The sequence below is a fragment of the Diplotaxodon limnothrissa genome, linkage group LG7 (genome assembly GCF_057381915.1).
Source record: "Diplotaxodon limnothrissa isolate DT_005_m linkage group LG7, D_limnothrissa_male_GT1.1, whole genome shotgun sequence".
In the NCBI taxonomy this organism is placed as follows: Eukaryota; Metazoa; Chordata; class Actinopteri; order Cichliformes; family Cichlidae; genus Diplotaxodon; species Diplotaxodon limnothrissa.
Genome location: NC_140602.1, coordinates 36,808,706 through 36,880,794, shown reverse-complemented (window position 1 = coordinate 36,880,794; position 72,089 = coordinate 36,808,706). Strand labels below are relative to the sequence as shown.

At 42.6% G+C, this 72,089-nt stretch overlaps 1 protein-coding gene across 1 annotated transcript; it reads right to left on the bottom strand.

The window, feature by feature from the left end:
- Positions 1-29,965: 29,965 nt before the first annotated feature.
- Positions 29,966-53,835, bottom strand: tsc1b (TSC complex subunit 1b). Its single transcript, XM_085359652.1, has 22 exons — positions 53,779-53,835; positions 47,949-48,164; positions 47,091-47,194; positions 46,688-46,840; positions 46,031-46,175; positions 45,709-45,863; positions 45,541-45,614; positions 45,285-45,463; positions 44,913-45,031; positions 43,792-43,954; positions 43,572-43,693; positions 43,094-43,187; positions 42,543-42,656; positions 40,264-40,903; positions 37,817-37,860; positions 36,675-36,841; positions 35,722-35,904; positions 35,512-35,622; positions 33,845-33,967; positions 33,325-33,512; positions 32,872-33,045; positions 29,966-32,256 (listed from the first exon to the last, which is right to left on the bottom strand). Exons 2-22 carry the CDS (start codon positions 48,055-48,057, stop codon positions 31,584-31,586), a joined length of 3,834 nt encoding a protein of 1,277 aa, XP_085215778.1. The 5' UTR covers positions 48,058-48,164; positions 53,779-53,835; the 3' UTR covers positions 29,966-31,583.
- Between the last annotated feature and the right edge of the window lie 18,254 nt (positions 53,836-72,089).

The window sequence follows — 72,089 nt, the reverse complement described above, 5'->3', positions numbered from 1 at the left end:
CGATAGGGGAAGGTGATTTATATTCCAGTTCAACTAAAATCAGTTAAAGGAATTCTTGTGGTCAAAATATGCTGAAATGACCAGATTAGTGTGGCATTGATTTGGTCTACCTTGGAAAAGCATGAACATTGCCAAATCTTTGGAGTGTATTTTAGTATAATCGAAAGCAGAACAAGGAAAAACAGTAACATATAAAGTGCTTGCTCATAGAGGATCATCTGGTTCTTTACCTTAATTTTCCTTAATATAGAGCGCCTTGAGCCAACTGTTGTGATTTGGTGCTATATAAATAAAACTGAATTGAACTGAACCTCAGGATGAATAGCTCCAAGCAGCTCTGCTCTGGTCAGGTCTATCTTTAAACTTGGATCACAACACATCTATGGATTTTTGTTTTAGTGACTAACAATTTATGCTAATGAGCAAATACTTGAGTTCAGGTTAATACTGCACCTGCTTAGCATGGGCATGTGTTCTGTGTAAGCATAAACTCAATAGGTTGATTCACCAGTGGGCCTACATACAGCCCCATGGTGCCACTGGCATAGCAGTAAGGCATGTTTGCATGTTTGGTAAAACCCTGCAGGTAATTCTGCTCATGATAAGGAAAAATCATCAAAGTCAATAAATCATCTATTCTTCTAGCCACATTATAGTGTTCCAGTGCAATGCATTTCATTGCTGTAACACCTCATCATCAATTTCATCGCTGAGTGGCTTGACTGTCACTGTAACCCAAAGTATTTCATGCCCTATAGACCTGGTAAACCGACCCATCGTGCTCCACTCATGGAGCACAAACATCAACCTAATTTCAGGAGACATGTCCTTCCTGCAAATGAGAGTACCGTCATTATCACCAAGTGCCATCAGACACCTGGAGGAGGACGATGCAGAGGCAGTGGGTGAGAATGGCAGAAGAGTTCGGCTTGGTGGGAGGGAGGGTAACCTAAGCCTCAGATGCTAATCTTGCTACGCTTGAGCATTTTGGGGGATAATTGTAGCCTTGGCTGAGCTCAGGTGATGATGCTAGTGATGTACTGGAGTTGCCATGTTGTACTTGGCAGTTTGCTCTTCTTCCCCTCACCTATCCTTCTCCATTCGCTTGGTCTTAGACTCTTTTCCCTTTCTATATTTCCCCATCCTCCCTCTATATGAATATTCCCTAGAATACCAGACAAACCCACAGTAATCGGCAGTGGGGAAGGGTAGTGGGCGTAACTTTAGCTGGAGTAATGAGGCCTAATCCCCTGCTGACTGGGGCCTGTTTAAACAGCTCCTGGCTGAGCCACCCAGTAATGGAGTAATTAACCCTGCCGCCCTCTTCTGCCCAGAAGCTCCAGTCCTCCACCACGTACACTCCCCTCATATTCCACTCCAGTTGCATTCCTGGTCTGTCATTGTTCTGAATGGGATATAGTGGAAGATGGGAATTGATGGAAAAACATCAAACTGGCACTGATGGCGAATAAGCTGCAAACTGAGCAAAGAGTAATGCAAAGCCACCCTTCTCTGACATTGTCTTTGCAGTGATCTGTCTTTACGTGACGAAGCAACACCGCAAAGTACTGTGCGAAGAAACAGTAATGGGAACAGTTCAAGGTTCAAGGGTCATCATAAGCTCCGTGAATTACTCTAGACACACAGAGTGTTCAGGTGCGAAACATATCTCTTTCCATTGATCAGATTTCCAGACAATCATACACGGCAGATTCCTTGTATTTGCTTTCGGTGGGCTCACGAAAAACAATCACCACAATCAAACAGCATACACTATACACAGGCATCCCATCAAGCCACGAGGAAAAGCCTTGTGTGTTCATGTCCTGGCTCTTGCCGTCTCCAGCCGGCTTAATGCGGAGAGGCGCTGAAGCGTTTGAAGTAAGCAGCCACCACACATTATGCCAGATGAAATGCTATCATGCGTGGTGGCTGAATGGTTTGTGTCATTAAGAGAATAAGGCAAACAGGGAGCCGAGTGTGCTCAGAACCTGCCTGCTCGCACGCCTTTCTGAGGGGAAGGCAAGATTAAGGGGATGTTCAGAGGCTCTCGTCTGTCAAGACTTCAAAGATGCCATCGACACTCCTTGTTTCTGCCGACGCAGCGACCAAATCGCACACACTCTGCTGCCTCTGTGGCTGTCAAAGCTCCTCTGACATCCCCTTTATCAGGTATACAGGCTTTAATCCAGACACAGATAAATAAATCAACACACAGGGGTCTCGCTCTTTTCAGCGCCTCCTGGTGGCAGGGTATTTGCACAGCCTACAAAATATAAAGAAGGCATTAGCTGTCTGTTGGGGACTACAAAGAAGGGCCAATTACATGGTACAGAAAAGGATAATTAATGTGCTATTTTCAAATACAGGGAAGACAATGAAAGAAGTGAATTAACCATTAAGCATTGTATGTTTTTTTTTCTCCTGGCAATCACGTCAGAAGTCTCAGGGCAGATAACAAGCAGTGGCATCAAGGCGTACTCTTGCTGAATTGGGCTCATCTCCTCCTGCAAGCCTGAAATGAATTTCAAAGTCTATCTCTCAGTTTCTACAAACAGAGAAATATGTTGCTTTCCACCTTTTTTTTTTTCCAGAGCAGAGATCCGTTTTGACACCCAGCGCAACATCTGGAGCAGACAGATGAGAGGGAAAACAGAGAAGCTTGAATTAGAGTTGACACGTCGACATGCAGGCAGACACGGCGCACATCAGAGTCAGCCGCGTGCTGGTGTGTCTGGATGGACACATCAGTCTGTTTGGATATTGGCGTATACCGAGTGCAAAACACCACAGCTGCGCAGGGCTGTGGGAAGCAATCTGAGATACTGACAATGAAATAAATACAGAGGAACAAACCAAAGAAAGAGCAGTGTGTATCCAATATAAATGATTTAACTCGCAGAGAACTTCCCGGAAAGGAGGAAAGGGAAAAACACATGCAAGGAAAAGGCAGTGTTGTACCTGTCTTGGTGTATTTCCGATGGTTCTTTTCATTTTGTTTTAACAGTGAAAGTGAGGCAGACAGAGATCACCACAACAGAAATATGACGTCTGAACTGAGAAGAGAGATCTGTTGCTCTATTGTTCTGTTTGTTTGTTTTGAAGACCAGCCTGGCAGCAGAAAGCGCATCCCTTTCAGAATACAAAAGATGCCTTAGAGGCAACATAAGTGAAGCTTTATGCTGATGACTGACTGTTTGACAAACATCGGGGGTGAAACTACAACTCTCTTCAGCAAGGAAAAAGGAAGAAGGTTCAGGAAAAAAAATAATAATAACAGGGGTACCTGGGTAATGTGTAAAAGAGAAAGAGAAAAAAGGGGTTTAAAAATGAGGGAGTGAGAGGACAAAAAAACTAATTTATATCCTATAAGAGGAATGTGAGGCACCCAGGGGGGCCCTGTAAGTTGTGAAAAATTAAAGGAGACGGATTCAAACTGTCCAATTTCCACATCAAACAAACCCCAGGCTCCATGCTCCTGGAGAGGCTGCCTCATATCCAACACATAGCCTCAGAAAAAGGTGCCCCCCCTCGTCTTCTCCTTCTTCCCCCTCCTCTTCATCCCCTTCATGAGTCCACCACTGCAGCCGCCTCATTTTTTATTTTTTTGTATTTTATTTATTTATTTATTTTTTACTGGTACTCTCCATTTCCTCAATAACCCCCACTCTCTATAATTCCCCTAAGCACTGTACTGGTTACACTAGCCACTGTCTTTCCCCTGCCTAATTATACCCTTGTGAGTCTATTAATCAACTTGTGAATTATTTAAGAAGGAGAGCTCTTCTGTCTGTAACTGGCTTTGACACTGTCAAGGGGAGACGGAGAAGAGAAAGGCAGAGGGTAGGTGGTGGGGGAGGCTAAAGCAAAGGGGGACGAATATTAGGAAGGAGAGGAGGGAGGCGGTAGGTGGGTGGATGGATGGATGGAAGGGAGGAGAGAAAGAAATGTAATGAAAAGAAAAGGGAGATGGAACCAGGGGCTTCTTGAATATGTCCCCCGAGGACTGGGCTGCCTGTGCACAGTGCGCTGCACCCAGACGATCAAAATTCACCCTGTTTGTTTTTTGGTGTTTTTTTTTTTTTTGTCGTTGTTGTTGTTTTTTTCCTTCCCACCCTCTATTTTCATGCATAAGTTTTCATGATAAACAGGAAATTCATGAATATATGGAGTGATACAGTGAGAGACGGAGGAAGGAGGTGGGGGGCAGAGGGGTGAGGTGAAGGAAGAAAAAGAGGAGTGAACAGTCAAATCCAAAGACTTGGGGAGGATTATGTAGACAGAAGGAGTACGCACACACGCACACACACACACACACACACACACACACACACACACACACACACACACACACACACAAGCAGTTGCAGTCACATACATTTGCACACATACAAACACACACGGCAAACCAGGGTCCATCCGCTGTTTGACAGGAGGCAGCGTCTCCCCAGAGCAGCAGGTATGCGTGGCGATGGTGATGATGGTTGTGGTCGTTAGCGTGCCGGAGTATGTCCTCTTCCTACTCCCCTGGTCCCTGCTGCTGCAGCCGCTCCTCATCAGTCGGGAGGAGCGGCCGACCCTTCTAATGACTCCCTTCGACACCGACACCGCCATAAGCAGTCGGAGAAGGAAGAAACAAGCGTTAAAGTGAGATCATTATTATTTTCAAAATGTTTTGTGCTTGCCGTTGGACCCCTTGGCACATCGCACGCTGCCCATGGAATCGCAATGAACTCGAGTCTGAGGAGTGCTTTAAGAGGCCGAAGAAAAGAAGTTCACTTCAAAGACAGCATGCCAGTTTAAAAGGAGATTTCACCCAAAGTGCAAAAAAGAAAGATATATCTTCTCTCCTGCCTTTAGTAGTATCTATAAAAATGTAATTTTTTGGCCAAGTTTTGAGCTATATGCCTGCCATGAGCTGAATGGAATTTTATTTATGGTGGTCAAAGCATTGAAAGATCATATTTAAAAGCACTATATCTGGATTTTCCTTTAGTGGATGAGTACTCTATGATCCAGAGTAACACTTTCTAAAAAAAATGGAGTGCAAGTTAACCATTGAATTGATATAAAAGTTTGGACACCTTGTTCACTTGTACATAGGTATTTTTTAAAAGCTGCATTGTGTCCAGGGTTCGAGCCAGAAACTCCTGGGTTTGAATTCACTATCTGGCCAGGGCCTTGCATGTCCTCCCTGGGTATTCCAACTTCCTCCCACAGCCCAGAGACATGCAGTTAGTGGGGTTAGGTTACTTGGTACTTAAATTGGCCATAGGTGTGACTGAGAGTGGGAATGGTTGCCTGTTACTTTGCATTAGCCTTGCAACAGGCTGTTGCCCTATGGCAGCTGGGATAGACTCCGCTGCCCACCATGGCTCTGAATTACACTCAGTCACTTAGATGAATCCAGATACAAGATCCAAGTATTACATTGCTTCAGGAGTACCCAAACAATATTTTATTTAAATCATCTGTGTCTGAGAAATTTACAACTTGGATGCTTCGGTACAACATGCAGTGTGCAACAGTGACATTAATACATGGATTGTGTACTCACAGAGGGCAAAAGGTTGAATTTTGTTCAGCAGAAGCAGAATGACCTCTAACTAATTCAAGGCAATCAGTAGGAGAAAACATCATTAAATCTACTGTGAAATGGCAGTGACAGTGCTAAAGGAGGCATATTTCTTCTGAGGTATTGATGTTATATGTGTTGTGCCATTGTTTGGTATTTATCAAGAATTTTTTATTAAATGTCTGGATGGAGACGCAACAAGATATAAAGGGATGTAAAACACAGCCATTGTTTCTCGCAGGTGCAAAACCTTTCAGGTTTGATTGAGGCCAACAAACCATCAAAATGTACTAACTACACAGAGTATGCAGATAGTGCATTGTGTACTACAGGAAATTACATGAACATGGGTATCCTGATTGAGAAAACTGAGGAAATATTATCTATATTGGATGCATTTTAGTCTGATACCAATATACCTGACTTACATCAATCCTAAAGAATATTCTGAAATGTTTTTTTTGACTGAACCTTAATAATGATATGAACCATTTTTGTCTTCAACGTTTCTCTTCTGTTGTCGCTCGGTGGTGTTATGTGGATGATCCAAAGTACCAGTGTTTCCTAGAAAAAGATATTTTAAAAAAAAAGAATGATTTTTTCTAAATCTTGTAACCACGAATAAAATCCCACTCACTTTCACTGCAGTGGAGTAGAGGCAGAAATCTCAGGATGTACAACTGAAAACTTTGGCAAATAAAACCAACACTATTTTCACAGCTAGAAACCACAATATGCAAGTGACATTTTTTTTGACATATTTATTGAGCAACTGAGCCTGTGGGCTGCACGGCTGTGTGTTTTCAGAAAGAGTGTGCCCACTTTGTGTGAATTGGCGAGTGTGTGTGTGAGAGAGTAGCACATCTCATTAGGCCCAAGCAGTGCTGTTGTCTGCAAGGGTACGTAAGTCCACATCGCTCCGTCTCCGTGGGATGTTTATTAAATTAATAAAAAGTTGCTCAAGGCGAGCTGTACCAGGGAATGCCCAGGGCTCGGCCGTGATTGGCACTCTCCGCCGCCTTGCGTTTTCTCAAGGGTCCGCCTGCGTTTGCTTTAACTAACTGGCCGTGACTGAGGAGAGCGGGCTGACATAAAGCTCCTCTCTTCTCCCTCCTCCTCTTCTTCCTATCTGTCTCCCTCCTCATCTGACTGGGTCCTGTTCACTTTGAATTGGGTGTTGCAGGAAACCAGTGAAACCTCCAGCTTTATCTTCTTTTTAGGACGATCTGCTGTTTAGCTAATTAAATTTAAAATTATTAGCTAAATAGAGTATTTGACCCAGTAGATTCTGTATGGGAAATGATACAAATATGTATAACTTGCAGAAGAGCTCATGAAATCTGTAAATCATGCTTTCTGTTATTATAATGACACTTTCTATGTATGTTAGTTTTTCTGTCTTCTTCAGGTGAAGCTTTTTTTAAGTATAAACATCACTTTTAGAGCATTTCCACATCTTTCGATTATCTTACCTCAATTTTGAAGATTTTATTCCCGGTGATGTGATGTTAACACCCAGTTCTTCTTTACATAACTCAGTGAGACAGCTGTGCAAATGCCTATAGAAAAAAATAAGAGCAGAGGTCACAAAGAGGAAACAATATTTATATCGACAGAGAATCGTCAGACTCAGAGACTCCTGTGGGAAAGATGAGCCTTGTTTGTTGGAGGAAAAAGAAAAAAAAAAGAGAAAAGAGTCATTATACAACCGTTTCTCACTTCACACAAACACTTTATTTAGACTACTGGTATTATGTTCCAATTAAACTCAAAAGAAAAGTCTGGCATTTCAAACTCTTCAGAGAATCTGCATATTGCCTTTCAGGAAAAAAAAAAAAACAAAGAACAAAAAAAAAAAACAAAGGAAAAAATTAAAATATATTATCTTTTAAAATCCTTTTAAAAATAAACAAGACAAACACAAACAAAACACAACAAAAAAGCCCCACTCTGTCTCTTTCACTTTCTATCTCTCCGTCTATCTGACTCTTTCCAGCTCGGCTGGGCGACTCTCTGAGGAGGAGGAGGAAGCTGAGAGAACTCATTTGCATATAAACTGTGAGAGGCAGGGATTGTCATCGGCGGCACATTAGACGCAAGGAGAGCGAAGGGAGAGGATTTTCATGTGCAAATTTCAGCCTCGCCAACTCTGTGCATTATTATTTCATCAGCGCCTAAGAAGGAAACCCCTCCGATCCCCAAACCCCACCATCATCCCCATGGACACCTCAAGATTCAGACCAAATCCCTCCCCCGCTCAAGTTGCGCCACTTCCCCAGAACGCCCCACTGCTGAGTAGCTGTTTACACTGGGGGTCCACAACACAGGAGGAGTCAATCCGCCTCTGCGTGAGATCAGATAAAAGGGAGCTGCAGGAAGAATGAGCACACATACACCAATTGTGACCAGCAATATTGGTGTTCCCTTGCATTAATTGCTTGTAAACTGCGAGGCTGGAGGCTTGCTGGCTTTCAAGTTTAAAAAGGAGATTACAGCCAATTAGCAAGTCCTCTGAAAGCACTTTACTGCCTGGGGAATAGCAGCTGATCCCTAATATGGGACAGCTGTGAGCAACAAAAGAACAGTCGCAGTCCTGCTTCTGAAAACACACTTGCAAGAGGAGCACTTTCAAAAACACACACATATTGTATGTGCTCACATACAATCTCACATGCAAATAAAAGAAAACCTGATTGATGGCTGCAAAGAAGTGCCATTATGGGCATGAAAAATGAATGAATGTGAGGCATGCAAACAGGCACGGAGTGCACGCACACATTCCCAAAAGTGACAAAACGGGAGCAGGCAGGGAGGTAAATATGTTTTAAAAGGTGAGAGGAAAACGTTTGTGGGTTGGGGAACGTATTTCATCCTTTTAAATCAATTTGTCAGGTTCTTCTCGGAGCCGCGTTACCAAAAGAGCCGAGTGTTTCCCTGTAAACTGCCATCTTTAATTTCTTTGTCTGACATGCTCCACTGTACCACGACACACCAGAGACCGAGCGTGAGGTGAGCAAAAGGTTCAAAGCCCAGATGGGAGCAGAGCCTGTGTACCCCTGAGCACCGCGGATTAACTCATTCACTCTCATGTCAAACAGTAGGTAGGAAGAGGAGGAACACAAGTCAAAAGATCTCCACAGGCTCGGTAATCTACGATGATTTATGCCGAGCCCCACGACTCAAACATTACGAGTCAAGCTCGCTGATTCCCTTCTTCCTCTTTATCTTTTCTCTCCGTGTTTCATTCCACTTTCTGCCTGTTTTCTGCCTGTGTACCTTTCTGTCACGTTCGCTCTGCACCTGCACATCCTCAGCTACACCCCGCCGCTGCCGCCCTGCCATCTTCTTCTGCCTTCTTTCCCGTCCCCGCACGCACATTAGCGAAAACAGCTGTCTGCCAGCTATTGTCACTTCAGGTAATGAGACTCTTAGGTTTCATACAAAACAGTTTGTGAAATCTAAATGTCGAGGTCCACAGTCCTAAAAATGTGTTTTTGTTCGACAGATAAATTGATTTTGGTGCTTCAACCTTACCACAGCCTTAACGTGTGGATTTAAGGCTGTTAACGACCCTGATAGGTAGCCAAAATTAGAAGCTATTGCAACTGGTTATTGTGGTTATTGGGACAGATACCTGAACCTGCACCGATATCACAGTTCAATGCGGTTTCATTGCATTACTATTCTCCTTTTGCCAAAACTGGAGCACATTCAAACCTTCTAAGATCAAGTTTGTCCACTTCTGGTGCTAAAAGAGGAGGATAAAAAAACATGTGTGCTCTGACATGTAATGACGTTGCATCTCCAAGTGAATCTGTAGCTTCACAGAGCTTAACAGATCTCTTCAGTCTTGCACCAGGACTTTGATAACAGATATTTTGGGTTCAGTCTTTTGCAGGGTGAGGTTTCCTTCAGTCAAACTTGTTCTGAGAGGATCAGCAGACTGGACATTTTAATTTTAGTTAGGCTTAAGCACAAAAAAACCCACTTTGGTAATCTTTAGTAAAAGATCACGGTTTGGATAAAATTGCAACAGTTACTAAGTCTTTTAAAATGTTGTTTTCCTTGATTGGTGACACCTCCCTGCTCATCATACACAAAACCTATGCTTCTTACAAAAATATATTTCCTATTACTCACAAATCTGTACTTACTGACACAGAAACATAACAACTTTTTTGTGGCTATTTCACAAAATGCTGTGACACTGGGCTGAAAATGTTCCCCAAAGCATTCCTGACAATTATTTGTTGGCGAAGACCTTTGCTGTTGGACCGTACCATTGCTGTCAGAGTATGTGTTGCCCTGCAAGAATGTTTAGGTGTGTGATTTGTGTCAAAGTAACATCCAACTCAATGCTCAGACTTTTTTTTCCTAGTAAAACACCTGTTGGTCTGATTGGTGTATACTTCAGAGTCTTGTTATTATGGCTTTCTGTTTTCTTCTCTCTTTCTCTGTACTCGCACCTCATATTGCTTCTCCTCTAACTGATAACATGATCATTGTTTTCTGCCTTGTCTGTTTTGGTGCACTGCAATAAAGTATATTTATCAAGGTGGATAAATATATAAAAAAAAGAGTAAACAATCAACTGGCTCAAATAACTTGTCACTGTTGACTTTTTGCATCCATAGGGTGCCCATTTTTGTGGGTAAAGCACATTAATATGATGTCAGAGATCAAATATCATTATTTTGTATTATATTATTATATAAAAAGGGTTTTTTTGAGACGCAGTTGGATTTCCAGGTTCTCATAAATCTCTGTGCTTCTAAGCATTTTAAGAAATGCCCAATTTCTATCCACTAAATAAAATGTAGAGACAAAGCAGCACATTTTATTTCCAATCATATACTCCACTCAACTGCTGCTTAATTCTGCATGCCAATCATCTTGTAAGACTGGGTGTCCCGTGCTCTCGCTGTGCTCAGGGGAGTATTTGTTTATAGCATGACCCTCTCTGTAAAGTCAACAGCTGTTTCCAGTCGGGCTTATTCGCGACACCACCATCCTTCAACATGATGGGTTTTGCCTTTTAACGCATCGCAGTTAACCACATCCTAATTAGAACTAATGACTTCCTTGTTAAAGACCTCTGCAGCTAATTGGCATACTGAACTGAAAGCAGAGAGAAAACCACTAGGAGGTGAGGAATTTAAAAAAATAATATGTAAGTTGTAAAACGAGGGAGGCTGACCAGAGAACGCTGCTAACCTTCTTATCAAACTGCATTTTTAATTAGAGATAATCAATATTCAAGGCAACAGATTTAACACAGTTTATATATCCATCACGGATCATAAATACTTAATGATTAAAAAAAAAAAAAAAAATCTGAAACCCCAACACTCCCAGATTTTTATTCCCCAAGTTTATGGCAATCTGGCAAATCAGATATGATTAATTATAAATTAAACTATTAGAGCACGCTTCAGAACCTCACGTTCACAAATTGCATCCACAACTGGGGTTGAACATGAATTTGCTCTCCTGGTATTTCTGCAGCTTGTATGCAAAGTCGCTGTGTCTGATTCGCATGCAGGGTCTGTTCTGCACCCTGTAGTTTCATTTAGATCAAAAAGACTCAAATAGACAGAGAATCACAGGATATCCAGAATATCTGATCATCCCCCCATCACACCTCACCTTGCCTCTGAGAATCTGAGCAGCTACCGAGACAATCTCATTAAATCGGAGATGTAAGAACCGGAGGGAGAAATATACAGCAGTAATACTCCTTGCTGTTGAGTTCGCTGTAAGATACAGTGAATCCTAAGTGCTTCAGCAACCCTCCATGTTGGACCGTTCAGGGAAGCAGTGGACATAAGTGGAAGCTTTGACAGTCACACCACATTAGTGCAGTAACTGTAAAAAGGCCTTTCTGGGATTTGTTCCCTAAAAATACTCTCACACCACTGGAAGCTGAAGTCTCTCTGGAGCCTTATTTGAAGCCTCGCAGCCTGAGGACAAGGCAGGCAGAAAAATAAATAAAAATAATCAAACATGCCCTCAAACAGCTCCTATTACATACACAACATGGCAAACAGTGTAAAACAATAGAGTTATTTCAGTGCAGAAAGAAACAGGACAGAGAGCAATGGCATCTTGGGGCAGAGGGCTGCAGGGCTGGGTGGGGGCCGCTCGGGTGGAGGTGGTAGGAGGGGTGCTCTAATGGGCTTGGGGAGGCTGCTGAGCCCTGCTGGAGGCCCACAGGAGGCCTTAGCCTGTGGTCTTGCCTTGGGCAGGCCTGCCATAGCAGCAGTCAGGTGGGCTGACAGACTGAGGGAGAAAAGGCCCTCCCCATGTGGCCTGCCATCACTCCCACAGCCCCCTCCCCTTTTCCTCCCTCTGCACAGATGTTCAGGGTTTGGGGAGCAACAAGCTGCACACAAACAAACAAAGACGGGGATTTAACATCTCCAAGTTGCATCTGAGTGATATCCTTCAGTGGATTGCTCTAATTGAGTCTCTGTGGTAGCTTTTAATTTTGGCATGTGCCGACCTCTCTGCTGCAAGATTCAAAGTTAAATGTTTGCTCATGCAATATGAAGGAGCCTGTAGTTTAAGGGTTATTAATTAATGGTCATTTACAGGCATGAATTAAACATTAACACAAGTCTGACATGTTGACACGTGTTAGTACAAAGTTTAGATTTGTGGAGTTGAAAGCGGCAGCAAAATCAATCTGCTCGTCAACACATATAAGTCTTTTCTCAATGGTCCGCTCTGGACTCGCTCGGTACTTATATAGCCGACCTTTGGCCCAATAGTTCCCCGAAGCCCCATCTATACAGCCCGCTGTAGGAGGTAAAGATCAGGGCTACCCAGCTTGGACTCACCCCTCCTGACCAGTGACGTGTGTAAAGCCTCTGGCATGACTCTCAGCATGGGAAAAGTGCAGCTTTATCACCACTGCTCAAACATTCATCACACAAACCTCTCTTGCAGCACAGGGAGACAATAACGCCTCCATCAATTCCCATCTGAAGCTGCCGATTTCGGCAAAAGGTGGCACAGAGGCAACTTCAAAGTTCTGGGATACTCAAAGAAGAAAAAGGAGAAGCAAGCAGGGACAGTCGAGGAGGAGCATCTCTTTCCAGTCAGGAGGGAGGTCATTATCAGGCCATGTTTACGCCGGTACAGAGCACACTCATGCGTGTTGCTGTTTTAACATTTGAAATACAGTACTGCAGCCATCACTTCAGGCAAAATAGTTTATGTTCCTATGTCTGTGTGCGTGTGTCTGTGTGAGTGTTGTACAAAAACTCCACCGAGGCGCCACTTTAAAAGGTATTTGCATTATTTCTGCATAGAAAGGTGAAGGTCAGTGTTTCCCCAGCCAATCGCAGCATCTCAGCATAAACAGCAAAATAATACTTTAGAAAGTACGGCACCGGGAGACTAGACGGCAAAAATGTCAGATTTAACGAGTCATTTGGTTTGTTTTCAGCTTTTTTTTAACAACCCCCTCCCCATAAAAATAAATAACAATAAACTGCCATTAAGACCTATAATATTTTTCTGCTGACAGCAAATAGTTGACATGAATGCACTCAAGCAAAGGAGGGAAAGCAGCTCTCGCCTGAATAGTAACAAATATCTGCTTCTAAAACTGAGTCTGAGGTAAAAAGGGGACGTGGACTAATGAATCCCATCAGAATACATTTACTCAAAAAGCAACAACTAGCATTAACTGTCTCGTTGAAGGCGCATAGCATATTTTATCAATTCTTGATCTGAAAAGCATCTTTGATGCTTAATGGCTATTAAAAATACCTGACTGAAATACAGCAATTTTATAAAATAGAAGATCCAGAAAATTCTTTACAGCATTTTTACTGTAAAGGTGGGAGAAACAAAATCGACACAGCACAGTATTGCGATATTTTGTGATGTGATATCATATCAATATAGCAACACCAAATATTGAAATTTTATTACATTAAATAAATAAAAATACTGTGGGAATACTATGAATAATGGGGCTCATATTGCCTGGTAGGAAGAAATCTCTCTGCAAACAGTCACAATCTGTTAAACTTGAACTGACTGCAATCAATCTCAGAGAGAATGTTAAAGGTTTACAAATAATTGTTATCTAATTTACAAATGCAGATAAACTGCTCACGTTTCAATCAGTTTGAATGAGTCTTTGAGGGGCTCGACTCAGCTGGCTGGCAGCTAGTTCTATTCTGGTTATTAGTTATTATTAATCCTCCACAACATGGTTTTTGTCCTGTCTTTCTTGCTTCATACATAAGATAAGATAAGATAAGATAAGATAAGATAAGATAAGATAAGATAAGATAAGATAAGATAAGATAAGATAAGATAAGATAAGATAAGATAAGATAACCTTTATTAGTCCCACACGTGGGAAATTTGTTTTGTCACAGCAGGAAGTGGACAGTGCAAAAGTTATATAGCAAAAATTTGAATCCAATAAGAATAAAATACTGTACACAACTGTACAGAATAAAATAAAATACTATATACAGTAGAATAAATAGAATAAAATATACAATAGGATAAAAATAGAATACAAATGCTGTATACAACTGAGTAAAAAACCAGTTGAAGCAGATGGGTGCTCCTCTTTCAGCCTGGCTGTGCTGGTGGTTTCTTCCTGCTAAAAGGGAGTTTTTCCTTCACACCTTCTCACTTTTATGCTCAAGTTATGCTCAGAGGGGATCATTTGATTTGTTGGGGTTTCTCTCTAATATTGTAGTGTCTTAGAATATAAAGCACCTCACAACTGTTGTTGAGATTTGGCACTGTATAAATAACTTGAATTGAATTGATTATAGTTCTATAGAACATAAATGTTGCTAACTGCAAATGTAATAGTTAAATGTGCAGTTTTGTTAAATGTGAATTTCTTTCTTTGCAGCAATAGATATCTTTAACAATTTATCACAGTTAGTTTCTGTATTATCTGAACCAGACTGTGTGTAATTGCCAACTTGACCCCATTCAATCACAGACTGACAGAAGACTGATAACAAATTGGCTTCTTCTCCTGCTTTTGTCTGTGGCTTTGTCAACACTTCTGTCTGACGTGGCCATCGTGTTCAAATAAAGCAGGCTTCTCTCTTAATGTTAGTGTTGGTTGTGCAGAAGAAACCGCTGAACTCAATTTTTTTAAAGAATGAAGAACAGTTAAGAACAATGAAAGTGCAGTTATTTCTGTGGCAGAGCTGTTTACAGACCTGCTGCGCCGCTCACTGTCTCTACAAACCAGTTAACCCATAATTCATTAACATAAAGTGTGACTGAAAATAGCAAAACAAAGTCAAACTATGCCATATCAGTGATGTCAAGTGAAGTATGATAACATATTAGAATTGGAAATCTGGCAAAGTGATGATAACAACCTTGTGCACTCGCTCGGAAGGCGAGAAGAGGGTTAAGCGAACAAAGCCTTGAAAAAGAGTCCAATTCTCCAGCTCCTGCCCCAATCCTCGCAGTTACCCCCACAAAGTACACAAGAAAAAAGAAAATAGTATCATGCATATCATTCATTAGCAGCAAATAAAAGAAATTCTCTCTAATAGTGCCCCCAAATCCCTGAGCTCCCAGCACCACGGCGCAGGGAACTGAGGAAATGGGGGAGAGAGATGCAAAAGGAAGCCGTCTCCCTCAAGTGCTTGTTAGGCCCAAATTATTATGGCGATGAATAATTTTAAAAATAAATAAGAAAATAAATAAATAAAAAAAAGGAACATTTATAGATCTAAGTATTATCAGAGGAGCCGCGGGTCTGTTGCCAAGCTCTCTGGGCCCGTTTGAAATCCGCCTTTGTTTTTCACTTTGATCTTTAACTGCTAACCTATCCATTGACTTCACCTGAATCCCCCACCCGTTAGCGCTTCTTCACCCACTTCCTCCTGTTAAACTTTTCTCCTACGAGGCGCAGCACTGCCCGCACTAAGTGGCAATCATGATCGCATCATCATCCTCATCATCCTCGTCATTAACTTTCTGTTCTTCCACAACAATAATTAACATACTGCACAGGGAGCAAGATTAGGCAGAGAGAGAGATGCTGTGGTAAATGAATATAGAGCAACACAGAGCAAAGAGTCGAGGGAAGGAAGCCATGTTGGAGAGAAAAAAAGACAGAAAGGAGATGAGAGAACACTGAGACCAGCTCGAAGACTCGGCTTTCTCTCCTCCTATCACAGTTTCAATGATTTGCTTTCTTTTTTCGCTCCTTGCTTTCATTTCTTTTCCTCTTGGTTTCTTCTGCTTACTGTTTATCTTTTCTTCTCTTGTTTGTTCACTCCTCTTATCTTTTATATTTCTTCTCATCTACTTCCCTCTGACTTTCTTCCTCCTCCTCGTCCGGTCACATCTTCCTTCTTCTCATTTCTGGTTTCTGCTTCTCCTGCCATGCTTTACATTCCCATTTGGTTCCTCTTGTTTTATCTTATCCTTTACTTTACTTTCCTTTACCTCCTTCCTTCTTATGTTTTTGTATGTCTATTCTCATTTTCTTCTCCTCTTTCATTTCAGACTTTCCATTTCCTTTTCTCTTTCACCCATGTTCTACTTTTATCACCTTCATTTCATTTCCCTTATTTCTTTCTTCTTCTTTTTACACTTCCCTCCTCAGTATCTTCTTTCCTTTGCCATCCTCTTGCTTCTTTTTCTTTAATCTAATCCCTTTTCCTCCTTCCTCGCATTTCATTTTCTCTCATATATGTTTCCCCCCCGCTATGGGTCCCTCTGGTATCCATTTTCATAATTTCTTCCTCTTTTTCTTATTTTACTTTCAACTTAATTCCTTTTATCTCATTTCCTGCCACATTCCTTCCTCACTTCTCACTATAAAATCTCCTCTTACCTATTTGTATCATCCTTTCTTCTTTTCAAATATCATTACCTCTTTCCTGTCTTTTTTTATCCATCATCCTTTACATGCTTTTTCATGCCTACACCCTTTGTCTCATTTCCTTCTCTTTACTTTCACAAGTTTTTGTCTTTTTTAAAATCTACTTTGCTGTTCTCATTTTCTCATGAGCCCACTTTTCCATTTTCACTGTTTCTCATTTAATTTTATTAATCTCTTCTTCCCTAATTTACTTTCCTTTTTCCTCATGTTCTCATTTCTGCTCTTTCTTTCTTCCAAGTTCTTTATCTAATTTCTTCCTCTTTCGCCCAAAACTTCCTTTTGCATTTCCTCGAATTTCCTTTCTCTCTTTCCCTCACATTGACTTGACCTCCTGCACTGATGCTTCTTCTAATTTCAACTTTGTTTCCTCTTTTCTTAGTTCATATGTCCATCTCCTCTACTTTTCTTCCTTTTTTCTTTTACAGTCTATTTTTCACTCTTCCCTTCCTATCTCCACCTTCTCCCTAATTCCTCCATTTTTATTATCTTCTTCTTGTCTCATTCATTTCCTTTTCCTTTTTATGTCCTTCCTTCTGCTCCATTCTCATCTTCCTCCTGAGCATTTCAGACCTCCAGTGAAGCAGCATCTCAGCTCTGTGGTCTGTGCCTGGCCTCTGATTCATATTATAATGAGACGCATCCCAACATCCCATTTTCACTGTACTCTTCCCCACCTCCTCCCCACCTCCTTCCCTGGCTCTCATGTTTTCCCTGGTACCCAACGTCACCCCCCACTCTCCCCACTTTGCTCCCCAGGTCCCCGAGTGGCTCGCTCGATTCCGTTTCATCACACTTCAAACGGGCCCAACGCGATCCACGCAGGGAGGACCCAGGGACCCGAACATCTGCACAGGGAGGCATGTGTTGTGTGGTACTCCAGCGTCCGAGGGGCTGGGGGGGGGGGGGGGGGGGGGGGGGGGACACGCAGTGCTACGAGCAGATGTCACTGGGAGCTGAGCAGCAGGCTGGGGGGATGCCGCAGGGAAAGAGAGACATAGTGAGGGACCCACCCCTGCAGCCCTGCCTGGGGAAGGGGGAGAGACAGGAGATAAACCTGAGTTTCTCCAAACACTCCACCTTTGCTCTGCTCTCCTCTCCTCACCTTGCAGCTCAACTTCCCCTCCTGCTCCCCATTTTGACAGTACATTTAGGTAATTAGTCACCTCGGCACTAATAACCTAATCATTGCTTGTCTGGGTGTGTTTTCTCTCCATTTCAAAGTCTGTGTCCTCCACGGGCTCTCCTCAGAGTCCCGGTGTGGAGGTGGAGGGGCAGAGGAGGCATACAATTACCTTTGTCTGGTTACTCCCCATGGCACAGAGAAAGCCAAGGGTCTGATCCCAACCAAAGCAAGGGCCCCTTTTACTGGAGAGAGAGAGCCTGCTCTTTGGAAAGGGTCAAGATTGCTCTCACATCCATTAACACCGGAGCTATTTCATCACTGCCTTGTTCTGGCAGGCGGGAGCTGTTGGGGACTGTGATCAGCCTCAGTCGAGCACAGACGCTGACATTTCCCCAGTTAGTGAAAGTGGCAATCCGGAGCTTCTGCTGTCAATGAGTCATCAAAGGGCTTGTTTGAGAACAGCTGTTGACGTCAGTGCACTGCCACAAGCGTTAACCCTTGTTGAGATATGAAGTTGTTTTTTCTTCCCGTCTGCATGCATGGGCATCATACAGGCAGATCTCTAAGTTCACAGTTAATCTGCCATCAAGCAGGCAGCGTCTTCTGACAGCTCGAGCGGTACGGTGAATATTAAAAACTTGATTTTTGCAGGTGTCTGGTGTTTATTACAAGTATACTTTGCTCAGCTGCCCAACATTTTCCAAAGTATACTTTAAAAATTTGTTGTTTTTGTTTTTTTGTGGGGTTTTTTGTGCCAGGAAGGTATTAAATTTCTTTTATTTCAGAGCTGTGAAATCCTCCAGCAGTAATGTGTTGTTTTCAAACTACTTCACTGTCTCACAGCTGCAGTCACTGTTCAAAACTGCAAAGTTGTTTCTCCAATTTTAGTGCGTTCGTGCGTTTTTAAAGCCAGAATGTGGAAACGACACAGACGCTACATATAAGATTTGTTGAATTTTAATGCTCAGAGTGTTTACAAAACATGCTGGAAGCTGCGTTTCCAGTATAAGGAGTAATAATAAAAACACAGCTGTACCTTACCTGCAATTTTTCCACCATTCTATGATTTGATTTGACAAATTTATTTTCATTCACCGTGTTTTTGTGTAGGACATCAACAAGTTGCCAAAATTGTATCTGTTTTTTTTTTTAATACAACTTGAGGAAGAGTTCACGTGAATTTTCCCAGTTGGGAATTAATTTTTTACGTTACTCCAACACTGCATGAATGCACAATGAGATTTGGACACACAGGGTACAAAAATATAGACTTGTCTGCTGTGACTTAAGTGGGTTTGTATTAGGCCAGTATGGTGAGTATTATAATGCATTTATCTTACATTTACAATGTAGTTTAGCAGATGGAGAATTTTTTGATTATCATTCAATTTAAAGTATAGCTGAAGCTGCGTTTAGTTTTGCAAACATGTTAGCACAAACTACAGTAATGCACAGATGAAAAGGTTGAAAAATAAATAACAGAAATAGTCACAGTGAGTTTATGTAATAAGCAGTAAAAGAGCTAAGAAACCTCCTAGATTTTCAATCTGTATCTGCTTTTCAATTTGGAATATTTTTCAAATCTCAACAGTTTGGACTCGTGTCCTGCAAGCACAAAAAAAATCTGCTTATTGTTGCTCTGAAATCACCCTCATTCATTCCTTATAATCTAGTGTTGTGTTTTTGGTTTTGGATCTCCAGCTGTGCTCACTGCGACAGCCGTCATGTCACCCTTTTTTATTATTCAAGTTTCTTGGAGCCAAACAGCTGTTTTGCATGGCAGATTGAATCAGAGCTTGTCATGACTCCTTTACTTACTCTGGTGATGGATAGAAGGACTGAATTCTTGCATTGTGGCACAGTTAAAAAAAACACAAAAACAAAAAAAAGGAAAGAAGCCGATGTTGTAACCCCTCGGTACGTCGATGATGAATTGCAAAAGACTGTAGCTTTTAAGTGTGCTGTGGAGGTTGTTAGAGTGAGATTTTCACAGTGTACATTTATACTTGTATATAAATTAAGTTTCACAATGAATAAAACATCTAAACTTCACATGCATAGACTTTTAGTCAGAGGCAAGCGTCAAAAGCAGAGAGAAACAAAATTAATCGTTGCAGCCACTAACAATATTCTTGTCCGTAACAAACTCCTTCGAATGGATTTCACAAGGAAACGCGTGGTAGACGGGCTTTATTAGACGGAGCTGAATGCATTGCTTTGGCTTGATGGCGAAGTCGATGTGCTTCATCACAGTCTGGGTAATGAGAGATAACTTCCCTGCTTCTGCAGGAATCGAGTCCGGCACCACAACCCCCATGCATTTTTTATCAGCTGCAATTACTCAGAGCTTGTTGATATTTCCCATTCGTTTCATTTGGGAAAATTTGCATCTGATAACCAGAGGCCTGCTGTAGGGCTAAGCGAACTGTGCTGCAGTAAATTATAGGTCTCAGACTGTCCAACAACAAACTGGAGGATTTGCTAATGGCCACTCTGCAGAACAGGTCATCTGCAGAGAGGTCTTCCTTTTTAGATGTACTGTGCACATTCATTCTCCTGGCAGTTTAGTCAAAACTTGTGAATAGTACACATTGTGCTTTTCAATATTCTTCATTTGGATCATTCTCCCCCTCCTCACACGAGGTTGCACGTAAATGATGAAACAGTCTGCGATTTATGACGTCGCTCAAGGTGTAAGGTATCACCTGTCTACCAAAAATGCTCAATTTGCTTTAACCAAGATGAGCTTTGCTTCATTTCTCCAACTGCACTCTAAAAGTAGCAAAAATTATCTAGATGTAGGCCCAGCATCCTCAAAGTGGTTGCATGTTGTGGAGCCCTTGAATGGCAAGGAAATAAAACTACAGTGTGGTACTTTTCATTTGTCTATAATTCATTTGATACAAAGATAAAGGACCACAGAACAAGACTGCGGGAGTCTTCAGTTTCAACTCTTCTGTTCTACCAGACTTAATCTCTACAACAGTGACAAACACCACCATGTTCAGTGTGTGCGTTTTTCTTGTGTAGTCCTCAGTTACATGCTGACTCTTAAAATCGCCACTCGATAATCAAAACTTTTGGAATCTTGGCCTAGGCCTGGAGTTTTTAGAAAACTGGTTTATTTTAAACGATTAAACTATAAATAATCTAGCTTCAGCCAAAGTCTTGTGAGAATTGGTGTCTCTTAATTGGACTGCCCTCATCCATACCTTGCCAGGTGTAGACAGTTAGCAAGGCAACACTGTAAACTCATGCACTGCCACTGCAAAGCAATGAGGGGTTGTCATCACAGTTAAATTACTGGGCAGCTGCAACATGGTACAAAACAAAAATGGACAAAAATGAGATTGCCAGGAAATACATAATTGAGACACATTCCAAAAGTCATTGCACGATTAAGCAATCTATGAAGGCTGGGTCAAAATATGTGATTATAGAGCATTTAATATATGCAGACTATGACAGGTGGCCGCAAGCCTAAAGATGTCAGCCACTGCCCCAGAGTAATAAAAGAAAAAAAGCACTGCATGATGTTGCTTTTGTACTGTCGGTTTCTCTGGCGTACAGCGCTTTCTTTAATCAACTCTAATTAGCAGCAGTTCTTTTCGATTAATGCCGCAGACCTGAGGTAGAGATGAAGCTTTGAATATCAGTATTTCCCTGACAGGACGGGGAAGATGAGAGCTGATTGACAGGCAGCCTTCTACCCTGATCAAGGTGAGGAGACCAGGGTGGCTGCTTCCTGGTGTCTTGGATTTCTTGTAATTGACAGGTGCAGAGAGACGTTCGGGGGTCCTCGTGGAGCTCTTTGCCGTTTATGCAGATTAACACGTCACAAGTACAAATGAATAAATAAGCCAGTAAGCGCGAATCAGGCATTTAGCCTGAGGGGACGCCATCATTAACAGATTAAACAAAGTGACTAATCACAAAAACAATCCGCTTCAGAAGTGGAGAAAGTCAAAAGACGGCAAAGTTTGGGGGTAAAAAGCTAAGCAATCTCAATTATTCAGCTATTGGCAAACAAAAGATATGAATACATAAAAACCGAGTGCTGACAGATAATAGATTTTTTTTAACAGACAATTTTGATGAAAAAGAATTTGCTTGCTTATCTGCATTTCTTCCATAGCCCACAGAAGAACTGGAAGTTTATAATGAAGGAAGTTCATAAATGATCTTCGAGGGCAGGATCACACGGATGGCTTAAATTCTTAAAGCAGTCAGGCAGTGTGGGCATCTGAGGCAGAAGTCTCATGGGAATGCTTTAGGTCAGTGTGAAGAAAATGGTGGGATAACAGATGATGAACAAACGAGACCCACGCAGGGTGTACTGACACTAAAAAGAAAATCCTGCTTCCTTTGAAGCCCAAATGAGCTGATGTGAAGTCCTCATATTCCGCACACACACCCATGCCACTGCTCATGAACTGAATCCTTAAGAATCAACCAGAAATCAGATTTTTTTTTTTTTCATGGCGTTTTATATATATATAAAACTCAGATGACCAGAGCGGCCGTAACCTCAAATTCAACTCCATTCCTGGAAACAACTCAGCTGTAAACACATCACTGCTTGTAAATTGGCCTAAAAGCGCTCCTGGTTTCTAGATTTCCCTTCACGCACAGCGGACACCAGCCTACTTTGACCTTCACACCGAGCCATGGCCCAAAACCTCAGCTATTGATTTTTCTAACTATCTGTTTACTCCTCGTCTTCACACTTTCCCAGCTGCTTGGAGAGCATCGTTTGCCCCGAGGCGATCAGCAGGGCTCAGCTTGTTCCAGTCTTTGATCATCGTTCACCCAGCGGATTAACATATGCGCACTCTCTTCCTCCCTTTGTCGCTGAGCTTGATAATAAATCTACGGCCTTCCTCTATCTCTCTCTCCCTCTCTCTCGCTCCAATATAGGACGAGCCATGAATCAATCAGCCTCGCTTTACGCCTCGTGTCCGACATGGATGCAAATCACAGAAGGATCTACGGGTAAAGCTCTGCTTATTAAAACCCGATGCCTGAGTCATTACAACCCGCTTGTGCACGTGCGTGTCTCTGAGATGAACAGCAGGTAACACTCGTGAAATACAGCAACTCCGGTGGAGATAGAGGAGATAGAACACAGACGGACAAGATTAACTGATTTCTAAGACTATTATCTCAACAGAGGCCAAAACTAAGCCTAACCCACTTTGCCAAACCAAAAAGAGAATGGGAAGCTAATGAAGTTAATTACTGAGTCATTGTGGGAGGTTACAGCCTCGTCTAAAAGAGGCTTAATCTGAGGGAAACTGCAGCGCAGAGGCTCGAGTTCATACCTGCCCTCGCTGTGCAGTAAGTGTACTAATTAAGGTTGGTTTGAGCCTACAACCATCCCAGTTAGCTCACTTAAAGGGCCAGGGCTTCTGGGGTTTGGAACAACACTCTTAAGGACTCTGCAAGTAGGACACTGAGCAAATGTGTGCGAGACCAAGCGGGAAGAAGAGAAAGTGTGCGTATTTCCAGGTAGACGGGTGACTTTTTTCTTAAAAAGCAACCCATGTGGTTTCTCTAATGGCCACTGTTGAGGCACGCCCTCACTCCCCGTTGCCTTTCTTATTTATTACGACCTAATTATATCAGTGTGTCAGCTAACACAACCAGCTCCTTGCCCTAAATGCCGCAATGCTCTTGTGACTGAACTCGTACTTACAGACCTTATGTTTCTGAGCTGTGTACCATTTAACCACAGCTTCTCGAGGCTCACATGGTTGTTTAGCCTGCTCTTTTTTTGTACCCCCACTCTGCCCATCAAGAATGCAACGGACAAGGCAGAGGACCACATGTGGCGAATGAAAATACAGTAACAACATGAGCTCAGGACTGGCAGGACGAGGCAGAGGAGGAGGAGGAAAAGGAGCGGGTCTGGACGAGTTCCCCTCCTCATCATCAGCATGTCGGCCAGAGCAGGCCTGCGAGGTGCCATAGCTGGGGCCCTATTAAAAAAAAGAGGAGGGGAAAAAAAAAACGAAGCCCAGCTTGCTGGAAAAGATCCGTCCTCTCACCTTGGAAAACAACAACCCCACTCGCTCCGACAGTGAGACAATCAGCCGTGAGCTGCTAAGGGTGAGGCGGCAGGTGACCCGGCGTGCCAAGATGAGGCCGGTTCCACACACTGATGAGCGCTTTCACAGACATCAAACCAGAGTGCCGCAGACCTCCCCACGACCTGCCTGTGCTGCCTTGTCTCCTGCTCTCTGCTTTTATTTGAGGTTGATACGGGCAGGCGGATTGGCAAATATCGATCACGGCGCTCTCGGTAAAATTCTCCCTTCAGGTCTGAGCGGTGATTACAGGCCTTGGACCCAGCTGATGCAGCCTGTGTGCGTGTATGTGTGGACATTTAGGTTTTCTCCTACCCCACCTCCCAGACAGGCTGAGGAGAGCAGCCCCATATTCTTTGGTTCGAATGTCTCCAATCATCTGCAGAAGAGAGACATCTTTAAAAACCACCCAGACAGACGGGCGGGTGGGCAGGCAGGCACACTGTACAACACAGAAAATAGGTTATAAAGCACGGAGAATAATGCATGTGAATCTCAATCATCGAAATTCAAATGATTTGGATGCATCCCCAACCAGCCCTCCTCTGCTTGTCTGCCTTCTGTCGAGGCCTCAGAGCTCACCAATCGGATCGGAAGGAAACAGGCTGCAGATTCAGAGGGTTTGCATTAGGAATGGCCCGTTATTAATTAAGCTTGTGGAGAAGAGTTTTTTGACAGCGGCTCCCGAGGCAGCGAGCGGTGTGGATCTTGGCGCTGACCTGGCCCAGCAGGGGAAGGAGCTGTGTCTTTGAGGTGGTGGTGGCGGTGGTGGAGGGGAGTAGACGGGGGCTAGAATAGGTGGTAGGCGGGAGAGAAAGAGGAGGAAGGTGGCGGATGAGGGGTGGGGGTTGGGGGGCTGGCTTCATGCCGACAGCCAGGCCTGCCACGTCTGCGTGCCCGCTTTGAAGTGTCACCTTGAGGGAAGAGCCGATGGCCGGGAAGCCGGGAGGGTGGGAGCCGCGGAGAGGAGTGGCACGGTTGGCATTGCCAGACACGGCGCTTTAATATTGCATGGGCTCCCGTCCATCTCTGTACACACTCAGGACATTCCTTCTGCTTGATTTAGTTTGAAAGTAGATCTTTGTATTTTTTGTTTTTTTTCCTCCCTCTCCTTTCCCCTCCTCTCTCGCCATGCTGTGGCTCAACACCTGTGCTTGTTTTGTGCTCATTCCTGCCTGAACAAATGTCAAGCTCTGCAGTCAGAGGAACTTTAACAACTCCTTGCATTATGAAAGTTGACAGCGTTGCATTTGGCCTGCTGAGTGACATAAAGTCTGTGCAATATTACGTATTACAGTGCAATAAACATTCTGTCGATCAAAAGCTAATATGTTGACAGAAATATTGATGTTTTCGTGAGAAAAATTTCTTTTTTCATAAAGCACACGCATACACACACCAAAAAAAAATCTGTTAGTACAGTGAAAATGAAACCAATGTGTTTCCAGTGCTGAAGATAGAAACTTTAAGATCAATATACAATTAAAAGAAGATGTGCAGACATTTTATACTTTCTGGTCTCCAAGACGCCCTTAAACCCTTGGATGCTGAGAAAATTTAAACTTGGCAAAGAAAATCTTTAGTATGAAGCATTTCACATTTCAGAATAAAACCAAAGAAACTGGCAGATCGATACTCCCATACCTTAATTCCCAACTTTCTGTAGAATCTTACCAAGTAAAGGCAAAAAAGAAACTCTCACTCTAAATTTGCTAATTTCTAATACTGCTTTTATCCCTTCCTCCAGTGCCATCCTCCCTTTATGAAAACTAAACCATACCGTTGGGGACTCAACTTAAACTTTTATTACTTCTCTCCCATCATCACTGTGCTCGCCTGACCTGCTGCCAACACAGTTACAGAACACGGCGGAGAATTAAACATGGCGTTAGTTTGAGAAGATGCATAAGAGGGAAGTTTATCAACAGAGGCTGCAGGAAGGAGGTGTTTTGAAGTGAGGAAAAGCGCATTTAAAAAAACACTCACGCTGCACGCACTTTCTACCCACTTTAACAACCGCCCCAGTTCACAAATAGTAGTTTTAACTCCCCTGATTAGCACTGACATCTGCTGCCTTTCATCTCTCCCTCCATCTTGTTTTTTTAATCAGATTAACCCAAACGGGCATCCTTTAATGGCCTCTTTTTTAGGAAAGCTGAAAGAGGAGAGATAATTAAAATAATTAAACCGCTGGGACCGGTCTGTGCACGCTCATCTCCGGCTCTTTTCTTTTCTTCTTGCCTTTAAGTTTTGATTCCGCCTTGCTTACCAATTCAAGCAGCACAGAAAAAGAGAGGGAGAGAGAGAAAGACTCATCATCCTCACTTAATTGCATTAAGTTGACTCTCGGAGGTCCAATTTTTCCCTCCAAAACCAACAGCCAATGTAGGATCTGATCTTTAGGTGCATGTCAGCCTTCTAAATGTGGAAGCGGTGGGGGGAGGAGGGCACACTTCTAAACAGTCTTTATGGAGCATATTTATTTAGTCAGTGAGTGTATTTTGCACAAGGCCAAAGATAAAAAAAGAAAAAAGGAGGGCGGGAGTATCCTCTTTAATGATTATTTATTCATGGACTTTTAAGCTTTTAATGAGGACAAATGAAGGCGTTTTTCAGAGTGTCAGTATGTAGTATGCTTACCAAAAATATTCTTGTTTAGCATTTTCTTTTGCACTGTATGTCCACAAGGAATAAACACTAACATTTAAATATAACTAGGAGTTTGGAGCAATCAGTTTATCTTGATCTTGCATACAAACATCAAATCTCCCGCAAGTTTTGATCAAATTCTGTAATGATGATGCAGATGATGCTGATTATGATTTAACAATTTTCAGCGTTCCTTGTAACTGGCGCTAAATCTCATTGATAACCACTACAAAACAACAACAACAACAAAAAGAAACTGAAATTATAGGAGTCTGGGTGTTTTTCAGAATAAGAGTTTTCTCATTTATTTCCAATTAAAACACCAATGACAACGTTGTCAATCAACAGCCTTGGAATTGAACTGTTTTACATCAGCTATTCACGCCGGTGTAAGTTATTCCCCTTCATGCAAACACACGTCATACACTGGTATATTGTAGCTTCCAAGCTGACAGCCCAAAGGGAAAAAAGTAGGCTATACTGCACCATCTGAGTTATATTCTACATTATAGGTGTACATATCTTGAATATTATAATTACACGTCTTCAGATGAATTCAAACTTCCTGTCAGAAAGAATCTAATGAATTCTTGCATGAGGATTTTACTGAGAGCAACAGCCCTGACATCTTCCTCGGAGTGCAGCCCCAAACTTTACACAAGCTTCGATGTCTTTTTCCCCTCTCATACACTTTCACTTCATTCAGATCATTTTCACAGGGCTTCATTTCAAGTTTGCACCAAAAAAAAAAAAAAAAAAAGAAAAGAAAAGGAAGAATCCCTTTGCTGGAAATACTTAAGATTTATATTTAAATTTTCATGGAATCTTTGAGAACATTGAGGAGCAATTTCACATTTGCACTGACATCTAATTTCTCAAGTAGAGTCTGAAAGCACAAATTGCCAAGGATTCCCTATGTGCCCAATTATCCTGCATCAATTTCCTTGACCCTGCGGAATGCTGGTAAATTAATCATATCACTTTTCCCCCCCCTTCTTCTTTTTTTTTAGGGCTCTCTCTCGTGGAATACATATGCACACGTTTGATAAACTAATCATACTTGGTCGGTTGTATTCAGAAAAAAAAATAATTCTCTGAAGCAGGATGAGAGTCAGCAGTCAGGCCCAGAGAACTGGGAACTGATGCAACATGCAAAGTCACATACATAAACATGCAATCCATAAGCAGAAAAAATACAACGCAAAATGACAAAAAACCTATTCATTTTTGTATTAGTAAAAACTCAATTGTATTTATTAATCAGTAAATCATTGTGTCTAGTTTTCTGTATGCAGTATTTATAGACAGTAGATGATGGTAGAAGTATTAAAGAAAATAATTAATGTGAAGAGTCATTGGCAATATTATCAATACTTTTATATAAATAAATATACACATATTTTTATGTTTATACACACACTTTAACAGCACCATTAACAGCCTAAGGATCTAAAACATCTACGGTGATTGCCTGCATAACAACGTATTTACCAGGCTGCCTTACCTGTTGATCCCAAAGACTATGGTTGATCCTAACATGGCTGCAGAGTCTGGCGTCTGTTTATGGAGGAACAGTGTCCTCTAGTGGAAGCAACACAACACACACAACAGTACAAGTACAAGTAAATAAACAAAAAAGAGAGGGCCGTGGAAAAACAACAACCATAAAACACTGATCTCAGAAATGTACTCATCATTTGGGAAAATGCAGAACAAGTGTTCTTCTTAAATGTCAAACAGCTAGGAAAAGCTGTATTTTTTAAGGTATTAAACAAAATCTAATGGGGTCGGGTACAGATGATACACAAGGTTCTTAAAAATGTCTTTACTGTACATTGTGTAATTTCTTCTGACTGCAGAGCTTTTACTTTTGTTTCATTTTTTAGTTGTCCACCCCCCTCACGTTTTTATATAAAAATTCTACTACTTATTGTCTAGATTTTTGTTGTTTTGTATGTAACTTAAACACAAAAACAAAGCAAAGGGCAATACAAAAACCTTTTAATCATGTAATACACGCTTGAAATCTTCAAAAAAAAAAAAGGCAAAGCAGCACTGATAGTTCGAGCAGTTGTTAATGATGCTGAGAAAACTAGATGAAAATACTATCACGTAAGTAAAAAAACAACAACTCTGGGTTTAAAGAACTTAAACCTTTGTTTTGGTTAAGATGCTGGTATGTAAAAGATGAAGATTTTCTTTTAACTTGTCTGAAACTGGATGAAGTGATATTTGCATGGGGCGGGAGGAGTGGGAGTCTCTGTTTTTTTGTTGTTGTTTTTTTAGAATTCTGACTCTAATTTCATAATTATGAAAAATCTGACATTCTGAGAAAAAAAAGTCAGAATTCTGACATTAAAGAGATTTTGGCCCTGATCCTCTTCCATAAAAGTCACCTCATAAACAACATAGCTAGTAGCAATATCTATTAAATAATGCGACAGAGCCAGGGAGCATTAGCTCGATGTCGTGCTTTTCTCCGGTAGTTTAGGATTTTTGTTGGGGTATTTGTCCAAATAGTTGGAATAAAAGCCATACTAGGTAAAGCTGGGCCCAAAAGTCCTAACTAGTCAATTTGTGGACGCACTAGAAAATACTTTTACATAGTAGGCCTATTTGCTATAATTGCCCAGGCTAGTAACTTTGAGGCTTACTATTTAACTAGTTAGCCGTAAAACATTCCCACGTGACATTAAGGACATTTACCCCCATTTACTCCTCATTAATCCTTAAAAGAGTTTATAGTAGGTGGACTTACCTTTAGTCTGGACAAACCCCTTTCCCTCCCTGCTAGCAATTTTAGCTTAACTAAGCTAATCTAATCTTATCCTTGCCATATTATCAACTAAACTTTAACTGCCATTTATGGAAGCTTGTTTCTGCTGACACTGAGTATCTTGAAATTTTTAAATTCCGAGTTATTTTGACTTTTTGGAATTTTCTCATTTCAATTTCATCTGTTTTTTTTTTTTGTTTGTTTGTTTGTTTTTAAGTGTTTTTAATTATTGTTGTATGGGGGACATATGTCAGAGGTAAGAATAAAAAACCTGTACAGGTATTACAATTACAACGTGGAATTTTATAAAAGCAATGACTTAGACTTGGAGCAGTTCAAAGTCTGAATAAACATGTCCCCCTAACCCATTAAGCAAATTGATACCTTTTTTGTTGTTGTTTTTTTAACCAAATTAACACATAATCAAACCAAGGATATCTCCTACATTTTTATTTTAGTTTTACAAATTCACAATGTCATTTGTCTTAGTTTTTTTTTTTTTTCCATCTAGTTCTAGTTTTTAAGTTTACGTTAACTATTATAATACTGATTCTGAGTAAGTTAACCATTTCAGATAACTTTTCAACTTACTCAATTTTAAATTTATTAAGTCCAAATTTAAAGAACTTGAACTTTAAATTTCTAGTAGCTTAACTGAGGAGAGTAAGCTTATTTGTCTACTTCAATTCGACTGGGAGGTGACTTCCTAAATTAATAATATTGTCAATGAAGATCAAGAAACTAAAATTCAGTCAGAGCTGAAAGTAAAATATTAACCCATTTGGTTTTGTCCAAAGATTAAACTCACAATGACCAGAAAAAAAAACAAAAAAAAAAACGAGGAAAACTCAGAACTGTAGTGCAAAACATTGAAGACGATCTTTATTGTTCACAGTTAAACACAAGCCACTGCTTTACGAACTTCCTTTTTTGCCATTTTGTCCCAGATTCTCCAGCTCCGGTGAGAGTCCTGATTTCTTCCTTCAGTTTGTGCTGATTGTACCTTCTGTCTTGGTTTCTTCTGTCTTGGTTTGCTGTAGATACTATGGTTGGCATTTAAAGTGGATTGTTGAACATGCTTTAGATAGCGAGGCAGAAGGAAAAAACAGCAGGAGTTCCCGGTGGACAACAGGATTTAGATGGACTTCCACAGCCAGAGTTTACTTCTAATACTTCCAAAAGGGGAACAGGTTACTCCATGTTTATCAGACCTGCAGAAAGGAAAACCCATCGGACAGAATATGTCTGTTTTCAAGCGTAGTGAACAAGTTGAGAAACAACACTTATGTTTAGAGATGACTGAGGTCAGCCAGAATGCAAATATATTGCTTGGCACTTTCAAAATAATCGTATTGAACTGAATGTTGTGATAAAACCTGGGTCGTGCAACCCTGTCAGGTCTGATTCAATTTTAGTTCATGTACCCCAAAATTAAAAAAAGAAAAGAAAAGAAAAAAAAAGGGGGGGGGGGGGGGGGCAGGGGGTGTAGAAAATGTAGCATTTATAAAAATTCATAAAAATGTTACCAGTTTCCAAATCTCATTCACTCACTTTCCTTTTTTGTGGAAATAATCATTTTTGTGTGTCCGCAGCACCTACACTTAAACATTTGGATGCAAAACCAATTTTCCTTTTAACAAAAACGTAAAGGTTTGTCGGAAATGTTCTGCTTAAACACAGGAACAATAAAGTGTGGGTTCAAAATGTCACTAGAACAAACCAAAAACTCAAGCGAACTTATATTCGAACTTTGATTAGAAGTGATAACTGATGAAAAATAAACAGTGTTTTCTTTTTTTTAGAATTGCTACCATTTAAATAGGAAAAAAAGAAAATGTTTCAAACAAAAACAAGAAGAAAAAAAAAAGTGAGTAAGCTGTCAGTTTACCCAAAATTCAGGTTTTCTGACTTGTGCCTTCAGTTACAGTCAAAGAGACAGTTTCTGCCTTCTCAGCTTATGCAATAGTGATGAGTGGAATTTTGCTCACAGCTTTTAGACATGATCTCTAAATATTTCAACAACAAACCGTCTGTTACTGTGGATAGCCACACCACCACAATAGAAAGTAGCTCCAATTTAGGTGAACTGACTTTCTAAAAAGTAAATAGTCAAGGTGTCCTGTGTAGGGAGCTTCATGATTCTTTATCACTGTTATCAGCTTCCTGTCAGTGAAGCTTTCAGCACCTTTGTTTTGTCAAGCGTAGCGTGCTCACTGGTAACATGCTGACATTGCTTGTATCACATTATCAAAATTCTTCAGGGAAATAAAGCATTATGAAAAAAACACAAACAAAAAAACCCCCCAAAATCAATCATAAGTAGAAGAACTTGGGGTGAAAATCCTGTTGTCCACCCAGAGTGACACTTAGGGAATGGGACAAATAACACTGAATTGCTGACATGTTCCTCTTGTCGATTTTGTAGCTCTTCTCCGTCATTAAATTTCAGTCTCCCTTCATACCGGCTCAGTCCTATGTCCCTAACTGTGCTCATGATGGGTCTCGTTATAGTCCATGATCTTAAGCTGCTGCTGCCGGGGGCGACTTGACCCTACCTGTACCCTCCCACCACCAGGCCCCGCCCCTGTCTTTCTGCAGAGACTTTCCTGCCTGGAAGCCCTCTGCTGCTTCGGCTCAGAGGCGGGCTCCTTGGTGGGCACAGTGAGAGGAGTAACAGGGGGAGGGGGAGGGGGAGGGATGGGCGAAGGTGCGGGGCTGACTGGGGCAATATAACTTGGGCTTATCGACTCCACGCACAGCTCAGTCTTCAGGCCGTGGGCGAGGCCAGCGAGGCGAGGAGGTGGCTGGTCCTCATCACACTGGCTCTCACTCTTGTTGCGGAACAGCTCACGTGCCCTCATGCCCAGGAAGCTCTTGGCACTGGGGTAGGAGCCCACGGTGAGTGGTGTGTCTGAGGCGGCCAGGGGAGTGAGCAGGCTGGCGTGGGGGCAGGACAGGGAGGGCTCCACCAGCAGGGGTGGGGCAAGTTCCTGACTGCCGTTGATGGAGTTTGCTGTTGACTTGGAAGAGTTGCTCGCCTTTGGTTGCCCTGGCGATAAAGTGCTGCCATTGCCATGAGGGGAGTCATGTGGTGGTCTGCTGTCTGTGTCCTCGTTGTTGTGAATGTTACTTGGTCCATCTGGCACGATGCCACTGTGGTGGGGAGAAAAAACATTATTTCAGAGTGGACCAAATAGCTGAAGTTCTTTTTTTCTTTTTTTTAAATGAAAAGAAACAGTGAAACATACATTTTCCATTTTTTCCCTCCTCCAGGTTATTTATGAATAAATTAGACAACTGACATTTTTTTCCCCTTACAACTAAAGATTTGCAATGTTAAAAAGCCTATGAACCATCTATGATCCGCACAATAATAGAAGTTATCTATGAAATACTATGCTATCCATCCATTTGTGTCTGAACCAAAGTGTCAGACTCTAGTTTTCAGCTCTGCCGTTTTAGCACTAAAAAGAATATTATATAATTTGTAATGTACTAATAATACGATTTCACCAAACTGAGTGTTGGTGGATTTGCACACACTCTTACAGGTGCTTTATTATATGCCTTTAAAAAAAAAAAAAAAAAAAAAAAAAAAAAAAAAAAAAGCGCTGTCACACACTCACACGCTGATGGATGCATTAGAGGCAACTCAGGGCTCAGTGTATTACTCAAGGATACTTTGACATGCAGGTTGGAGGAAGCAAGGACTGAAACACTGACTTTACTTTTGCATGGCAAAAAGTAACATCACAACTCCACTCTGACCTGGAGTCACAAGGCATGTGTGGGTCATCTCTGCCCTCTGGTGGTGAGCAGGAGGTGGTGCTGGCTGGAGCCTCCATCTCTACTCTGCTGTAGAGCTGCAGGAGTTCAGTCTGCAGCAGCTGAGTGATTCTCCTCTGAGCCTGATACCTGCTGTCTGAGGCCTGCAGCTCAGCCCTTCAAAGAAAAGAGAGAAGACACTGGTTCAATGTAGGAAAAGACAAACATGGAGAGAGAACATGAGACCAAATTGTGGGGGGAGCCAAATGTTTTGTTTGTAGGAAAAATGATCTTGCCTACTTGCACAACTAGTTTATGATCCGTAATAAAGTAGCGATCCATCTTCTCACACAAAGATTACGACAAACGCTAATTTTCAAATTACACAATGCTGCTTTAAGTTATACAGAAAAGAGTTACATTAAATTCTCTTTTTGTTTGAATCCTGGTGCTCACTTTGCTTGACATTTTACGTCCTCGAGGAACTTCTTTTGCTCTGCGATAAGGTGTTCCTTCTTGGAGAGAAGCGTCTCCAGCTCGGCGACTCTCTGCTGCGCTGCCTCGAGTTTCTGACCCTGAACCAGCAGACTCTGCCGTAGAGTCTCCACCTCCTTTCCGTAAGACACCTGCAGCATCTGGGCCTCCTGGGTGGTGGGTCACAACACAAGAAAAATGCATGAAAATGGGAACAAAATACAGATTAACATTTTCTGCGAGCCTTACTACAAAGCTGTCATATTCTACAAGGTAAGTTATCTGCAAATTAGCAGTAAGTGGTACATAAGCACAGTCATGTCTTTGTTTCAAAGCATTATGATTAGCTGACTGCCTGTGACTTCATTCACCAGAGTTCATATTGCCATGAAGTTGAAAATGCTTCACTGGGAGAGTTTTGTTTCACACCCAACAAACCCAATTAGTGTCCATTTTCACTTCAGTACGTCATCTCTGCTGTTCCCTGCAAACACACACATACCTTTGTGTTATTGGCGTCTGCGTGCTGTAATTCCTGCATGGACAGCTTATGTGCCTCCCCGAGGAGCAGCAGCTGCTTGTTCAGGAAGCTCATTTGCTGCTGGGTGCTCTCGCTGTTGCTCAGCTGAAGGACAAATGAGACAAACAATGATGATGGAGGGCAAATTAGCAATTATGCTACAAATACCCTGTTCGAAAGAATTTGAGAAAAGCAGTCCTTAATGATCTGACTCTGATAAACGTCCAATGAGTTGCGGCAAAAAGTCATGTGATATTTCAGTACACAGAGAAATCCAAAAGATTTCAACTTTGTTTAAATGTGTCACACTTTACAGCCATTCTGTGAAATCGTCCTAAGAAATTACTTCCCAGGTCGTGATATTAAACCATATGGCCATGGTCTTGAAGAATATCTTGACTGCCTAATAAGTGAGAAATTTAAGGAATAATTCAGAATATGGTGAGGCATCTTTTGCCTCTGCCAACTTGTACTTAACCTGAATATCGTGAACAAGGACCTTATATATGACCCTATGGATGCTGTCTGATCTGAAATGAATAGACGCCTCCCTGCTCATCAGGATTTCGGTTCAGTCTGGGTCAGAGGAGGGAAACAGACTTCAGACCAATCCCAGGAGCCAGAAAAAACACTCAGACCCCCTGTGTCGCTGACGCAAAAATAAAGAGGGTGAGACAATATCTCCAAGGCAACGAGCCCTGGGACAATCTGCATGTTTTTTTGGAGCTCCCCAAGTCTGACCCAGCTGTCTGCAAGCCTGCTCATGGTACTGCACACTTTTTCCATTTACAGGAGAAGCAAGCACATAGAAAAATAGAGTAAAAACACAACCTGACTGTGTTAGGAAGTTAGTGATGTCTCACCAGTGGTCATATAGGTCTGTTGGCAAAGACACGTTAATGTCCCTGAAGTTGAGAACTTGCTCTGACAGAGAATGATTAGATATGATATAAGGATATCAGAGCTTGACTTAAAAAAAAACCAGGTCAGGCACACATACCACTGGATTGGAACTTCCTATAGCAAAAGGTATAGGAAGTCTTAATATGAAAGGCAATCAAAGACTGTGGGGGGTGCACCTGCAGCAGCTTTAAGTGCAGCTGCTACTTTTAGATTCCTCACCACAGGCTTGAAGCTGGCTTAGAAAGTTAACCACTTCTCTCTCTAACTGACTCAACTTTCATTTCAACCCGTGGTGACTTCTACCGCTCAGATACCAGACAGCAATTTTTGAGTCAAGGAATCAGTTTTCAATCTGGTAAGGAGCACAATGTCTTCGACCTTCTCATGTTGGTGCACTGAGAATTTGTCTCCCAAGGTTAACCTGCGAGTCCTGCTGCCTAAAGACAAGCATCCAGTTTTTAACTACCTGAACCTTTGTACAGATGCACAACCCTGAACTAAAACCAAATTTAAATTTTGCAAGTCTTACAGAAGGAGTTACAGTGTGCTGTAATCACACCACGTACAGCATAGAGACACCTTCCTTTTTTCTATAACAAGTGGCAAAGCCACCAATCATCCACCAGGTGGAGGTTATCGCACTAGTAATGTAGCTACAAAGGTAGAATGTCAAACTATCAAAACACCAACAAAAGCCGAAGTTCTGACTGTGGTTTGAAATGATCTCACACTCTGTACTTCTTTACCTTGATAGTCATCTGATTCAGGAGGTGACCAGTGTGACAAACTTTGTTGTTGGCCCTTTGAAGCTCAGCTTCCAGTTCATCCATCTTCTTCTGATACTCCTGCAGCTTGCTCTGAACATGCAGGACAGATTTAGATGAATACCAAACTCTAATGTATACCGTATAGAAATGTTAGCACATCATAATATAAGAGTGAACGTGCATGTGTACCTGGAGCTCCTGGTTCTTGGTGTAGTAGTCGTCTCGACCCTGCTGCAGCTGTCTGATCTGACTGTGCAGCCTGGTCACCACCGTCTCCCGGTCCTCCCACAGCTGCCTGTATCGCTGCTGCTCCACTTGCAAGCTCTCCCTTAGAGATAGGATGTCCACACTCTGCAGGTTCAGCTGGTCCTTCTACACGCACATGCGCGCGCACACACACACACACACACACACACACGATAAGCACAGAATTTTCTAAACCAGAAACTCAGATTGAACTGTTTTTGAATGATTTACAAAAATACTGGCACACGTCTCAATACAACCTCCTAGTAGACACACCAATGGTAACATATGTCGCCTGGTTCTCAAGTTAATGCATTCAGAAGAAACTTTACTCTGACCCTAACATCAAGGTCACGGAGCTTCGAACTCCAAGATTGCTATTAGATGCACTTGTGGTATCAATTTGAAGTTCCTACATTGCCTCGTTTTCAAGTTACCAAATTCACAAACTCTGGTGTCCATGCTGCCCTGCTGCTTGCCTGGTGGAGTGGGCAGAGGGGTAAAAAGTTATTCTTTTGGTTGATTGCGACATGGATGTAATCAAACACATTTGATTACTGGAGGCAAAACAGCCTTTGTGACTTCTTTGTAACTGTTATTTGTTGGAAACTAATCTGTGTGCAAACAAAACTTCGGTTACAGTTTCATTGGTATGTATGCAGATGACCCTCAGCTGATTAGACAGCTGGTATTATGAAATGCCCGAATGCCTCAGTGATTACTGAATGTCTCTGAAGAATTTAGATGAGCTTTGTCCCTTTTTTTATCGTTCCAAATGAAAATAAGCTATTGAATCAGTGCACATCTAGTGTATAAGATAGCTACATCACCTTTTGTACATTTTCAACACTGTTTGAAAGTGTTCAATCTGTGATAATGAGCACTTGCAAACTTGCCATGGCGTTGTTCTGCTCCTCTAGTGCGGTGGCATTGATGATGCGTCGGAGGAGGCGTCGGTTGCGGACGGCGTGTTGCTCCCTCTTGTAGCGCTCGTACAACAGCTGGTTGTGCAGCAGGAGCAGCTGGCTGCGCAGCGTGTGAAGCTCATCCAGCGGAGCTGAGCCTGAGGAAGCCCAGGTAATAATAATGTAATTAACACACACACACACACACACACACACACACGACTAATTAGTGGAGTTAATTATTATTAGAGTGTGAAACACAAGATGAGCACAGGTAATGGTTTAGGTATAAAATTATATTCTATAATCTATTGCTTTTCCTAACTTTGCTAATCACTCACACGCAGTGGTATAAAGAGCACTTAAAATAGCAAACACCTTTTACAAATGAGTTCAGGTGTGCAGTTTAGTAAGAAAATGTGAATTTTTTTTCTTATTTTCAAATCAAGATTGGCATTTGTTTACATTATGATAACAGAACAAACATTTGATCACTAAAGGCTGAAGTTCAACAATTAAACAAGCAAAAGTAACTAGTACTATGGTCTGGTTGGCAGTTTGACGAATAACCTGATGTCATTACCAGTTATTTACATCATAAATATTATATACATTATGAATATTTAAAATTATGTCAAATAATAATAAAAATCTAGGAAATGCCTAGTCTAACTTTGAATACACGGCTTTGCTTATCAAAAAATGATAGACTAATTTAGTGAGTATGTGCTGGAAAGTTTGATCCAGGATCTTTACAGTCATCCAAGGGCTCCATGCCCATCAGCCACAAGTGAAGAGTGAAGTTTTGTTTTAGATGTAATTTGAAAGACGTGACTCCTATCAGTCAGCCAAGGGAGATTATCAGATTCCAGAGTTGTAATTATAGGTTGGCAGAGTTTTATTTGTTTTTCCTTTTTATGAACTGCAGCTGGAGAAAATTTGATTTGTGCGCTTAAGCATAAACAAAGGCAGAGAAGACATCTTACATCTCATTTCAAAATACTGCAAATGTCTTAAGACCTCGCGGCCAAACTTAGTCATGCATATTATTTATATACTGCTCCATCTGCAGTGTTGATAATGGCTTCTTCCATCTGTGTACAATGGTGTTCTGAGTGTTGTGAAAGATTTACCTCCAAAGTGTGTCCAGTCAGCTGACTTACTTGGCAAAGGTAATCTGTTAAAGAAGATTTTTTTTTTTTTTTGGGGGGGGAACAAAAACAAAACAGGTCAGTAACATGAGCAGTTTTTGTCGTATTGTACTCTTAATCTGCCCTTTTTTTTCTAAAAAACAAAACAAAGCCATGTAGTCACCGGTAAAAGCAAATGTTAGCACAGGTTAATGGCCTTTGCACACCGGATGCAAATAAAGCGATCTGACCAATCAGACCACTGTATTGGACAGCAAGTGTGCTTTAGCTCAAAAAGTGCACTTGTGCTAAATATACAATAATACAGAAATGACTCATTTTTTGTGATGAAAGTCAGTGTCAGAGGAAGCATCTGGATGCACCTCCTATCTTTCTAGCAGAACATTCAGTATTTTTGCAAACCAGATCACGCCAGACTCTAAGAGCCTACTCTGTGGGCTCAGTCTTGGGACTTATTTTCTGCTGAAGTGACAAGACACAACAGCTGGCTTGGCTTTGTCCAACAGTATCAAAATCTACCTAGCAGAGTCTAGAATTCACTAAATGTCAAGATATATCAAGACTGTTTATAAGAGCTATAATTATGCTCCTACAATTTTCCCATACGTTGTCCATATTTCCTCCCCTTACAGGTGACCACATCGCAGTAAAAATGGCATGCTTGTAACTTGTCTTATTTCTCTCTCTGCCTTGATTTTGACATGTGTGTGTGCCAACTTCATTCTCTCCACCTGCCTGTATTAACACAGATAAAATCTAAATATGGCAGTAGCAAGCAACTAAAATTGAATGCAGTCTAAATGATCTGTGCTTAGTCCTGGCTTTGCTGACACCGCTTGTGCTGTTGTATTATTGGCACTGTGGACAAGCCAGCTGTGTGTGTGTGTGAGTGTGTGAGAGAGAGAAAGAAAAGAAGGGGGAGGTGGATTTCAAACAATGTCATGCTTGTTCAAACCGGGTGTTTTCCTTTGGAACTGCGGTAATAGACTGGAAACAACCCAGAAACACTCTGAACATTGAAAAGCACATCAAAACAGACTCATGAGGTTCTTCAGTGTGATCAAGATGAGTGGCTGACTCACAACAAAGAAGTTAAAGAATGAATACCTAAACCACCGCAACATACATGTGTTACTTCAGTATTTTCATACTGAAAGTTGATATTTAATAACTTAAATTTTCTTTGAAACTGTATCCATCTAGCAGAGTTTGTATCACACTCACTAAAGCTAATCAGGAAAGGCACAGAGCTTTTCTGTGCAACTAAAACTACAACTGAAAATACAGTTTCGGTGCATCTAACCTCATGGCATGTGTTTCATGCCATTCAACAATGTTGAAAAAAAGGTTTCTGCATGCTTTTCAAAAGTTAATTTAAGATGTTTGACAGCAGAACACAGTAATAACTTGAGCAATGCACACTGATTATCTATTAAAACTAAATGTCTTCACACATTCTGATTTAGGAATCATCAACTTGAAAATGACACAAATGTTGTGGATTATGCAAAGGAGCCACAAACCCTCTTCTAAATACTTAATAATGTTGTGGGTGTTTCATTACGCCCAACATAACCAGCTTGCGGTCCACGTGGCACTGATGATGAGGTAACAGTGGAAATGAAAGACTCCACTGGCACCCTTTTTTTCTAAACAATTTGAACCTTATATTGGACTCAACTGGATAAAATTTATTTTTTAAGTTTAATTTTTTTCCAAAACATTTAGAAATCACCTAACAATTGGAACCTCGTGTCCTTGCTACTTGCATTTCCCATCTGTCACCTTCTAATTGTCATTTCACCTCTTCTAAACAGCCTGTAATAGAAAACAATGCCGACTACATGTAGTAATGCATGTCTGATATGGTCAAAGTATTAGGACATTTAAAATTTATGATCTCTCACAAGTACTTAAGACTTTTAAAATATTTTATGGCTTAAAAATCAATTTAAATACTGGAAAGAGCTGAGCGGATCCTGTAGGAGTTGGAGATAAGAAATACTCAAATACAGGGACTTGACTTTTTACTCAAGGGGCTAATCTGATAGATTACTGACTGCTGCTTTTGTAATAGCATTGTGAGGAAACTAGATGCAGTTGCTGCCATTACACATGACATTTTTAGAAGAAATATTTTTGGCAAATCAAACCATTTCTGGTCTGACTATAGCACATCAGAGGCTGGGTCATGACCAATTCTAGTCTTTTCATGCACAACAGAACATTTTAAACTATTAAAATACACTGTTGCTAATGTTTCCAAATAAGCTACAATCTATAGAATCTGTAGTGTTCGCAGAAGCTGTAGCAGCTGAGTCTACACAGGATGTGTGCAGGCACAGGATGGAGTGCAGGTCACCTGTGTTTTAGACCACAATCACTGTAGATATGAGTGTTAAAATGATGTAGACTTAAAAGTCTCTCACCTCTTGAGAACTTTGTCGTGGGCGTCACTTCCCTGCTGAACAAGGCGATCCAGCACCTCCAGTGGTGAAGCAGACACTACCCCTTCCTCCTCTCCATCCTCCAACCCCTCTTCCCGCTGCAAAAGTCTCTCCATGGTGACCTTGTGCGCCACCTCTGACGTCTTCTGGTGCACAAAGAGTGAAGCTGCCCTCGGCAAGGCCAGATCAAAAAATGACTCATAGGGAACCGGGGCTGGCGTCTTGCTGCACGGACTCGGGGAGAACATCCCAAACTTAGTCACTTCATCATCCGGGACAGAGGGGCTTTGGTGCAGGTGGTGCTCAATAGGAGTAAAACATGTGTGAAAGGAGCATGACTGCTCCAGGCCAACAGCTGAATTCCTTCCTTCTCCTGCTCCCGCTCCTCTTTCACTGCCAACAGTGCTGCTACACACGGTGTTCTCCGCTTTATCTGGTGTTGATACAGCATGATGGGTGTCCCGGACGGTGCCTCCAGGCTGGGTGCTGGAGCGGGTCTTGTCTCGTGTCTGACAGCCAGTCAGCGTTTCAGTGGTGTGATAGAAAGGGGAGTCAAAGCCCCTGACACCCGACAGCTCCAGCTTTTCTTCAGTGAGCTTCCATAGCTCCTCTGTGATGGCAGCTGCAGTAGATGGAGACAATGACATTCAGAATATACATGCAGGTTTAAATATTTCTGCAATCACAAAACTAGCGCCCAATTTTTTTTTGTATTTTTTTTTTTATTATTTAAGAAGGAATGGATGTTTACATCTAAGCACCTAGCTTTAGAAACAGAGCTTGTGCCATTTGGCAGATGCTTCTGTTAAAAGTGGTGTTCGCAGCACTGCAGGTGCATTTATTTTTATTATAAGTGGCTCAAGTGGGATTTAAACCAGTAACTATGCAGAGAAAGCTCAACATACAGGGAAATAAACAGATGTGTTGGCATCCTGGATGTTTAGTTCATGAGCTGAGAATTGTCCAACTTAACTGGGGGAATCTGTTTATCAGAATGTTGATTTAATTAAAAACAGACCATCCTACTGACTCATTGTTCTTATATATGTGTTATCCAATTTTATTAAGGTGTCTGTTCTGAAAAATCAAATTACTTTGCTTTAAAGAATGCAACTAGTTTAAGGGAAAATCTATTGGGCTAGGAAGTACAGTTTCCTTAACTTTCCTTTCATTTCTTTTTGAGAGGCAGCGTAGGCCATCTCTAGTCGTATGACAACTGGGATAGGCTCTTGTCAAACATGGTTGTGGTAGTGTGATAGCCTGGGGCTGCTTTGCTGCTTCAGGACTTAGACACTGTAATTAATGGAACCATGAATTCTGCTCTCTACCAGAATATCCTGAACGAGAACGTTGGACATCAGTTCGCACCCTGAAGCTCAAGCTGGGGTGTGAAGCTGGATGATGATCCAAAACACACCAGAAAGCCTACCTCTGAATGGCTTTTACAAAAAAAGGCAGCAAAACAAGGGTTTTGGAGAGGCCTAGTCAAAATCTGGACTTGAATCTGATTAAGGTCATGCCAAAGCATCTCAAACAGGCCTTAAGAGAAAGGTGGGCCTCTCCAGTGATGTGAAACTTACTACAAATGCTCGACTGCAATTCTTACTGCCAGGGTGGCAAAACCACTTATTACGTTAAACAATTTAAAAACTGAATTTTACATTTACTTTTTTTTTCCTTTTTGTCTAATATAAAAATGTAATGAGTTGAAACACTTAAGGGTGACAAATATGAAGAAAAAAAAAAAAACCAAACAAACCAAGAACTCTGCAGGTGTAATATTAAAGAGAAAAGGAGCAGACTGCTACATTAAGAGCCTCTCAGGATTATCAATATGGCTTTGATGGCTCCAGTGATTGCCAGTAGCAACCACTAAACAGAAAAGCCATATGACATTGAGAATTTTCAAATGTAGGTCTTGTGCCAGAATCACCAGTTCATACAGCTCTTTTGATGAATATGTGCCTGTGAATGCTGCTCAGATCCAATGTTTGAATAAAAAATGGCTAGCATGAATTTATTCAACATCTTGCTAGCATTTTGTGTGCATTTATAATTCAATAAGAGGAATGAGAGCAGCAGGTAGTCTGCCTTTAACACCATGTGAATAACTTGGGGAAACTATAGACTTCTTTTTTGTTAACCTCAAAATAAATATTTTTTTAATAGTACAGCAACATTTTCTTGGGTTGACTTTAGTCCTTGTGGCTTGAATTTGCTGACAATGTACATAAATGTGTTTCTGCAAGAAAGAAACTCACCCTCTTCCTTCTCTTTTTCTTTCTCTGTTCTCAGCTGCAGCTCCAACTCCTGTTTCTTCATGAAAACTGAAAGCTCTGTCAGAGTCATGGAGATGTTCTCTGCAGCCCCTGCATCTGATGACGAAAAACATGCCACATGTTTGCATATGGTATCAAAAAATGAAAGGAAAAAAAAGAAGAAATACTTTTACCCTAAACTTGAGAAATTAACTATTAAACCTCTATAAATAGTAAAGCAGAAATCAAACACATTTTAGGTCATTTCAAGTAGAAGTGTGCACTTCACTCAGATTACAAATGTTTATGCTGTTGTAAAATATCCAGTATTTTAAAATTAGGCAGAACGGAGTCTTGCCCAGGAGGGGTGGACCATCAGATCAAATTACAGTTGTGAGTTAACTGCTTCATCTGGAGCTCCATCTGAAATGTATTTCAGTCAGACTGGTTTTCTATTGGATCATTCTGGATCTAATCCAAAAAGTGATGGCCTGTGAAGACTACTGTAAAATGAATGATAATAAACCGTATCAATGACAGACATCACGTCTAACCTTTGCTTGTGGCCACTTCTGAACTCTTCTCAGGCTCTTTTACTGGGTCTTGTCTCACCAGTGTGGGCTTTGTGCCTTCCCCATGTCTCCGATCCTGAAAAGTCACACACAGTTAACAGTCTCATTAGAGACAGTTTCAGGACACATCGATGGTTTGTTCCAGCTCTTCTTTCCCAGTGTAATTCTAAAATACATTTTAAATAAAGTTATAATTTTTCCCTCATTAAACATAATTACTCAAATCATATTGCCTCCTGCTGTTTTCATGTAAGGCACATTGAATTGTTCAACATATTAGTCATATTTTTTTCAGATTCTTAAGTGATTAAAAAAAAAATGAAAACATCATAGTGTAATGAATAATCACAATCTGCCCACTGCCAATGACCTTTTGTAATTCTATCATGCAAAGTGTTTGGCAGGATTTCTAAAATCTGCATCTTATGGACATTTTCAGGATAGCATTGAGAGAGCATACTTTTCTTGGTGGACTGGACTGTACTGTGTTGGCTGGTAAGGAGATTACAGGAAAGTCATCTGATAAGGTGGGAGGCGGAGAAGACGTGGCTGGGGTGCTGGAGGCAGGCGTTCCTTTTCCTCCTGCTCGGATCAAAAACAATCAGCAGTCACCAGAAAAGACACGACAGGACGTCACGTCAGAAAACGGTACGGTACGTACAGCATGATGTAGCCTGTACCTGATGTGCAGTGGAAGCGGGTGGGAAGATGTGAGGCACTGTGGGAGAGCTCCAAGTTGGGCGACATGCCCCTTGAGGAAGGGGGTGTAGTCATGCCACACAATGAGGAGGGGCTCCACAGAGAGTCTTTCCCACCACAGGAGGAATTTAATTCACAGGAGTTCTGCAAAGAAGAGAGTCATTATTACTGTAATATAATAAAATTTGGGAAACAAACTGGTCTATAGATGATATACTGTTGTAGCTTAGTAAACAAAATTATTAGATCATTCTCTGTCATATATGGTGATTTGGTGCCCTCTTGTTATAAACTATAAAGTGGGGACTAAAACTTCCTGATGCATTTCGTCGCCCACACAGAGAGGGACACAGACCACCTGTGTATCACAATCAGCTTTATGAAAGATTGGCAGTGCTAAATTACAGGATATTTATTATTCTAGAATTTAAAATACATCTCAATTGGCTGGGGTTTCTTATTCTGTTAATGCATTGTAAGAATTAATTTACTGTCAGATGGTAGCTTGAATGAACTAGAAAACATTGAATAGTGGCTGAATAGTGGAACAGGTGGATGTGGGTGAAGCAAGCCAAGTAAAAAAAATGGCGGCTCTCACGTGTTTTCCGGATTATCCATCCGTCACAGTCGTGGGAGAGAAAAATTCTCAGACAGACCCCAGGGGGCAGAAAAACACCCAGACCCCTCCTTCATGCAGCTGGTCCGATAATAAAAAGGGAGACAGCATCTCCAAGGCAACAAACCCTTTCCAGCCCTTACGGAGTGGTGGCAGGATAAGCATAGGGGCATGAACCTGACTCTGCCCGCCAGCTGATTTTAGGGACTCAAAAACACTTTTTCTTTGCGTTTTTCAAAAACATGGAGGACAGCTATTGTTCTTTTTGAACTCATTCATAGGGCTTTCTGGACAAACAATTGCCTAACTCTGTCTGACAGGTGCTATATGGGGTGTAAACATGACCCTGTGTACAACAGCCAGCATCAAGCAGAAGCTTAACAACAACGTGCTCTGGCACTACCCTCTGATCATCAGTTACTGACAAACCCTGTGTCCTAAAGCAACAATTATGACAGATTTTGATCGAATTATGGATGATCTTACCTGCCGTCTGGAGGTCTGTGGGCTGCGGTACAAGGATTGTGTCCCTGAGAAGGGGGGCAAGGACAGGGGTGGGGGTAGAGGCTGTCGTGGAGTTGAAAATGGGGTTGAAGAAGTGCTTCCTGTTGTCAAGAAGACAAATGGTATGAACAAGCCACTAATGGATCCAGCCAGCAACTTTCAGTCTGTTCTTAGGGCACCACTGTTCCAGTGCTCTTTAAAAGCTGCTCCAAGTAATGCTTCAAAGTAATACTTCAAATGATAAAATCCCTACTATGTTCTAACCTGAGCTATGGTTCTTGATGCAGATGCAAAAATGCAACATGTCTATTATTATTCTTACTCGTATCAGTATTGTTCATATGCAAAACTGACCATAGCTACTGTGGAGGTCTGGGTAGGGGCTGGAAGTGCAGTCCTGTGGTCGCAGGTGGATTTGGGGGTAAAAGTTCTCAGGCATGGTGGCATAGCCCTCCTCGCAGGAAGCCTCCTTGGGGTCTAGAGACACTTTGGCACATTCAATGACGATATCATGGATTTCATACTTTTTCCACCTACAGAAAAGCAGAGCAATGTTAGTCAAAGTCCTGCTGGAAATACAGAAAAATAAAATAAATAAAATTTGTCTTACCTGGTGGGGTCAAGCTCATGATCCTTGGTTCCCGTCACCAATTCTGGATGAATGCGAACGTGTTCAAGCATCGGCTGAAGGTTGGACACAAATTTAACATCCATCATCACTTTGCTTCCAACTCTAATGAAGAGCAACAGATCACTGCATCTGAAGTAATGCGCTTACCTTAACTACTTCCTCAAAGGTTTCCATGTTCTCCTTCATGCTGTAATGGGAGCGCAGGTAGGACACAAAATTGCAAGGGTACATGCCATAGAGACGGTGGAAGAGGGAATAGACGCTGGCATGTAGGTGGATTAGGTAAACCTCTGAAACATGGCCTTAAAGTGGGAAAAAAGGGTTAGAGAGACAAAAACCTAAGCTTGCTCAGCGCCTATAAAAACACCCCTTTACCTCCCACACAACTGGATCAAGACCCTTAAAAATGAACTAGAAAACATTCAAAAAGCCGACAACATATTTTTGAGACATGACAGGAAGTTCCTACCTGGATTTTTCAGGTTCCACGATGCCAAACGGCCAAAGATGTCAAAATACTCCCACAGGTGTTGTTTCCCAGCTTGAGGGATCATGGGCAGCAGAGTGATCAGCACCAGCACTCCAGTGATAAGCACAACTACATCTGTATCTGTCTGCCATGATATCAAGGTGAAAGTATTTAGGTTTAGGGCACACAAAAGACATTACATAGGACAATCAAAAATCTTAGGCTTAGCGTATTAGCATACAATTTGCTGACAAGCTCTAGTAGAGCTAAGGCAGATTTTGTGAGGTTTGGGGATGGGTATGTTGTAGCTATTAAAAATAATACAAGCCAAAGTACAATACAATAAATATAATACAATTCTTAGCCTATACTCTGTAAGTAATGTTGTGTTTAATGATGTTGTGTCTAATGGTTTTTAATGTAGACATTTAAATACTTGCTAGTAACAGCTCAAAGATGTGTGTATATGAACAAAACCCAGGTAAGTAACTGCTTTGAAAGCAGAAAACTAAACAATCTACTGCTTTGTGTGCTCACTAGAATTAAATCCATTCTAAAAGCTGCTTGGATGAAAAACTTCTGATCCGCATCCATCCACACACGACTCGGTGCCTTTACAAGATTTCTTTGTTCATCGAGTCGTATCTGGGTCGTTACCTTTAGGCATTTGAGCAGTGAGAGTAGCAGAGGGTATCGAGCAATCTTGTGGATCCAGGACGGCTGCTTGCGGACTACATGGCCGAGCAGAGTGAGGGTGGGCAGCCGGCAGGCCTGTTTGGTCATACAGTCATTCATCTTATCTAGAAGGTGCTGTGACAGAAGGACATTAGGGTCAGGGTAGCAAACACAATCAGTACTCAGCACAGGCAGTTAGTCTCCTTTTTAAAGCATGTTGAAACTAATCTGTGACAATATAAGCTGCAACTTTATACAGGACCATAATGACCAATCAATACATAGAGTTTAATGTTTCTAGAAGCAGTGCTTTTTGTTTTGTTGGTTTTCTTTTTTTTTTCCACCCACGTCACAGGTAAGCTACAACAAACAAACTCCACCTCACCTTATCATGTGGCTCTCTGACAGATGACAGGATATGCACAGCCTGGGCGGAGTTGGTTTCTAAATAGTAGTCCACCAGCGTGTTTAGCAGCATGGACCCACGTTCTTCAAGGAAAACAGGGAGGAGATTTTGAATAAATATGCAGTGAGGTAAGTTAAACCAGGTGATAAAGCAAGCATTATTAAAAGAATGAGATGCAATCGGCACAGAATGGCCAAGGTTATCAAAGTTCAGTGGTTTCCCCACACACAGATTTTACTTTTATGGGCTATTGATACCCAAGTACATTTTGTGATGTATTATTTTATCTGTCTGAAAAGATGATGCAATTGCTCAAGTAGCAGTATCACTGCTTACCAGCTAGCTTCCCTTCTCCTACTTCCTTACAGCCAGGTTGACTAGGCTATCTTTTTCATGGTCATATAGCCTTCAGCTGCCTCACAAACTCAACCTCCACGTTCCTGGACTACAGCTAGCAATGGAAGTCCATATTCTAGTCTAATGGCCAATTTCTGCTTAAGCTGGTAATCTATGTTGCAAATTACACATTGAGTCGACATAGCCTGCTACGACTACAACTGGTGTTGAAGGTTACATCGCAGGGTTAAGAGGGGTTTCCGGTTATGACCTAAGTTAACCAAGGCTGCAGAGCAGAACAAGGACTACCATTGCTAGGTGCAACTTAAGAGAGTGGATCAGAGTTTGTGAACAGAATGAGAAACTCACTGAAGAAGCACAAGTATGCATATAATTTTTAATTATTTATTCTGTTAAGTTGTAGTGACATCACACACACAGAGAGAAAGAAAGCTGTGCCCAGAATAAACTGTGCTGACACATAACAAGCCAAGTGCCTACCAGTGCTGAGCTGCTCATTGATAAGGCCTCTGATCTCTTCTAGCTGGTGGAGGTCAGAGGTCTCCAAGAGTGGGAGGAGGTCCCCCACATTTGGCTGCTCCCTGGCCATGGTGGTGGCAGTGCTGGACGTGGAGGCAGCGTCTCTGTCACGGCGTCCGTCCCCACTTGCCTGGAGGACTCCTGGGACCCACCCACCAATACAGTCTCCAGGCACCTCTACAATGCACCAAGATCAAATCAAAAACATTTCCAAGAATGTGTTTAAGCTCTGATCCAGGATTACTGCTTGCGTGACAATATCAACGGTGTAATGGGAAGCAGGGTTTGCAGTAAAGAGAATTCTCTTAAATGGGGAGAGAGAAAAAAAGTTAACCCTAAATGAGTGGACTTCTCTTTTGTGATACCCACAAGAGCTCTGATTTGACTAACATAATGGCCTTGTCATCGTATCCTATCAGGTGAGGGAGGTGTGAATGACAGACAACGCAGCCATATTTCCATGTAATTTCAAGTTATAAGCAATGAATACAACGTCTCTGCTGTAAAGACACGCAGTGGTCCTTAAGTCTCTCAATCATCCCGCAGATGAGGCCAAATAAGGCCTTTAAGAGGGCCACATAAAGCAAAATCAATTATTTTTCTGTTATTTCTGATCGTTTGCGAAACATAATTGTGTTTGTGTTGAGTTTATGAAGCCAAATTAACATGTTATCAAAAAGTGCAACACCAGAAGGCATAGAGGAATCCTCTATTAGAGCTAGTCAGTCTAAAATTCCTCTAAGCAGGAAAAACCCTGACTTCACGATGCCTGCTTAGTACCCAATAAACTGGTGAGGATGGTGGAACATTCACCAGCCTTTCCTTCTGAAGTTCTAACTGGATGCTATTGTGTCAATGTTTTCACACAATGGCAGCCAGTTAGAAAGAAGATGGCTTAAAGGGAGGGTGTCCCTAAAGGAAAAGAATATAAAACCGTGGTTACAGTTGACGCGGTGCTCAGAGCTTATGCAAACTGTGACGTCAACATAGACCAGTAACCATTTATACTCAAGCCTGAGGCACACTGGACTCCTTACAGTCTTCTCCTAAACAACTAAAGAATCACCACGTCAGTGCTCACAAAAGAAAAAAGAAGAAACAGAGAAATTGTTGAGGTTTTCTACAGAATGCCCATGTGTTCTAACCTGGAAGCTCAGGCCATGCCAGAGTTCACCCCCAGGTTTAACACCACTTTTGAGGAGCCACCATTTTTAAGGGTCAAAGGCAAGAATATACTGCCAGTTCATGAGGATGAAGTAGTGGTAGCACCAAAGCCAGTATAAGATAAATAAGGACCACTCTGGGCTATGCATCATGGGTCCAAGAATAAAAGTATGGAGTCAGTATAAGAGATCCCTATTATATAAAATATCTGAAGAGATTAATAAGGTTGAATTAACAGTGTGATAACATTTTGAAAACTTGCATTTACTATAGTTTCAGAGCAATAATTTGGTAATAGTTTGAAAACGGCAAAAAGTGACACAAACAAACCAAACAGTTGATGATAAGATGTGGCTCAAAGAAATGACAGAGTTCATGTTATTTTTCAATTATATTAAACAAACCGACTGTTTTCCTCTGCAGACATTTTAACTTTGTCACCGCAGAGAATGCAGAGTTTTTACCATTAATCAAACGTCCAAGGAAGTCGTGACAATTTGACAATGGAGCCAATTCATAATGTTACTTAAACCCACGCTTTTTCCTACAGTGACAAGGCAAAAATCTGGAACAAGCCTATACATTTTGCTTTTTGAAGTAAGAAAATTAAATCTTTTCCTCAGGGAAGCACAAGCTCAGCAGGCTATAACCGTTTTTCCATCAAAGTCCTGAACCACACGCAGCTTTATTGACACAAACACACATAAACCACCTCACTTGTCAAACATACTGCGGGACAAATAAAAAAAAAAAATTTAAAAAAAAAAGGTCAGAGAACGGACTTGGAGCGGATTAAGCAGTGTCGATGGATCCAACTATGTGACCTGCTGCTAATCTGACCTCAAGAAGACAAGAGAATCCTTTCAAATCCTGCCTGTTTACTATCTGAGCTTTAAGTGAGAAGTTGTTTAATTTATATTGAGTATACACAAGTATGTGCTTTGAAAAAACAAAACAAAAAAAAACTTAAATACAACGGGACCTAATGTGTTTACCATTTCAGGGGATAAGTCTGTTTATGTTGTCTGTTTAGGCTAGACGCTGAGTCAGCTGTTCGAAGTAAAGGAGGCCAAGGAATCCTCGCAAATCTCCATCTGAGAAACGGGCATTAATAATACTGATAGACAGGCCATTAGCATCAGGGTGTCTGCACCCAGCAGCTTCTTCCCCAAAAGGAATAATGAATCAGCACCAGAGATCTCATTTAAGCTCTTAAACCACAACCCCTAACAAGTTAGAAAATGATGAGACTCTTGTTTGTTTTTGGTAGCTCACAGGGTGTAAACTATCAGTGCAAAAATATTGAAGCTTTCAACATGGAGTCACATGCTATGAAACCCAAGATAACAGGAGCTTATCCGGAGAAAATAAATGAATCGATATCCAGTGTATTTCCACTGAAGTCATGTGTCACTTCCCCTCTGGATGGAAACGTGACAATATTAGTCGCTCCAGGATGCTCCCATTCATAACAAATTTAAAAAAAAAAAACCCGAAAATGCACGATTAACATTTGCACATGTTCCCGTTTGTTCACTCACAGGACAAGTCACAGCCCAGTTTTCTTCTTTTTTTTCTAAATCAATTAACTGCTGAGTCACGGGGGTTGAGAATTGGGGTGTGGAAATGAAGTCTTGCAGGGACAGGTCAGTGGTGTAAACAAGAGTTAGCCTCAGTGTGATCTCAGGCAGCTTGGGAATGCTCAGGAGCACACAAAGAAGCTTTATGCAGCCCGAGCGCTTCCATGTACACACTGAAAATTACATTTGGCCGAGCGCGAGCTGTTAGCAGTAGCCTTCTCTTCTCCTGCGTGAATATTTAAAAGAAGAAGGACATTTGCCTTCTTTATGATGTGGCTATATGGTCCATTTGAATAAGTTTTTAATCAGACACCGTTTGCAGAAGTTTACTGGACTGAGCAAAGATACAACTAACTTTCTATTCCTGAGCTATATAATGGGTGGAAAATAATGAAAAATGCCCCATCAAGTCTTCCCAGAGCTAAAATTGCTTCTTTTAACAAACAAACCATCCCACACCATATTAAATCTTACATGAACTTTTGAATCGGTGTACATCTATTCTTATCATTTTCTTACCATCTGGTATTTTTTTTTTAAATATAAATCATCCAAAAAAAAACAGCAAAAATGTCTGTCACAATTTACAAGAGTCTGATGTTAAATGAGAAAACAGTATTATGTTTAATACAATGATTAATTACTATAAATGTAATAAATTGTGTTGGACTAATTGATTAAATAATGGTAGATAAAATAGAAAAGCAGCAGGTCACCACATGCAAATATGAAACTGAATGAACTGAAAAGACTCCACATTTAAAGTATTTATATGAAACACGTGTGTGTGTGTGTGTGTGTGTGTGTGTGTGTGTGTGTGTGTGTGTATATATATATATATATATATATATATATATATATATATATATATATATATATATATATATATATATATATATATATATAATTAATTCAGACTTGTTGTGCACACCTACATAAACTGTCTTTAGGTAATGTTGTAAGAATGAGATCTGGATGTTGTACAACGTTATGCTTCCTTCAGAAGCTAAGGCTACACTTACTAATATACTGTGTTGGGGTAGGTGAGGGGTGCTGTCTGGGTAGTGTACATGTGAGGCCGAACACATGACACCCACTTGCTCGCTGCAAATTTACCAGACAATTATCAGCACCACTGGATGTCACACAGACTTTGTAACACTGTCAAATGTCCGCTTAGCTAAGCTGGACATTTCGGGGCAGAGTCTTGAGGAGTTTAGTGCTGCACAACTAATTAAAATTTAATTTCTTTCCTTCACAACAACATCCTGAAAGAAAGAAAACACCTCAAACACTTGAAAACAAACTCTAAACAGTTATGACTGGGTGGCTATCATTTCAAAATTCCCAGAACCAGAAATCCAAACAGGCAGTATGAGGCCATGTCGGTGGCTGGGAGCTTGTGGTAAACTGCATTAATCTGAAAACAGTCAGTATTCCCTGGAAATAGCTCGGACCTTTTCTCACCATGACAGAGGGAAGCCTTGGTGCCTAACTCTTAAGTGCTGGTGCACAGTATTCCCATTTTTTAAAATGAGTTATGTGCAAAAATAATAATAATAACAATAACAATAATAATGATGATAATTTGAATTAAATAAAAATTCTGCATAGATAACCAAACCAGGAAATTCTGCAAACCTGGCTTTAAGTATTACTGACATTAGTCACATCTATTTATTTTTTTCCATCCCATGCATGCTGCTGACCGGAAAAATGAAAAAGGTCAGCTGCATGCATGGGATGTGGTTCATTTTATATTGCCTGGGAAATAATGAGTATATCACACATTAATCTTATCTCCTGGGCACCAATCTGACCAGCTGTCTAAGGACATCTATCATCAGCTCAGCACAGTAGTTGCCATTTTCGTGTTGCTAATTCGTTGAGAGCTTATATTAAAAACAAATACCTACAGAGGACCGGTTCAACTTGGGACGCTGCCATTTCTGGAGAGACACGAAGCTTATGTCTTTACGCATTTATGTCAAGACTGTGAGCATGCACAGAAAGAATGCAGGTTAAATCACACATGGTCTAAAATATTTGTGAAAAGCTTTAAATACCCCTGTGAAACCCATTTATTCATGAACATGTTGTTAGGGTGGCTTACAAATGAAAATAAATGACTGAGATGAATAAACATGAATGGATTCTAAAGAAGTGTCACATATAAACATTTATCCCTTCAGGCAATGTGTTAGGTTAGTGTTTATATATAATGCAAAGGCCCAGCTACCAGTGCTGGAATTTTAACAGCTTAGCCAATGTGACAGGCAGAAATGAGAGCTCGAGGGGGTCAAAGTGTGAAACTAGTGACCCATTTCGTCTTTGGAGTGATTGAAAAAGCTGAGGCGTTGATAAGCCAGCAAAAAACAACAGGATATTAATGGCTGGTGTGACAATAGAAAAAAAAACTGCTGAGGTGAATTTGAGTAAACTGCTGGCTGTAAATGAGACGCTGCAGAAAGGAGCAGCAGATCTGTCACAGGGATGAATAGCGAAGCGTGAAAAAGCAAATAAAAATACACAAAGGCCGTAAAGACTGGAAAAATACTGACATGGAAGAGGAGGGCCGTGCAGAGCCAGGACAGGCCGAGATGTGGAGCTGAAAAGCAGCAGAGCTCCCCGCTGTATGTGGACTGACCAGAGGCTGCTGCTTGTCGTAAACAACTCGCAGGGAACAATGGGCAGGGTTGGGTTGACTTTATCCGATTATAAAACTATGCAGACGTCTCCTCTCTGGCAAACTGAGCACTGCTTTTGTAATACATAAACAACAAAAGCCAGATAAAACCAGAACGAAACGCTTAAAGCCTTAACATCTACCCATCACAGGTCTCCCCAAAAACAAGTCAGTCCCACCGCTGAGAGCTAACGTTAGCTGGGAGCTGCGACCCACACTCGGCGGAGAATTCACTCTGTCAGCCGCATTCAACCAGCTGAGAAACAAGCGAAACTAATCGCTTTCACCAAAACGTAACTTGTGCGTTGAAATTCGTAGTGAGAAAAACAGACGAGATGTAAAAAAAATCGGACCTGTTTACCTGTTAGAGTAGCTGCACTCCACAGGGCGCCGCCATCTTGAACAGCTCACAGCCCATCCCACCACAGTGTGCCTCCGCTGTCAGCCTGCATGCAAAAATAATCCCAGGCGTTGGAGCACTGCGCGTCATGACCGCAACTTTTACCACTCGAAATCAAATTACATCTAAAAAAAAAAAGAAGCTCCAACTCTCTTGCTCGGCATACTTTACCGCTAGAATTAGCATTTACAGACGTTTCTCGGAATGAATAAATAAATAAATATATGATGTATGTAAACATATATATTTATCTATATTTTCAAAGCTAAATAAAGCTTATAATATTTTTCAATCACCCAACTGGTGGAAGAATGAAGCCTGCATGCAGAGAGTGAAATTGTATATATTTTTATTATTATTAAATCAGGTGGCAGTAGTTGGTAGAAATATATGGAAGCTCATTCGTGCCATAAAAAGAAAACCAAAATTGATAAATAATTAAAAACATAAAAAATAAAAGATATAAAAAAACAGATAAATAAATAAATAAATAAATACTGGTGAAAATCCACCATGAAATACAATTATTTTTCTTTAACCTGAATAATTAAGTCAAATGTATGAGGCAGGGTTTTTTTGTTTGTTTGTTTGTTTGTTTTTTTACTTTATACATTTAATTATATGCAAATACACATCAGGGCGGCCCAGTAATTGAACACATGCCTGCACACCACTGGTCAAAGCTACTCCACACAATCTAAAATCAAAATCAAATCAAATCACTTTTATTGCCACATCACATGTGCAGGTACATTGGTACAGCACATGTGAGTGTAATTCTTGTGTGCGAGCTTCACAAGCAACAGAGTTGTGCAAAATACAATAATGTAAACAAGCAAAATACAAGAATGGCTACATCTGAAACTAATAAATATATGTACAATATATAATAGTATATGCATTTCTGGATGTGTATACTAAATGTTTTTCTACGTGTGTGTGTGTGTGTGTGTGTGTGTGTGTGTGTGTGTGTGTGTGTGTGTGTGTGTGTGTGTGTGTGTGTGTGTGTGTGTGTATACACATATTTTACAAATTAAATAGAATAAACAATAAATAAAATATATAAAAATATACAGAGTTGAGACATGTGCAAAACAGTGGCATTACTGTACAGTATGGAGTGCATAATGTTAAAGTTCCAGTAGTGAAGCTGAGGTGTCTATGAAGTGTTCAGCAGTCTGATGGCCTGATGGAAGAAGCTGTCTCTCAGTCTGCTGGTACGGGACCGGATGCTGCAGAACCTCCTTCCTGATGGAAGCAGTCTGAACAGTTTATGGCTGGGGTGACTGGAGTCCTTGATGATCCTCCCCGCTTTCCTCAGGCACCGCTTCCTGTAGATGTCTTGGAGGGAGGGAAGCTCACCTCCAATTATCCGTTCAGAGCACCGCACTACTCGCTGGAGAGCTTTGCAGTTGTAGGCGGTGCTGTTGCCATACCAGGTGGTGATGCATCCAGTGAGGATGCTCTCAATGGCACAGTGATAGAAGGTCCTGAGGATGCGGGGGCTCATGCCGAATCTTTTCAGTCTCCTGAGAAAGAAGAGGCGCTGCTGCGCCTTCTTCACTGTTTTGTTTGTGTGTACTGACCACGTAAGATCCTCAGCCAGATGTACACCAAGGAACCGGAAGCTGCTCACTCTCTCCACAGCAGCGCCGTTGATGGTGATGGGGGTGTGTACTTCTCTGCACCTCCGGAAGTCCACTATCAACTCCTTTGTGTTTGCGACGTTGAGGGTGAGATGGTTGTCTTGACACCAGTGGGTCAGGGCGCTGACCTCCTCCCTGTAAGCTGTCTCATCACTGTTGGTGATAAGACCCACCACTGTAGTGTCGTCCGCAAACTTCACAATGATGTTGGAGCTGTTAGTGGCTGTGCAGTCGTAGGTGTAGAGTGAGTATAGGAGAGGGCTCAGTACACACCCCTGTGGAGCACCAGTGTTCAGTGTGACGGGGGATGAGGTGATGCTGCCCAGTCTGACCACTTGGCGTCTGTCAGACAGGAAGCTAAGGATCCAGCTGCAGAGGGAGCTGCTCAGTCCTAGATCCTGCAGTTTCCTGTCCAGCTTCGAGGGAACGATGGTATTGAATGCTGAGCTGTAATCTACAAACAGCATTCTCACATATGTGTCTCTCTTCTCCAGATGTGACAGGGCAGTATGTAGTGTCAGGGCTACGGCATCATCAGTGGACCTGTTGTGGCGGTATGCGAACTGTAGAGGGTCCAGTGAGTCGGGTAGTGCAGAGCAGATGAAGTCCCTGACCAGCTTCTCGAAGCATTTGCTCACGATGGGGGTCAGGGCTACAGGTCGCCAGTCGTTCAATGAGGAGATGGTGGAGGATTTGGGTACAGGGACGATGGTGGCCATTTTGAAGCAGGCTGGGACTACAGACAGAGAGAGGGAAAGGTTGAAGATGTGTGTGAACACTCCAGCCAGCTGAGCCGCGCATGACCTGAGGACGCGGCCGGGAATCCCGTCCGGACCAGTAGCTTTGCGTGCGTTCACCTTCCTGAAGCACTTCCGCACATCCTCCTCAGACACAGTGTGCGCACTGACGTCATCCGCGGTGCGCACACTGTCCGGTCTCATGGTGTTCGCTGTGTCGAATCTAGCGTAGAATACATTTAGATCCTCACACAGAGAGGCCGTGGTCTGCGGTGTGCTGGTTTTCCCTCTAAAGTCTGTGATCGTGTTTAGTCCCTGCCACATACTCCGAGGTTTGTCAAACTGTTGCTCCACCCTGTCCCTGTACTCACGTTTGGCTGCTTTGATCGTCTTCCGGAGTTGGTAATGTGCGTGTTTGTAGTCCGATGTGTTCGCGGAGGCAAAGGCGGTGCTCCGTGCCGTCAGTGCGGCGCGAACATCTCCGTTAATCCAGGGTTTTTGATTTGTGAAGGATTTAACTGTTCTGGATGGGACGACATCTTCCACTCATTTCCTGATGAATCCACAGACTGAGTCTGTGTACTCATCAATGTCCCTAGCAGCCACGTGAAACATTTCCCAGTCCGCGTGATCAAAACAGTCCCGCAGCGCAGACTCCGATTGGTCCGTCCAACAGTGCACCGCCTATTGAAGCTCAAACAAGATGGCGCCGAGTATGGCAGCCTCGTCGCGAGCTCCCCCAAGCAACGGCTTTCTTCTGTGTTTAATTTTACTTTTCCTTAATTTTTTTCGCGAGTAGCACATGTCTCCTTGTGTACGACCGACAAACCTTACTGGACATAAAAGACGGTCTTTCTTATAACTTTCCGGAGTTCAAGTTTTGCAACACGGACGCTCCGTTTGCAGACCCCCCATTCATCTCACCTGAGACGCCTTTGTTCTCTGGCCCTGGAGGCCGCAAACGCCGACGCAGAGGGAGAAGATCTGGCGTTCTGGTTCGACTGAGACGGCGCACTAACAGACCACCGTTACCCAGTTTATTACTGGCTAATGTGCAGTCTCTGGAGAACAAGCTGTGCGAGCTTCGGGCACGGATCTCATTCCAGCGAGAGATGCGGGACTGCTGCGTGATCTGCCTCACAGAAACCTGGCTATCGGACAAAGTACCGGACTCCGCAATACAACTACCGGGGTTCTCTGTGCATCGCGCGGACAGGTCACAGGATCTTACTGGGAAAAGCAGAGGCGGTGGTGTGTGTTTCATGATCAACAACAGCTGGTGTGATTATGCGAACGTGCACCCGGTCAAATCCTTCTGCTCACCGGACCTGGAGTACCTGATGATTAAGTGCCGGCCATTCTGGCTACCGAGGGAATTTACAGCAGTGATTATTACGGCTGTTTACATTCCCCCACAAGCCGACACTGACCGAGCACTCAGGGAACTGTACAGCGCGATCAACAGCGAGGAAACCGCACACTCAGAGGCAGCGTTTATCACGACCGGGGACTTTAATAAGGGAAACCTGAAGAAAGTCTCACCGAAACTCCACCAACACATCCACTTCAACACTCGTGGAAGTGGCTACTTGACCACTGCTACACCTCTTTCCGGGATGCGTACAAAGCCCTCTAAAGCTGTATAGCTGTGATAACATTTAATTAAACTGGAACTGTGACTTCTTGTTCAGTTAGAACAGTGGTTCCCAAAATTCTTTTGCTAGGCCCCCTTTGTTTTACAAGAAAAAAGTGTTCGTGAACTAAAAATCAAGAATGTGGGATACTGTTTGTCCATGATTTGGAGAGCCCAGTATGTGCTCCCGACGCAGGGGAAACGAATTATGTTGGGGAAACCTACCTTGGCACTTGTGCAGGTGAAGCCAAAGGGAAGATATGCGACCCTGTTGACTATTTTGAATGAAATGCTTGATTGTTCGATGATCACGCTTCAGAAGCTTTGCAATTTTGAGACTGCTGCATCCCTCTGCAAGATATCTCACTATTTTTGACTTTTCTGAGCCTGTCAAGTCCTTCTTTTGACCCATTTTGCCAAAGAAAAGGACGTTGCCTAATAATTATGCACACCTGATATAGGGTGTTGATGTCATTAGACCACACCCCTTCTCATTACAGAGATGCACATCACCTAATATGCTTAATTGGTAGTAGCCTATACAGCTTGAAGTAAGACAACATGCATGAAGAGGATGATGTGGACAAAATACTCATTTGCCTAATAATTCTGCACTCCCTGTAGGTTAAGAGACCTACAAACTTCTTTTCAGCCATCAGCACTCCTGTATAATGGCACACTGTAATACTCATTGCAAGTATTGCTTTAGAAAAAACATTCTTTGGTTATTTTACCATAGCTGAAACGAGCTCCACCGAATAAATGAGGAATTACAGATGTAGTTTCAAATGTATCAGCAGATCAGAACACTGATCAAGCCATTCAGTGTTGTAAAAACACTATGCACAGTGCTTCACTTGTTCCATGTTTCGTTATGTTACAGCTTTATTCCAAAAGGGATTTAATTACTTTGTTTCATCTCAAAATTCTCTACACAATGCCACTGTCATGGTTTGGCAGGGCAAACCGTGGGGATGTAAGGGAAAGGAGGACCCAGGCGCAGAGCTCTGAATAAAGACAGTGCGCTTATTTACAGTGAAGTTAACAATAAATGCACCATTCTTCCCCTTTGCTCCCCAAGACTCCCGTGTGTGTCTCCCACTCAGACGTCCGTGTTCGTGCTCCCCACCCTGTGCGTGCTGCCCTTCCTCTCCACGTTCCTCCTGTAGGAAAACAATAGAGGCAGCCGTTAAACACTGACCCCCGCGGGCACACACACGATCTGCACTTCCTAAACACACACACTGACTTGGGAGTCTAATGTAATGATCCCGCGCCGGTGGGAGCTCCAACACTCTCCTAAATAGCTCCCCCGACGAGCCCTGATCAACAGCAGGTGTGTGGCAGGAGCTTCGGGTGTTTGCCAGTCCACCAGCAGAGCCACACCCACCAGGCCTGAAGGCGCCTGCAGAAACACATACACACATCCGCAAACAGGGAGAAGAGGGACAGCAACACCAAATATACATACAATAGACAAGTCCAAAACTGCTCAGGGACCCTGGGTCACTCAGACCCAGGACCCTGACAGCCACACATACCCACATATATATATAATTCTTCACAGCTTTTTCTCAATACTTTGATTCACTTTTACAGCACCTTGTAGCTTCAAGTCTTTTGCAGTATGATGCTAGAAGCTTGGCACACCTATTTCTGAGTTCTTTGCAAAACTTTTCAAGCTCAATGAATTGGACAGGGAGCATCAGTGCACAGCCATTTTCAGATCTTTCCAGAGATATTCAGGTTCAAGTTTGGGCTCTGGCTCGGCCACTCAAGAACATTCACAGAGGGGTCCCAAAACCACTCCATTGGCATCTTGGCTGTGTGCTTTTGTTTGAGCTTGAATAGTCTCCCAGTTCCTGGTGCTGAAAAACATTCCCTCAGCATGATGCCGCCATCACCATGCTTCCCTGTAAGGATGGTATTGCGATGGTGATGAGCAGTGTCTGGTTTTTGTCATGGTCCTGGGCCATGTGGGCCCAGTATTCTTAGTTCTTTGTATTTTTGTATTTCGTTCCTTATTTAGGCCATGTCTTCTGAGTTGCCCTGTTGTGTTGTTCCCTAAGTGTTTTCCCTTCATGGCTCTCTCCCCCCTGTGTGCCCTCTATGTATTGATGAGCCCTCGTCTCCCTTTGTGGTTGTTTCATGTTTCCCCAGCCCGTTATGTCTGTGTTTTCCCCGTGCTCTCTCTCCTCCTGTCGGAACCTCTGTGCCTCTACATGTCATGTTCAGTTCACCCCGCCCTGTCTCGTTATGATTATCAGTGTCACCTGTGTTCCCCGTGTGTGCCCACTTTCCTCGTTTACCCTCTGTGTATTTCTGTCTGAGTCTCCCTCTGTTCGGCGTCGTGTTCTCCCTCATGTTGTGTGTAATTCTCCCCGTGGTTCGGTTCCTTGTACAGTTCATGCTTTAGTTTTCCCAGTTTTAGTTTATTTGTATTGCCTCCCGTGGCCAGCAATAAAGCTGTGTTTTTGAGTTTATCCCCGTGTCTGCGAATCTGCATCTTGGGTCCTTCCCCTGCCTGCCACACAACGTATCATGACAGTTTTCTCCAGAGACGATGCTTGACATTCATGCCAAAGAGTTCAATCTTTATCTTAGATCAGAAAATTTTGTTTCTCATAGTCTGAGAGTAAAGTCCTTCAGGTGGCAAACCTTTGGAAAACTCCAGGTGGGCCGTTTACTGAAGAGTGACTTGCGTCTACTCTACCATACAATTGTGATTGGTGGTGTCATGGTACTGGGTCTGTGACCCAGTGTTTTGTGTTTGTTGGTTAATTTAGATTCTTTGGTTATTGTTATTCATGGTTTTGGTTCTCTTTCTTGTTTTCTGCTTGTGTTATATTCTTAGTTCCTAGGATTTAGGTCTCCGTTACTTTGCCTACCCAGTGTTCCACATCTAGTCACTCTTCTCTCCATGTTCCCTCTATCTCCCCAGTCAGTCATGTCTCTATGTCTAAGTGTCAAGTTGGCATCTTTGTGATTTTCTCCCATTCCCCGTTTTATTTTGATAATCCTTGTCCTGTGTGCATCTAGTAGACTTGTAGTCAAGACCGCCTAAAACAAGATCAAGACAATACCAAGACCAGAGGGTGTCGAGACCAAGACCAAGACAGACCGAGTCAAGACCAAGACAAAGTCAAGACGAGACCAAGACCGAGACAAAAGTCTTTAAACTGCAGCCAGATGCTGCTTTGTTTACGGGTGTCAGGCATATTTATGTGTTTTTGCGATGCGCTCGCAAAGCCCTCCTTAACCGCTGTCTACTGTCTCACTCACTTACTGAGAGGACAGACACACGCTCCACGTGACTGTCGCGTCTCTCACCCTCTGTTTTTCACATAATGATATTATCCTATATCCTCGCATGCGATTGGCCACAATATGGAGGGACTGGAGCATAGCTGAGCCACTGTGTGAGCTGAGCAGCGAAAGGAAATTAAGTGAGGAGCCGACTCTCGCTGATGGGAGTCGACTCTTCTGATTCACTACAAAGCATTCTCTAAGCACGGCTCTTAGAGCTGATGCTTTTGCGCATGACACGATGGTTGTGTCCAAATTCATGGGCTGCATCTTCCTGAGGACCCGGCCTTCGTGGTCTACGTGGGCCGGGTCCTCAGAAGTAAACGGCTCAGAAGTAAACGGCTGTGGAATTGGACGGTCTAGCCCAGCGGTCCCCAACCCCCGGGCCTCGGACCGGTACGGTGGGGAGTCGTTTGGTACTGGACTGCGAGAGTTGAGGCTCAGGTGTGAAATGTATGGTTTTCAGGGTTTTTATCGATTTTCAGCGTTATTTTGTCATCGTTTTTATTGTTAACTCTGTTTTCCTGGGTCTTTTCACGTGTGTTATGAATAAATCTTCTTTTTTCAGTACCGGTACTAGTTTTATTTTGTTGTATTTATCCGCGACATCTTAAAGGCCGGTCCGTGAAAATATTGTCGGGCATAAACCGGTCCGTGGCGCAAAAAAGGTTGGGGAGCGCTGGTCTAGCCTTCTGATTAGCGCCACCGCTGTCTCAGTGGAGTTTAATAAACTCGGCCGTCTGCTCCTTGCTATCTAAAACATAACAGGACACTGGCGTGAATTCTCGACCATCTCACACTTCTGTTTAATCAGTTTTCTGTTTGACGTTTAGTCAGCTGTGTGAAAACCAAGGAGGAACCCACCCGGGGGATTAATAAAGTTTTATTTTATCTAATCTATTCTAATAACTCTAATCTCAGCCAAACCGATTTACTCACTACACTTATTTTTTTTCTACCAAAGTACACTATTTAGATTCAGAAAAGTTAATATAACTATTTAGCCTTGTTGTGCAAACAAGCCTGCATAACTTAATAAATATAGAATTTGAAAAGTAACAAATGGTATCTAAAAAGATATGAGAAAGGATGAGAAAGGATGAGTTTTGGCAAACAACAATTTGACTAACATGTCTGTCTCACCTGCTCTTGTTCCATCTCTGTTCTGTCCTCATTCTCCTCCATCTCCCTCTCTGTTCCTCTCTCTCCCTCTTTGTGCTGACAAGCAAGCCAAACACCAACATCATCAAATATACAGTTGAAACCAGACACTTACACACTCTTCAGATAAAAACAAAAACACTTTTTTAAGTGTAACATCAAATCAGACTAAATGTTTATTTTTTTAGATTGATAAATCTAAAAAACATATTTGTTAACTTTAAGAGTAAAGAGAGAAACTATCTGTATTTCTTAATTTCAAATGGCACCAAATTGTATTCAAACTGAGCCACACTTATGGAGCTCCACAATTCTTTTCCTGGTGTTTTGGTTGACATCTGTTGATTTTCCCATGTCAAAGAAACAGGCTCTGTGTTTTGCCTTATATGCATCCACAGGTGTGCCACCAATTTACTCACATGGACTCTACTAACCTATCAGAAGCTTCTTCAGCTCAGAATGGAATCGTCTGGAGTTTTCTTATTAATTAACAACAAACTTGGTGTATATGTACTCCTAAATTTGATGAAAGTGATAAAAAATAGACAGCTCTGTCTCTCTTTATTCTGACATTTAACTAATTCAAAAGATATTTCAATATTTATTTATCCAAAACAAAACAAGTTTACTCTAAATTGATGTTTAACCGGAAAAAAAAAATCTTTTCATGTTTTTTTCCCCTAAAGTGTATGTAAATATCTGGTTTAAACTGTGAATATACTGCTGCGTATTGAAATTCCTCTTGTTTTGCATCGAAATATACTGAACAACATACAAAGCATAATATATAAAATACTACCAGAGTTTTTTCTTTGAAAGCTAAGACTCTCTAAAAAAAACAAAAAACCCCCAGCATTATTGTTGATCGGCTTTTCATTTCGCCATTTGTTGATTCACTTGAAGAGCAAGTGACGTAATATCGGTCAAGTGATCAGTTTGATATCAATCTTTTGTGATACACCGTCATATTTACATTATCTGTACAGTGCAAATGATTTGCTTTGGTACCTGATCAAACTTAAGCTCTCCTCTGTCTGCCTGGCTGCGCTTCTCCTACAGCAAACTCGCAGGCAGCAGCTTCTCCCCCCTCGCTCACATGCTAAGTGCTGTGCTCTGTCGCCTAGTGCCTGAGCTCGGATCATACCAAAATTAGGGGGAATTTACGACTGTGCGCTATGCGCTTCGAATATTGTGTGTAGTTTTTGTTTTATACAGTTTTCAGTCAGGCATCTAACTATGAAACAAATTACACTCCAAAAGACCCCGGGTTTCTGAAAAAAATGATCCGGGCTTAAGCCCAGTAAGCCACCCCCCTGCTTTGCCGATGGTTGACTCCAAATCTCCCGACCACTATGTCGATCTGAGACAGCAAGACCGAGACAGCGAGACCAAGACAAGACCGAGGGATCCGAGACCAAGACAAGACCAAGACCACGTAAAAGTGGTCTCGAGACCAAGACCGGTCTCGAGACATCCAATTCTAGTATCTAGTTTTACTTCCCCTTGTCTCATTATATCTGATTAAGCTGGGCATACACTGTGCGATTTTTGGCCCATTTTGAGACGATTTTTCAGTCGTGCGACCATTTTGGGGATCGGCCCGAGTTTCGCCTTAATCATGTGTCATGCACCGTGTAGTATACATGGGGCAACAAGAAGCGATTAACACCTCACGACCAGCTCCCGATCAGCAATCGTCTAGTCGCAAGAAAATCAAACCTGTTTGAAATCCTGGTTGCCCCTTGTGAGGGTATCGCACTGTTGAACCAGTGCAACGAGTCGATTTAACGCAGGCTCTCACACTGCACACGCGCAAACACAGAAATGGAAGTGAAAAGGAAGGAGTAGCATGACAGTGCAGCGTGTGATCTGGACACAAGCGATGAAGGCACAACTTGTAGAACTTTGGCAAGCTCATCCAAGCCTTTTCGATGTGGCCTCAAAAAATGATCACAACCGCAACAACAGCGAAAAGAGTTGGATGGACATTCCTGCTAAATTACAGCTGCCTGGTCAATGTTTTTCATTCGCAATTTAGCAAAGTTGATTGTGGTGGTGTGTGTGTCTGTGTGAGTGAGTGAAAGACAGAGAGGGAGAGAGCACCAACTACCTTGTGGCCGCAGCTCAGTGCAGCGGCTTCGGCAATGGAGGTGCTGAACATGGTCCATTCGGACTCAATGTCCCCAGTCTCCCTCGGAATGCTATTGAAGCTCTGCCGGAGGTGTGAGTTGAAGATCTCGCGGACTGGGCCTCTGCTCGACGTTACCAACACAACCTTAATGTACGTTTGGGCGCGCCAGGTCTGTCCGGTGTCCTCCCTCACCACCTGATTAAACTCACCACCAGGTGGTGATCAGTTGACAGCTCAGCCCCTCTCTTTATCCGAGTGTCCAAAACATATGTACTCAGGTCTGGTGATACGATTACAAAATCGAACATCGACCTGTGGGCTAGAGTGTCCTGGTGCCACGTGCACTTATGGACACTCTTATGTTTGAACATGGTGTTTGTTATGGCCAAGCTGTCGTTTGCACAGAAGTCCAATAACCAAACACCGCTTGGGTTCAGGCCGTTCCTCCCAATCACGCCCTTCCAGGTCTCACTGTCGTTACCCATGTGACTTCCAGTAGGACAACAGAGTCCCCAGGGGGAGCACCCTCCAGTGCTCCACCCAGGGATTCCAAGAAGGCTGGGTACTCAGACCTGCCACTCAGCGCATAAGCACAGATGACAGTCAGGACCCGTTCCCTGACCCAAAAGTGAAGGGAACAAACCCTCTCGTTCACTGGGAGAAACCCAGTAAGCTGAGGGGATACCAAGATACCCACCCCAGCCCGACGGCTCTCACCAGGGGCAACTCCAGACTGAGACATAGTCCAGCCCCTCTCCAGGAGACTGGTTCCAGAGCCCAGGCAATGCGTTGAGGTGAGCCCGACTATATCTAGCCGGTACCTCTTAACCTCACGCACTAGCTCAGGCTCCTTCCCAACCAGAGAGGTGACAATTGGGCAATTCGGACATTCCATGTGCCAATTGCCAGTCTTGGTAGCCAGGAATCGGTCCGCCAGGATCTCCATTCCTGGCCGCCGGCCAACTCACATTGCACCCGACCTCTATACGGTGCCTCCTGCAGGTGGTGGGCCGGCAGGAAGACGGGCCCATGTCCCTTTTTCGGGCTGCGCCTGGCCGGGCCCCGTGGACTAAGGCCCACCAGACGCTTGCCCTCGGGCACCCTCACCGGACCTGGCTCCAGGGCAGGGCCCCGGTAACCCTATCCCGGGCAGGGTGAACTGTTCCCTTGATGGTCTTTTCATAGGGGTCTTCTGAATCGCTCGTAGTCTTATTTTAGAATAAAAGATACACAGATATATACAGGTAATATGTGCAAAATAAAGGAGCAGGTGCAATATAAGGTGCAGTGTAATCAGTGGTAGTGTACATTAAGTAAGAGGTAGAGACCAAAAGTAGGAATTGAAGAGAAAATCTCCGTCCCGGTTTCCCTCCAAGGCGTGAGCACCGATAAGCAGAGTTTTGTCCTTTCCTTATAAGATTCCTAATTATTCAAAGTAACACTCAGGTATGCCGCTCAGCTGGGTTAGTTACGACGTCGGGAGCAGCTTGGGAGAACAAGGAAACACAGACTGCTTCAGGTTGCCTTCCCAAATCGACTCAAAGGTTTATTAAGTACACAACAGTTTATATAGAGGAAAAAAAGGTTCGTGTGTCAGCAGATTCTCAGTTCAAACCGGTACAGACCAAATAAGGAAGCGTCTTCCTGCCTTGTGAGCAAAGAAGTATCCTTTGTGTAGTTTATCAGTTCAGCTACAATTTATGATCATCCCAGCAAAATACACTCCTAGACATAGAATACAGAGTTCTTTCATTAGTGAATTCTGAAACGAACCACCTGGCCTTTAACAAGCTCTTTTCTAAATCATAAGGAAGGGAGGATGGGAGTAAGGAAGTGGTCTCGTCTCTGTGGTATTTTCGACCTTGGGGTACCAGCCTGTGATTCTTACACATCAATTCTTGGGTCACAGAGAAAGAGAAAAACAACTAGTAAATGGGCCTTATTGAGTAACAGTTCTCCTGTATAATATTACTACAAAACAATATCCTGTAAATGCTAACCGTAGTATCAAAATATCACAACAGGAATGTTGGTTGCATTTATACTATAATAAATATGGTTTATAAATGGAAGTAGGAATGTTATTTGACTACAGTGAAAATTTCCAAATGTCCAAAAAGGTAAACAGCACAGTTAACCTCCAGTCAGGGTGGAGGTAATGGATGTTTGACAGCCTGTGGGTAAAACGTTTGAGACCGTTTGTCTTTGACCTCACCAACCTGTAGAGTTTACCAGAGGGGAGGAGGGAAAAAGTGATTGTCCAGGGTGTGAGGGGTCCTTGATGATGATACTGGCTTTCCGCTGAAGTCTGCCAGTATAAAGGTCTCTAAGGAGGGTTAGTGGACTAACTGGGATATCTTTGAACATCAGGACTTGGAAATGTTCACAGACGGTGTCCTCTGCTATATAAAACACTGCATAGACACTGTTACAGCAGTCAAACGGATCCGGGCTTATCCCAACCAAAAGCCCTGGATGACCCGGGAGGTCAGGCAGCTGCTGAAGGAGAGGAACATTGCGTTCAGGTCTGGCAACAGGGATTACTACACCACAGCCCGATCCAACCTGAAGAGAGGCATCAGAGAGGCAAAGGGGGACTATAGGAGGAGGATCGAGGACCATTTGAAGAGTAATACCAGCCGGCAGGTGTGGCAAGGCATCCAGCACCTAACCAACTATAAGATCAATCTCGGAGCTGCGGACGGTGACCTGGAGCTGGCAGAGGAGCTGAATATCTTCTTTGCCCGCTTTGAGACCAGGGTACCGGAGGTATTGGAGCCACAGCAGCAACACGCCACCCATAGCAGCACCACCCTCACCCTGGAAGAGCACGAGGTGAGGCGCATGCTGCAGGCTGTTAACCCGAGGAAGGCGGCGGGTCCTGATGGTGTGCCAGGTCGAATATTGAGGGATTGTGCAGGACAGCTGGCTGGGATCTTCACCAGGATTTTCAACAAATCCCTCGCACAGGCGACTGTCCCACTCTGCCTGAAGTCCTCCACCATAGTCCCCTTGCCTAAGAAGCCCCACATCACCGGCCTGAATGACTACAGACCGGTGGCACTCACCCCAGTGGTAATGAAATGCTTTGAGAAGCTGGTCCGCAGACACATCACAGCAGCCCTGCCCCGCAGCCTGGATCCACACCAGTTTGCCTACAGAGCAAACCGATCCACGGAAGACGCTGTAGCCACAGCACTCCATGCTGCATTAACTCACCTGGAAGAGCATGGTAGCTATGTGCGGATGCTCTTCGTGGATTACTGCTCAGCTTTTAACACCATCCTTCCACACAAACTGGTGGCCAAGCTACAAGACCTGGGGCTTCCATACAGCACCTGCATGTGGATCAATAGCTTCCTCTCGGGCCGTAGACAGAGAGTCAGAGTTGGCCATCACACATCCTCAGCCCTGAGTCTCAGCACTGGCTCACCCCAGGGCTGTGTGCTCAGTCCACTGCTCTACTCTCTCTACACACACGACTGCACTCCTCGCCACCACAGCAACATCTTTGTGAAATTTGCAGATGACACCACAGTGGTGGGGCTCATTTCCAAGGGAGACGAGTCTACGTACAGAGACGAGGTGGAGCAGCTGACGTCATGGTGTAAGGCCAATAACCTCCTCCTCAACACTTCAAAAACCAAAGAACTCATAATAGACTTCAGAAGGAAAAAGGCAGAGATCCAACCACTATTCATAAATGGGGACTGTGTAGAAAGGGTGGCAAGCTTCCGCTTCCTGGGAGTCAATATAGAGGAGAACCTTTCCTGGAGTGTGAACACCTCCGAGCTGCTGAAAAAGGCCCAACAGAGACTGTACTTCCTGAGAATTCTCAGGAGGAATAACATCACACAGAGACTGCTGGTGTCCTTCTACAGAGCCACCATTGAGAGTGTTCTAACTTACTGCATATGCATCTGGTACACTAGCTGCACAGGGGCTCAGAGGAAAGCACTCCAAGGGATCATTAACACCGCCCAAAAGATCACTGGCTGCCCTCTCCCCACACCGGAAGTTCTACACAATGCCCACTGTTTTAAAAAGGCCCAAAACATCATAAAAGACACCTCACATCCTGGCCACTCCCTGTTCGAACTGTTGCCCTCAGGCAGACGGTACAGGGCAATCAGAGCAAGGACTAATAGACTCAAACACAGCTGTTATCCAACTGCAATAACACATCTGAATACTACAAAAAAAATGTCCATCACGCCACTCTTGTGTTAATCTATGCACGGTCTGAAGCATGTGTGTGGGAATGTATGTGAATGTATTACTGTTATATCTTATTAGTATTTTTAAGTATTCTATCTATTTTATTTATTGAATTTTATTGTTTTATTTATATTTTGATATTGCTAGGGATGATGCAATGATCGGGGACCATTCTTAATTTCGTTGTTCTCATGACAATGACAATAAAGTTTCTGATTCTGATTCTGATTCTGATTCTGATGTAGTGTCAATTGGCCACTCTGTCACCCTCACCACCCGCTGTAATTTTCTCTTGTCCTCAAAAGTACAGCAGTTTAACCAGAGTGTACAGCAGTAGGTCAGAATGGTCTCAATGGTGGAGCAGTAGATGTTAAGCAGTAGTTTTTGGGGTAATTTGGCCTGATGCAGCTTCCTGAAGAAGTACAGCCTTTGTTGTGCTTTTTCTACCTGGTGGGAAATGTTTTTGGACCAGGTAAGGTCGGCCAAGATATGGACCCCGAGGAACTTAAAGCTCTTTGTACCCTTTGTAATTCTTTCCCATTGATGTAGAGGGGGGAGTGTTCAGATCACTTTGTTCTTCTAAAGTCGATTACCATCTCCTTGGTATGGAAGCCCGTTTCCGCCACTAAAAAACAAACAAACAAACAAACAAACAAAAAAAAACAAGTATCCATAACTCTAAATTTCGAGTTACTTTTCTCAAAATTTCGAGTTAATAACTCAAAATTTCGAGTTAGCTCTGCCAATCAGTAATCTACATGAATGAGGTCACTTTCTTGTTACCCGGAAACATATGGCGCAGAATAACGTGCACTCAAAACCGGATCGCAACAAATTCGCAAGTATGTTTGCTGATAGTAACGCCATGTGATTCAGCTAATAACACAAGGCCACGCTGAAAATACTCAGCAATCTGTGCATTCAAGACTGGACGTAATACCGGTAGCTTAGCTGCAGCATTTGTACCTGAGGGCTTCAGCTTCCAGGTAACAAGGAAATGACGTCATTGACGTAGATTACTGATTGACAGCGCTAACTCAAAATTTCGAGTTATGGATCCATTTTATTTTTATTATTATTATTTTTTAAGTGGCAGAAACAGGCTTCCATACCTTGGTCTTAAGCTGTGTTCAGATGTAGGTTGTTGTCACACCATGGCTTCATATGCTGAACCTCCTCTCGAAAGTCTGAATCATTGTTGTACTCGATCAGTCCTATGACAGTGGTGTCATCAGTAAATTTTATAATGGTGCTACTGGTGTGAATTTGAGAACAGACATGGGTAAAAAGTGAGTATAAGAGGGGACTGAGGACACAACCCTGTAGAACGCCTGCATTCAGAATGAGGGTGGAGAAGATGTGCTCTCCTATTCTAGCGTTCTGGGGTCTGTCGCTCAGGAAGTCCAATATGCAGGTGCACAATGAGCAGTGTTGGGGAGTAACGGAATACATGTACCGCCGTTACGTATTTAAAATACAAAATATGAGTAACTGTATTCCGTTACAGTTACCGTTTAAAAAGGTGGTATTCAGAATACAGTTACTTTGTTGAAATAAATGGATTACACTGCAGTACTTTCCTGTTTCATTTTGTCGCGGGTCAGGCCTGTTTGGGTTTTGTTTGACAGCTACGTTCTGTTGTTCCAGGCGGCAGCGTTATGGTTGCCATGGTTACAGGGCGACGCTCTCTCTCTCTGCGACTGTGTGTTTCCTGGGTGAGAGAGGCCTTTTCGTTGTTGTTGTTGTTGTGCTAAGCTAACAGGCAGAATGCTACAAGCATAGCTCTAAAGAATGTAGCATCATGGGCAGTGTAGTCCGTGTTGCAGGGAGAATGGACTGCCATACACGTTATGGGTCTGTGAGCGCGAGGAGGGAGAAAAAGGGGAGTGGAAAGGTACGAGTTGTCATCGAGGAAAAACGGGAGCTGGAAGCATGTAAATATAATAATAACCACTGCAGCCAAACAGAGTGCCTGACGAGCCCAGTTGTAAGTAAGCTATTAAGACTCAACTGTACACCGTGTTCGTGTTTTCCTCCGAAAACAATAAGTTCCGTTGGAGCAGTCTTTCAACGCCTCTCTCTGTCAAGAAAAGTTGACCCACACAACAAAGTAAAGCTATTTTTCGGCTACGAGCCGACAGGGACCCCGCCGTATTAGTCAGAGGTCCCTTTACTACAGTTCGGAGTCGCGGACCTTCAGTAATAGTAATAAATCACACAGCAATAGTACATTCACGTTGTTGTAAAAAGCATGATAATATATTAAGTAATCCAAAGTATTCAGAATACGTTACTGTCATTGAGTAACGTAACGGAATACGTTACAGAATACATTTTGGGGCATGTATTCTGTAATCTGTAATGGAATACATTTTAAAAGTAACCTTCCCAACACTGACAATGAGCTACTGAGTGTTACGGCCGAGAGGGCCCGGCTGTGGGTGTGGACTCAAATGCAGACACAGAGGGAGGCAAACGGGCGTGAACACAGTGCTTTATTTACAAGTGTCTAGTGAAATTACACAACAGGAGACTATGAATGCTATGAATTATGAAATGCTATGAACTGTGAACTGTGAGGCCAAACTGTGAACATGAAACTGAGTGCTATGGCTAGGTGCTGGATTTCACGGATGGAAAAAAGGGGCAGCGGCTTGGATGGAGGTACGCAGTCACTATAATGAGAAGAGACAAGTAGTCAGTGGCAGTCCAGTGAATCACAGCTGCAGGATTAGGCTATGGAGGTTAGGGCTTACGCGTTGCAGGTTTAAAGTGTCATGCGAGGAAGGGGTGTCCAGGGGGTTCCGGGTGAGGAGTGTCCAGAGAGGATCCAGAATATGCGTGGAGTGAGGGACTTGGCAGGGAGGCAGGCAGGTGTAGTCCGATGGTGGAGAGGAAGAAACCAGATGACAGAACCAGCGTACAGGCGGAGATGAGAGTAGTTCGGGAAACGTGACTGCCAGGTGGGTCCTATGACAAAGAAAAACACGGTGAGGGAAAAGCAGTAGTTGAGGGTTCTCACAAGGGGTTCGCAGCCTAGCACTGACATGGGTTAGCAGAAGATCTGGCAGAGGTCTGTTGTGAATGCTGGTCTTATATGCAGGTGACTTGATTGGAACCAGGTGTGGAAGCTGATTGGAGTCTCTGCCTGAAGGTAGAACCCAGCGGAGTGGAAAAACCCCGTGCTCACCCGGACCATGACAGTACCCCCTCCTCAACGATCGCCCCCCGGCGACCGAGCAGACCCGGACACGCGACGAGACCTGAAAAAATCAGAAACAAGCGCCGGGTCCAAGATCAGAGACCGAGACACCCACGAACGCTCCTCAGGCCCGTACCCCACCCAGTCCACCAGAAACTGCCGGCCCCTGCCCCACCGACGCACGTCCAGGATACGCCGCACCGAGAAGGCAGGATGACCATCGACGAGCCGGGCGGGA

Coding starts and splice junctions, on each gene's coding strand:
- tsc1b (XM_085359652.1), bottom strand. CDS start 48,057: ATGGCCAGGGAGCAGCCAAATGTGGGGGACCTCCTCCCACTCTTGGAG. Junction 46,176..46,687: donor CACTGCTCAAATGCCTAAAG/GTAACGACCCAG, acceptor ATATCATGGCAG/ACAGATACAGATGTAGTTGT. Junction 32,257..32,871: donor CACATGCCTTGTGACTCCAG/GTCAGAGTGGAG, acceptor TCCCCACCACAG/TGGCATCGTGCCAGATGGAC.